The sequence below is a fragment of the Sylvia atricapilla genome, chromosome 4 (assembly GCF_009819655.1).
Source record: "Sylvia atricapilla isolate bSylAtr1 chromosome 4, bSylAtr1.pri, whole genome shotgun sequence".
Classification (NCBI taxonomy): Eukaryota; Metazoa; Chordata; class Aves; order Passeriformes; family Sylviidae; genus Sylvia; species Sylvia atricapilla.
In genome coordinates, this window is record NC_089143.1 from 31,048,803 (window position 1) to 31,120,891 (window position 72,089).

Genomic DNA, 72,089 nt, shown 5'->3' on the forward strand with positions numbered 1-72,089 from the left:
AGGAGCAGAGCAGCAGGCGGCTGCCTCCAGGCTTTCCCGAGCCCTGGGAAGGCGGGAGAGGGGCAGTTTGGGGATGCCATGGCTCTCCCTAACCTTGTGCTCGCCCTCCAAGCACTGGGGGATGCTTCGCTGCCGTTGCCATAGAAATGCTGCGCGGGAGGGGGGATGCGAGATCTGCTGCTGCCATCTCCTGGAGGAGCCGGGATGGCGAGGGGGGGATTAGGAAGAGGTCGGAGATGTGCCGGGCAGAGCTCAGCGCAAACCTGGGCAGGGACATTGGTACCGAGTGGTCTGGGCACAGCACAACTCACCCGGGGCCATGGGGTGCTAGCAGAATGTCACTCTGAATCTGCGGGCTCCCCCAGAAAAACATTAACAATTCCAATGGCCGTGACCCCAAATCATACAGTCATTAAAGTTGGAAAAGTCCCCAAAGACCAGCCAGCCTAATCACTCCCCCAGCATTGCCAAGGCCACCAGTGAGTGCCCTGTGTCCTCAAGCGCCACATCCACACGGCTTTTAAATCCTTCAAGGGATAAGGACTCCAGCACTGCCCTGGGCAGCTGTGCCAGGGCAGGACAACCCTTTTGGTGAAGAATTTTTCTTAAATACCTAACCCAAACCTCCCCTGGCCCAGCCTGAGGCCATTCCCTCTCCTCCTGTTCCCTGGGAGCAGAGCCCAACCCCCCTGGCTGTCCCCTCCTGGCAGAGACTTGTGCAGAGCCACAAGGTCCCCCCTGAGCCTCCTTTTCTCCAGGCTGAGCCCCTTTCCCAACTCCCTCAGCTGCTCCTAGTGCTCCAGACCCTACCCCAATGTCCTTTTTGTCACAAGCAGGACAGAAGTGCCCCCAGCACTGGAGGTGCCCCAGCAGTGCCAGCACAGGACACTGCTCTGGCCCTGCTGCCACCCTAATTCTGAGAGAAACCGGGATCATGTCCAGAACTACTCACATTGTATTTTGGGAGCTTTCAGCACATCCTGGACTGGCCTCCCTGACAGGACCCTGAATGGCTGGTGAGGTCAGCCCCAGGATGGAGAGTGGCTTGGGGGTGGCTGCTCTAGGAAGAGAACTCCCTGAAGGAGTTAATTCCACCCCCAGAGCACTGATGGAAGCAGCAGTGAGGGAATAAACGTGGCAGCTCAGGGTGCAGATGGAAGGGGATGGGTGTGAGGTTTCTCTGCCTGTGTGGAGGCATCACAATGTGCGTGGGACATGTTGGAGCTGCAGCTCAGCCTCGTTTCTCGGGGTTATGACCAAGAACTGCATCTTTGCTGCACACTCCCATCCGTTCCCATCCTTCCTGCCAGCAGGAGCTCACAGGGATTGCAGCCCACAGGGTGGAAATCTCAGCTCCTGGTCATGAAGGTGATGAGACACGTGCCAGGCTGTTGGATGGCAGAGACACACCATGAGGCAGGATTCCTGTGGATTCCTGTGACTGACCATTTTAGGGATACAGAAATAGGGTCTGGAACATGGGATTGTTTGTGCTAAAGGCCAGAACCACTGAGGAATTAAATTATTTTAAATGGGGTAGCCTGACCCTGGGCTTGGTCGCCATCACCCAGGGAAAAGTGTTCCCAGGAGCTACCATACTCCTGTGAGATGTCCTTGTCCCACCCTGGGTTTCTGGTTTGGGTTCTTTTTTTTTTTTTTTTTTTTTTTTTTTTTTTTTTTTTTTTCTCCAGTGCTCCTGCATTGGAGCAGATGAGTGAAATTTGGATTATTGGTGCTGCCAGCTTTGCAGCAGCACCTCCTGCACGGGTTGTCCCATCCCAGCCTTCTCCTTGCTTGGACATCCTGGCCTCATGATCCCACTGATCCCCTAGGACACCTGAGGCCATCCCTCTCCAGAGAGCTCCTGCCAAGTCAGAGGAATTCACACACAGCATTCCAGAGGAGCGTTTTCCTAGCAGGAGGGTGGGGAAAAACAAAGCCACGCCAGTGTCCTCCAGCTCTTCTAGGTGTGGGAGATGGCCCAAAGGTACCAGCAGGAGCAGGATATCCATGGCCTGCTCCAAGACTGTGGCACTTACACTCCTGATCCCAGAGTTCCCTCCCAGGCTCAAGCAGGGCCACAGTTCTGCTCTGTCCTCTGCTCTTAATTCCATGCTGGCAGGAATCTTCCCCTGAGACAAACCAGGAATCTCTGTCCTCTGCAGGGCCCCTGGATCCACCTGGCCAGAAGGTGTTTTAGGAAGTGCCCATCCCTCCTACAGTTCACATCTGAGCACACAGCAAAATCCCCTCTGCAACCATCCCAACTCTGCTTTTAGGTCATCTTAAACAAATTTCAGGCCACTAAAGGGCCTGAAATTCCACCAAGGGGAATTGTGCCTTTCTGCTGCTGGATGCATCTCACAGTGCAGGTCTGCACAGGACCTGTGGGGTTTAGGGACAACCAGCTCAGCTGGTTCACTTCAGAAAGGGAAGGGCAGGTCTTTAACTCCAGAAGAGAAATTAACTGGATTACTAGACAATCAATAAATCTGGAGTTGTTCCTCTCATCTCAACACCCAACTACTTCATCCCAGTAGGAGAAAGCTTTTGAAGAATCATTTTGGTTTGGTCTGATTGGACCTTAAGCCCATCTCATTCAGGGACACTTTCCACCATCCCAGATTGCTCCAGGCACTATCCAGCCTGGCCTGGAACCAGGATGGGTGAGGAAGGGAAAACTAAACCTGGACCAGGTGGGTTGGGAAGGGCTGGGACACTGCAGGTGTGGGGTTTTATCCCAGGCCAGCTGAGGATAAAACCAGGCCCAAGCAGCAGCTGATGTCACTGTGTTCCACCTTGTCCCCAGGGACAGAAAATGTCATGTTTGATGTATCCAGAGAGATCATAAAATGTTCTTCTGTCTTTAGGGCAGGAAGGAGGTATTTCCCACCCCCCTTCCTTTGTTTTACTTTTGTACCAAAGAAGATGAAAAGAATTAAAGTCCCAGCCCTGCAGTGCTGCAGGCACAAGACTTCCCTGGGTATCAGCTTTTTTTCTGCAGGGATCCTGCAGCCACAGATTGGTATTAATGATCTGGATATGCTTTTGGGGTTAAAAAGGAAGAAATCTGTGAAGGCAGAACTGTGGCTGTTCCTGTGCAGAGGGGAATATTGTAGCTTTGTGATTCACTGCCATCTTGTGATATTTAACGTTTTCCTAAAATGATGAACATGCAACATGAATTAGAACAGAACCCCAAACAAGAAGGAAAAAACCCCAAATCTGTTCCTAGTATCCATAGTTACAGAGAAAACTCAGAGACCTTGAGGGTGATGGGTAGAAAAACTCCTATCAAATGAGAATAAATAAAATGAGAAGTTGCGGCATTTGTTGCTTTTAAGTTTATATTTTAACCTGTAAACACTTTGCATAAATTCCATTCTTCCATCAGACCAGAGGCTGGAGTTTTCCTTGATGAGATCTCACCTTGTGTGTTCTGGAGACAAGGTTTTCAAATTTTTTTTTTCCCTTTGCCTTCGGGTGGAATGGCAAAATTAGGGCAAGTTCTCTCCAATGAGCTCGTAATTATTATAATTACTATTCCTTCCGTGTACAGCCAGAGTACCTGGGAGTCCTCTGCTACTTCAGGGGGAAAAATGCTGCATAATGCATGGCCAAGTTTAACAGAAAAGAGGGAGTTTTTTGAAAGTCAGATAACAAGGATGTTCCACCTTTTTAAAACTGATGAAAGTAGATTGGACAAAGCAGCAGGAAGGAAAATATCACCATCATCCTGTCTTTTGCAAAGAGGGGCAGTGCAAGGAGCTGCCCTTGCCCAGGGCTAATTTTGATGAGCGATCTGCATATGGATCATCCCAAAGTTCGTAGCCAAAAATCCACCACCCAGAATTTTACTGTATTTACAATTTTACCAGTGTTTTATTGCCCTGTATTTGGGGCAGCTGAGTCCAACAGAACCACAGGCTCATCCCAGGGAATGGGATGAGGGAAGGAATCGGGGTAAAAGTGAGAGAAGTCATGCCTTGAGACCACAGAATGATGGAATGGTTTGGGAAGGGACCTTAAATCTCATCCAGTCCCACCCTCTGCCATGGGCAGGGACACCTTCCACTATCCCAAATGGCTCCAAGCCCCATCCAACCTGGCATTGGACACCTAGAGGGATCCAGCGGCAGCCACAGCTGCTCTGGTGACCCTGTGGCAGGGCCTCCCCATCCTTAGAGGGAACAATTCCTTCCCAAAATCCCATCCATCCCTGCCCTCTGGCAGTGGGAAGCCATTCCCTGTGTCCTGTCCATCCCTTGTCCCCAGTCCCTCTCCAGTTCTCTTTAGGCACTGACAGGATGGAGGGAGATGAAGTTTAATACTCAAACACTGGGGTTTATTAGGTATTAGGATAGGGGAGCATTCCCATACCCCCAGATTGTTCCACCTCTCTCCCAGCACCCTCAGCCACCAGCCTCACCCAGGACACTGGGGACAACTCCCAACTCAGCCAGGACACACAGGGGTGTTGTGTTCCCTATCTCAGTGCCAGCAGGGAGGGAACAACTCTTCCCATCAGGGATCAATTCTTCCCATCAGGGATCTCTTTGGGATATATTAAACGTGTGTTTTGAATTAGAGCCAGTGTAGGAATTTTGGGGCCATAGCCCTGAATTTCTTCCCCCTTCTACTTCCATAGACACAGACTGAAACAGGAGCTTAGGTTCAAATTGCTTCATTTATAAACAATCCAAACAAATGTCCTGAAGCAATTGTGTTCCAACTGCCTCCTGGGACTTAGGAAGTGAATTCCTAGAAAATACCAACACACTCCTTTAATAGAAAACAGAACTGCAGTTGAATAGGGGGTGGCTGTTCCCCAAGGCACAGGGTCAGAGCACCAACACCCACCTGTACTCACCTCCAGCAGCCACTCACAAAACTCAGAGAAGGGCATAAAATTCCTTCAAGGCAGAGCAGAGCTTGTTCCACGGGAGTTTTCAGCAGAGTTGGAAGGCCACTAATGTATTTTATTACCTACATGATTTTCTCCTGGCTCATGTAAATCCCCAGCCTCACAATTCACATGCAGCAAAGCACCCCAAAATAAGAGAAAAATGAGTTTTCCTGAGTGCTGAGAGGATGCAGCTGGGTGAAAAGAATGGAAATGGTGGGAGAGGGTGAGGAGAGCAGAGCAGCTGCTGGCAGAGCTCACAGTTATGTCTTATCCCAACTGTGTCCCTGCCCATTTCTAACACAAACCTCTGCAATTCTTTCAATATTGTTCATTTTACCACAGGAGTAATTTAAGACAGGACAAAAAAAAAAAAAAAAAAAAGGCAAAGCCAAATATTTTTTAAAAATTTAATATGAAATCTCTAAGTAAGAGACTTTACAAGCCTCAAGGGTTAAATAACCTCTTTGCTGGCTGCGGTTGTACAGCACTCAGGATGTGCTGATCTTTCACACCAACACGTGGTGCTGGTAGAACTTCACTCTCCTGCACTCTCACATCCAGCAGCAGTGGAGAGATTAAAAGGAAATGTTTCCTTCCATTGTCTTATTGCTGTCTCATCCCACTGATAAGGTGGCTTTTATTCTGTTCAAGTTATCTGTAAGCTTGGCAGAGACAAAACCTCTTGTCCTCTCCAATTACTGTTTATCCACATAAATTCTGCTGATTTCAGAAAGAAGAATGAATGAATTATTTAAAAAATAAATATTCTTATGCAGGAAATACACTGACCCGTACAACTAATACATTAATAATCATTGGAACATTAATTGCATGACTCAGAGTGTCTGAAGTTTTTATTTAAAAAAACCCAAACCTGCAGAACAGAGGCCACGGGGTGGGGGGGTCTGAGGCCTTCAGACACTCTGAGCTGGCTCTGACTTCAAAGGATGAATCACCAGGATCTGCTTGGTATCAGCAAAACTGGTCTGCACAAGAAATGAGCCCAGTAAGCCCGTCCCTGGAGGGGTTTCTGTCTCTTGGCTATAGGGAAATTATGTGCCTTTTCTGCAAGCAAACTTTTTATATGACATAAACCAAGGAAAACATATTTATACAGCAAAGGTTTCCTGAAATAGCCCCTGGAATTTTTAACAGAGCAACCATTCTTTCCAGAGTTGCAGGATATATTTCAGCAAGAACAAAGACACATGTAGAATATTTTCTTTTTACTCTTTCCTTCCAATGTGAGTACAGCAGCCAAAACCTACAGACTTATGGCTGTGTCCATCACAAAGTTAAACAGCTCCATGGTGCAGAGCAAGCCAGAAGAATTCTGAATGCAATCAACCCCAAATCTGTTTGACAGAGACATCAGAATCTGCAAACAATAAAAAGTTTGTTTATAGCAAGATGAGACTGGCTGCCAAGGGATAAATTACTGATCCTCCTGGGCTACAGGTGCATCAGTGTTTGAGTTCCTGGCCAGTCTCTTAAACAATTTAACACCAGTTCTAACAGAAGGAAAAGCAAAACTTCTGAGTTTGGAGCTGATGCTTCAAAAGAGCATCCTACCTTCAGGCACCACGAGTGGACCAGGGAGGTTCTCGTTTGCTTTTAATTATGTGGTTTATTCATTAAGAGGTTAAACCCCTGCAGTGCTGTTCTCAGGCCAGGGTTGGAGCCACAGCTCTGCTGTCAGGCTGGAGGTTGATGAGGGAGTTGCTGGCCTGGGCCAGCTCAGCGATGGAGACTCGGCCTCGCTGCTTGATGTACTGGGCCACAGCTGCCATCTCCTCTGCAGTGATGTAGATGAACTTTCCCCTGTCATCAATCACACCTGCAGGGCAAACACAGGACCCTGCAGTCAGCACTGAGGCTCCCCTCACTTCCAACAGCACTCACTACTCTGGGAAGGGATGTTTCAGCTGCCAGACAGGTTTTTCTCCTGTGCCAGCAGCCCAGGGCTCTGGGAGTGCTAGTTTTGCTCAAAGGAACATGTTCTGTGCACTGGGAACAGCTGCCTGGGTGCTCCGCAGCAGCTGCTGCAGGTACCTCGTTTTCATGGAATCACAGAATATCCTGAGTTGAAAGGGGCTTACCAGGATCATTGAACCAGCTCCTGGCCCTGCACAGACACTCCAACAATCCCACCCTGTCCCTGCGGGTGTTGTCCAAACTCTCCTGGAGCTCTGGCAGGTTTGGGGCTGTGCCCATTCCCTCGGGAGCCTGGGCAGTGCCCAGCACCCTCTCGGGGAAAAACCTTTCCCTTAGAACCAACATTAATCCCCCTGACACAGCTCCAGCCCTTCCCTGGGTCCTGTCCCAGAGAGCAGAGATCAGAGCTGCCCCTGAGGAGGAAGATGCACAACTTGATGAATCTCTACTCAGCCTCTTCTCCAGGCTGACCAAACCAAGTGGCCTCAGCTGCTCCTTACATGAATTCCTCTCCAGACCCTTCCTTCCCCATCCTGCTTTTTTGGTGCTCATGTTCTCAGCTCAAGCAGAGCAGGAGGCTCCAGGAGGGCACTGAGAGCCCTTGTGGGGCCCAGCTCAGCCTTTCCAGCTTCCCCTCTGAAAGGGAATGCAGCTCAGTCTCCGTATTTCTGTTGCTCCAACCAGACTGAGAAGAGAACTCTGTTTTTATGTAATTACACCATGGCAGAGCCTCCCTGGCTTTGAGCACAGCCAGCGAAGACAGCACAAATCCTTATCCCTGGATCTTTTGGGGCATTTGAAAGGGTTTCCACGTGTACTTGCTGAGACAGTTGTTCTCCAGCCATGAGCACAAGATCGGGTCAGTAAATGTTTGTGCTGGCACCTTCCCTTTGGAAAGAACAAGACTGCCCAGCACTAAACCAGCCTTGCTCATGCTCAGTCTCTGCTGCCATTTCAATTTGGACTGGCTGGGAACAGGGCTGGGAACAAGCACTTCACTGACTCCAGCATCCTGCAGTGCTCTGGGATGTTTGCCTCTCCCACATGCCATACTCCAGTCCTAGCTTTAACCACCAGCCTCGGACACCACCCCAAATCATCCCAGTGATCCTCTCAAATTCAGATTTCAGAAGGCCCCATTTGCAGCTGGCTGCTCAGCAACTCCAAAAGGCCTTCAGAAGATGGGTAAATAAATAAAATACAAATATCTAGCTACAGAGTCCTACTAGATCCTTAAAACAGGAATGACACTGGAATGACACTGGAATTCTCTCTCTGCCACATTTTCTGCACCACCACCTCTTCACCAGCTTCAGAAAGATCCCCTTTGTGCTTTGGCTGTCACCTGTCAGGGTGCCATCTGCCATCAGGTCCTGGATTCTGTTAATTGCATCCTGTGCAGAAGAGAAAATGGAATAACAGACTGATCAAAAGGGAAGCAAAAAACATTTCACATGTTCAAATAAACTATGGAGGTTTATACTGAAACCCCGCAGGGTTAAAGAATTCAGTACTCCCACACAGAGAGATGCAATCAACCCTTTGGTCTTAGAGGAATGATTCCTTTTGGCATTTTGGAATGTTCAAATTAAATTCCCTGTCTCTTAAAGGCAACTTTTATTGTCATTACTTGGCTGTTTCAAGGAGCAGGGGGTTATAGGAATCTTCCCATGGAAAGGCTGTGCAGTGCCATGAAGATCCATGAAGCACACTAAGGTCCTTTTCCAAAGGAGAACTCATCAAAAATTCCATGTTTTTTGTATCTTTTCCTGCTCCTTTTAGAAGCAAACCTCTCCTACCAACCCAAAGCAACAGCTTGTTGAATTTATGGCTGGGTTTACTCTACAGTTACTCCAAGCATGCAGTTCTACTGCACCTTAAGTGCTGGTTTCTACAGTTCCACCTCTCTCTTTTTCTTGTTGTTATATGACTGCAGAAGGAAATGATGATTTAGATTTTAACCAGATAAATTCCTTTAAGGAACCCACTGCACATGGAACTCTAGTTTGAGAGGGAGGCAGGGGCCCAGTAAAGATGAGTATTTCCATCCCTAAAGTCAGTGCTTACCTGTGTCCTTAAACCCAGATGTGAAGCCAAGTCCTCCAGCTGGATAACCTTTGTTTTCTGTGGAAACAAACAAAAGTTAAGCTGATGAATGAGAAAGTTGGGAGATTTTTTTTTTTCTCCATTCAAATAAAAAATGCATTAACCAGACCAAACAGAACCTGTGCCTGTAAGTAACTTTTCCTAGTAAGCACTTTCCTCTGATGAAAACCCCTCAAGTTACCTAAAGCAGTGAGCTCTGTGGAAAGATTGAGTGCTCTGACCCACTTAGGGCAAGACTCAAACACATCTGCCAGCATTGATCCTGGACTTCTCCTTACACTAGGATGAGCACAAGGACCAGCCATGACTCTGTTCCTCCACCTCCTGAGTTTCTTAGCTGCTGCCTTTAATTTCCAGTGTGTTTTATCAAGATCCCTTTCTTCTTTGAGGGATGTTTCAAAGCACCTTTTAAAAAAGATCACTGGTGTGTATCAGCACTTACATAAAACCCAGGCAAGACTGGCAGCATTAAGTGCTTTAGTGTGTTTTACTGATGTCATGTGTATTAGTGCCATAATAATCTTCCTAAGCAAGCCAACACCTTATTAAAATTGTCAGTGTTGGAACTGCAAATTGTCATATTGCTTTTGACAGATCCTTCCTGCAGCTTTTCTCAGTCAGGGCACAGCCACCACTGCTCACATCTGGTTTTGTGCTTCCCTGTAGCTCCAGAGAAAACACCTGCAGTGCTTGTCTGGAGCTACTTGGTTCCTGCTCTCTTCTCTGCCAAAGTTTTAGGAATCATCTGTTCAGCTGCAAAAGGATGCACTGTTTGTAAGGAGCTCGGAAAAGACAAAACTGTTGGAAAGCTCAGTTAATATTCAGGACTACATTCCTAAAATCCATGTATGTACAGCCACAGGAGCTGCATATCCATTAACAAATTGAATACTTCAAACAATAATGTCCTTTGTTTCTGGTCTTGAGAGCATACTGGGAGGCCACTGAAGAAATAAAGAGAGGCTGAAATAGATTAATCTCTTTCATTAATAAAATCAGACCAAAAAGCCACAAACAGATTTAGTAGTTGTGAAGTTCGATGCAGCCAAGCTAGAGAACTGAATACCATGGACTGAACACATGGAACTGGAACCAGTCCATGGAATTCAGTTCTCAGAGCTGGGAACTGCCAACATTCGTCACATCTTCTTTTAAAGGGATTGGGGGGGGGGGGGGAGGGTTGGTGCAAAGCCACATGAACAAGAAAAACAGGACTTAAACCTTTGCTTAAAGATATTCCCCCTCAATGACCAAGTTTAGTGGAAACTTTCCAAGACAGATCTTGCTGGAGATGAGAGCCTGAGGGGGTGGGGTGGGATTAGGATGCACCCCCCCACACTCTGGAATACAACACACCATGAGGTCCCAAGGGAATAAAACACTTCTCCACATGCATCATGTTCTAGAGACAGGCTTAAGTTTCCTTCAGCAACAAAAACACATCCACATTTTCCTGAATTAATTTCATTTTAGGGGTGGTGCTGCTGCTGTCCCCAGCAAGGGATGAAACAGAGCAAGAGGCAGCATTTTGCTTCCAACACCCTTAAGAATAAAAGTGTGGGGTGAGCTATCTCTAGTCAGTGATACCAGAGTAAGAAATTATTCAACAGAGGAACTAAATTCAATTTAATTTTTTTAAAAAATGCCAATTACTCTTAATTTATACATTTTTTCAGACAGCTAGGAGCAGCTCAGCACTGCTTCCTGTCAATGGTTTCTGTGAGCAGAACAGAAGATGAGGGCAATACATAATCTATACATTAAGCACACTTTCAAGATTAAAGAAAAATACTTAAAACTTGTGAAAGAAAGCAATGCCCCAGTTCTGCAGCTCAGCTCTGCAGAGGAAATCAGGTGTCAAATATTCAGACTTCGGTTTCCAGCCCAAGTTTAATTTCTCTGACGTCAAGATGAAGTGACTGATACAAAATTTAGTGCTGAAACACCGAACTGGGAGTTTGTGACTAATCTGGTCCATCCACCACAACCCCTGGGGCAATGGGTAAGGTCTGCCCTGGCTGTGTCATCCCTTGGAAACCTCCTAGTGTTTGTGGAAGATCCCTAGGGACACTGGAATCTCCTTTTTTTACCTACAGAGGTAAAAGAGAGGCAGAGAGCAGCCCAGAAGAGCTTTGGAGGGCTTTGCACTGAGCTCTTGTCCAGAACTGCCTGGAAATTACTCCACAGGACTCTCTAAGGAGTTATCCATGAGGCAAATCTCGAAGTCCAGGAGATAAATCTGCTCTAAATCCAGGGTTTTGCTGGGATAATGGACCGGTGCAGAACCGGCCCAAAGGGTGAGATTTTGGAATACAAAATGATTAGCAGCTCACTAAGCATCCAAGTGATTTGCTTGCTAGAGAAGCCTTTCACACACTTCACCCATCCTGAGAATTCAGATTCCAGTAAAGGAAGAAAAGGATTCATTAGGAAAAAAAAGATTTGCATGACAGTGTTGGAGTGAGAGGAGAAAAATGCCTCTGACCTTTGATACAGCAATAGTGGAGAGCATTTGCCTTCATAGGTCAAAGGCACAAACCCTCATGAACACAGCTCAGGTTTTAAATGCCCAGCCACACAATGGGATTAAAGGGAGACTGACACACCCTGGTTAAAACAAGGGAGCTGCTTCTTAAAGTGCCCTGCTGAACATTGGGACAACAATGGAAGCTGCATGGATAGAAAAAAGTGAAGGAATCACAAGAAAAATCAGGATTGAGCCTTCCAGTGCCACCGTTGGAGGCCCAAAAATACTCTCCTGGTACAGCAACTCTCTTTCCTGCTGAACTCACACAGAGAGACTGTTTTTAAATCAGTGGCTGACGTTCACAAACAAAAAAGCCTGAATGTTGCAAATCCCAATCCACAGCAAACATTGCTTCCATAAACTCTGAGGCAGATCTACCAGGCCTGTCTTATACCACAGGGCAAGAGCCACATCCTGCCCCAAAAGCCAGGACCCAGCTGGAATGAAATTATTTTAGCAACTGTGGATGTGCTTGTGCTGGTTCAGTAAATAACACTTATTGAAAGTATCACTTTTGTTACTTGTTGAATATTTAAATAAATGAAAGAGGAAGTAAAGATGTCCCTCTTTGACAAAAGGTATCTCACACCATCTAAGGAGAAAAACCCAGGGCACCTTACCTTAACATATTCCAGGAATTCCATAAGAAAGCTGCGAGACTGGAGACAGCAAGGAAAACAGTTGTTATTTTAAATTCATCAGCATTAAATGCATGAAAAACTTGTGGAGTAGAAATACTATAAAATAGTTTAGATTCCATAATTCCTAAGTTTTAACTACACACATCAAGATATTGAACTGAGGGAAAAAAAATCTAGATTTAATCTTCACGAGGGATTTCTGACAGGTATTTTCTGAGACAGAATGTGGCTCAGGTACAATTCAAGTACCTGAAAGATTATCATAGATTTTTTCCTTCTTCCCATCATAAATACCCTGAAATAACCACATCTGGCTGAATTTAAGCATCATTAAGTCCCACACCAAGGACATTCTGTGCAGAGGAAAACCCAGAGTGACTCAGGACCTGCAGATGGCCAAGTGCAGCACAGCTGCACAGAACCCGTGGAGGCTCAAGCATTTCAAGGCACTTAATGCACCTGAAATCCAGTGCATTAAGGTAAGCAGCTCCATTTCAGAGGCAATACAAACAGTGTGCATTGAAGTTCAAAGGAGATCAGGTTACTCTGCAAACCTGGAAATCAATCAGCCGTAATTAACTGATGAGCTCTGGAGTCAGGAGCTTGATTTTCAGCCCCAACAACAACAACAAGGCAGAGTCAGCTTTTCTAAAAGGATACTGAAATGCTTCAGTACTTCAGCCACCACGAGGCCAGGGTGACAACTTAATTTCTTTCTTATTTCTGCTGTCTCCTGCTATTATTTCTGAATATGACTTTTTAATCGCCTGCAATTCAAGTTCTAACTCCCCACCTCTAACAAAGTTATCTCAGGCTGAGATCCAGGCATCATCAACTGCCTGTTCCTCTTTTAGGTGAGGAACACCCTTCTCTGCTCTGACATGGAGGGAGATTAATTTCTCTTGACAGGCTGTAGGAACATTGACAATCAACACATCGCAGCTTTAAAGGGTGTTTGAAATGGAACATGTCAATATTTAGGGATAATCTCATCTCCTAACAGGACAGGTACAGGTTTTTGAAGGAGCTGTCAAGAAAGGTGTGCATTTTGCTGTTCACTGCATCTTAAGAGAGTTCCCCATCACCAGACAGAACTTTCCTAATCCTGGTCTGATTAATTTTTCTTGATGGGAAGGGGTCCATAGTGAGAACCTGTAATGAGTCAATGGTGCTTTACACTGGGCACAATCTGCTGTGCTCAAAGCCACTCTTGGTCACACTAAAGCAAATCCATTTAATTCCAGAGTCGCTTCAGCAGAGGAGCAAATGCACACATGGCTCTGAAATAAATCCTTCCCAAGAAATGCACTGGACAGCTCAAATTGGCAGCTACAACCCAAGAGCAATTCCAGGATGTGATAGCAAATAAATTGTGTCTAACAGGTTTTCACCAGACAGAACAAGAACTCTGCCTCTCACAACAGCAAAACTTTTTCAGGTTTGCTGTGATTTTATATCAAGTATCACTTTTCAACCACCATCCCCAGCAGCTCTGCAGGCAGCCACAGAAGCAGCAGTGTGGGTCTGTCCTGAGGATTCTCTTATCAGAAGGCTTTTGAGGCAAGAGCTTGGTTTTTAATTTGATTTCACAGCAGCACTCTCAGTGTAGAAAATAAAGCCAAACCCAAGTAATTGCCCCCAAGGTCTGTGGGCACTTTCAAGCTCCAAATTCAGCTTTACTGGCTCAGTCTCTGTGGGTAAGGCAGAGTTGCTGACAGTGAGAAATTATCTAAATTCCAGAATGAGTTTTATTTCAGTTCTTAGACACAGGGAGGACAGAACTCATTTCCAGCAAGTTCTTTTAGAACTCCAAAATGACCCGTAGGAGTCTGGTATGAAGAACAGCAGCATTCCCCAAGAAATATTCCAGGGTTAACCTGTGCCACAGACACAATTTAGCTTTCACAAACACAAACCTTTGGCTGACTTCTACTTTCAAGTTCATTTTATACCAGACAGAATGCAGCAAGCCTAACAAGGGAAGGGGAACTGCAGAACCAGTCTCACGTACCTGTTCCTCTGTCATTGATTCTTCAACCCCTTCCTCTTCAACCACGAAACTCTCCTTCAGCTTCAGGTACTCTTCATATTCTCTCTTCTCCTCTTCTTCCTTTGCCTTCCTTTTTTCCTCTTCCTGGACAGAAAAGATGACAAGTGGTCAGTTTGCTTTTTCCCAAGTCAGGTTTTAAGTGAAGCAGCATCTTCTTTCTTTGCACATAAGAAGCTTTTAAGGTGAACCTAAGTCGTCCCTTGATGGCACAATCAGTTTCTGAGGCAGAGACCATCTCACACCCAGTGCTGGCTTCCACACCAGGGCTGGCTCCTGCCAGAGCTGACAGAGGGCAGAAAACCACTCTTAAATAGCAACCTGCCTGCCCCATTTGCATGAATCTGCTGCTTCTGACAGGAAGTCCCTGCCCCTCCCTGCACTTTGATGCAACGTCCACAGTTTTGGTTACTGGCCCCAGTTCTGCTCTGCCACTACAGGACACTGGGAGTGCTCAAAAGGAACAGTGGAGTTACACCGATGGAGAGAAAAAGCCAGCCTGTCAAAGTTTCAAGGAAAATCAAGTTTTCAAGGGAAATCCCTTTCTTATGAAAATTTTCTTCCAGCAAAATGTGCCTACATGGAATATAAATTATTATATTAAGTATTTTAGGCACAGGAGGCAAGGCATGATTGTATTAACAAAAGGGGTTTTTTTTACATGTTGTTTGTTAAACAAAAGCTTCAGGCTTTGAGTTATCTGCAATAAAAAAACTTCATGGCCTACCCTGAAATAAATATTAAAGTCTTAAAGCACACAATAAAGCTGACCCAGAAAACTCCAAGCCCAGCATCAGGTGATACCTAGTTATGTGGAATTCACATCCTCACAAATCAAAATGGTGATTGAAGGTTTGGGAATGTGACAGATTACTAAGAAAAATGTTTCAAATAAGAACAGGTTTTTACTGGGAGCTCCTAAATTTGCAGCTTGCCATTATTTTAATTTAAAATCGGTTTTGTTCTTCTCTGAGAGAAGGCTGGACTAACTTTGAAGGTTGGACTTGATGATCTCAGAGGCCTTTTCCAATCCAAAAGATTCCCTGGCTCACACAGAAGGAAAGTGTTTCCCTACAGGGCAGTTTCTTCCACAGAAGAATTTATGCTTGTGCAGCACCTGGTACAAAGAGCTTCCAAAAGGCTCTGGCCTCTGGCTCCATCAGATTCCAGAGGCTGATTAAAACAAACAGAGGAGTCCTTCACATTTCAGTGACAATCCCAGGGCATTCCTCTAGCATTAGCAGAAGAATCGATCTTTTAAAGAACACTGGTATTGATTTCTAAATCTTTGACATTAATATGGTAATTGCTTCCTTAAATAGCTGGAATGTAAATATTTGTTCAATTAAAACAGGGAGAGACAGGAATAGGTCATTCAGTACATAGAAAATATATCCATATTAAAAAAGATGTCCTTTGATAAAAAACAAAGACTATTTGGTCCCGATTTTGTTTCATCAAATTCCCAGAAAGTCAGGAGAAAGAATCCTGCCAACATCCAAGAATGAGAAAAACAGGACTGAAAGGATCTTAGTGTATCTGCAAAGCCAAATCCATTTTTTAAACTGCTATCACATGAAAAATCTGCAGATCTGAGGAAGCTCTTGAGACAAAACAAGATCATTTTTAGGTCATTCATCACCACAACAATTAATCCAACAGCAGATTTTTTTCCCTTATATGCACTCCAGATGCCAAGAACAACATAACCATATTTCATTTGGAAGCAACAGCCATTTTTCTTTTCTTGTAAGTGCATTAAATTTAATCTTGATCGTGGAAAGAGAAGAATAATGTTCTTCCTCTGGTCTATTAGAGAGGTTGTAAGTCAGCAAGATTTGAAAAGAGGGGAGAAAAAAAACCCCAATCACAAAGCCTCAAAATTGCTTCTGGTAAATAATTTCTAGATGGTTCTGCAAAAAAAGGAAAGATCAGAAGACAGTGTCCCATTTGTAACCGAGAGCAACAATAACTAGAACACATTTTCCTGCTTCTGGAAGGTCTAACAAATGAGCAAAGCTCCTTCTTGTGGTCCTTCCTTACCTGAAAAACAGCACCTTGCATTTTTTGGAAGTATCCCAGCATGTTCCTAACAGCACTTCCATTCCCAACACATGCAGAAAAGCAGCCCTGCTGTGAGACTGGCAAAGCACTCAGCTACCAGCCCCTCTTTTGCCAACAGGAGTTTGTTTTCCAGATGCTGAATTTTGATCAGCAGAGCACTTCCAGGTGCTCTGAGCCACTGCTTTGGTAGCTAAAGTGTGTCAGCCCTCAAAGCTTCCTGCTGGTTGAAAGCTTCCTTTCTCCTTAAACACTAAGTATTTCCAGCTGCTTTTTTTATCTAAAAATTAAAAATTCATGCAGAGCCTCACATGCTTTACAACCTAAATTCACCTATGATTCAACCTGTAGGAAAAAAGAAGATTTATCCAAACTAAAATCTATCTGCAGCTTGGTTCAGAGCAAGAGGAGAGATGACTTTGCACAACTGCCCAGGGAGAAACAACGTGGAGGCTGAGCAGGGGAACCCTGGCATGGTCAGGATGTCTGGGAATATTTATTCCCAGCTTTTTTTGTTCAACCATCTCTCTAACCCTCTTCTCTCATATGCTCATGGAGCAGCTGTGTGGGAGCTGCAGGGTCATATTGAGGCAGCAGCATTCCCACAAAACTTGGTGTTGTCCATACAAATAACCCAGGCATGGAAACACCCACAGCCCCTTGAGGTCTCCTCACAAACTGAGCCCAGGATTTGGTGCCAGTCCCACAGAAGGCACTAGGCTCAAAGTCACCTTTCAAACCCCTCACCTTTGGCACACTTTGGGCTCAAACCCACCTTTCAAACCCCTTACCTTTGGCACACTTTGGGCTCAAACCCACCTTTCAAACCCCTTACCTTTGGCGCTCAGGTTCCTTCTGAGCTCATGGCTCAGAGAACAGAGTGGCTGGGCCAGCCCCCAGCCATGGGTGGGGTGCTGGGGAAATCCCAGCAGATGGAAATTTGGTAACTGCAGATGCTCATCTTCAGCTGTGTGCCTTTTTTTTTTTTTTTTTTTTTTTTAGCAGGTTTGCCTTTCTCCTTACCCATCTAAATGCTACCCAGGCTGAGGGCTTGAACAGTGTAAAGACTTCTTTTTGATTAGTTTATTCCACTGCATGTGAAGAATAAACTATCCCACTCTGACCACATTTTTGTCAAACAAACAAATAAATAAATGAGTCACTCAAACCTTTGTCTTCTGTTCTTTTTCTCATTCATTCCCCCTGCTCACCAAGGACCTGGATGTGCTGTGAGGCTCCTTTCAGATCATCACCCTCTGTCTGCCTCTTACCGTGGTGCCAAGGATTATTTCCAAACATATTCTCTGTGCCCACTGCACAAGAGCCCAACTTTTTACCAGGTGAAACCCACAACACTCCCCAAACTCTCTTAGGCTTCCATCTGGAAGCACACCTCGATTTTTGGGATCACAAATTGCTCAGGAGTTCTGGGATGCTGCTTGGATGGAGAAAAATCTCACTGGTAGTAAGGAAGGCGGAGCAAACACTGGACACTCTTCAGTGACCCCATGCTCCCTGTCATTCCTTTATTTGTGGCTGCTTCCCTAATTTTTAGGATGAGGAACAGCATCCTGAATCTTTAGAGGGTCATGGACCAAAGAAACCCTTTTTGTACAGTATCCATTTTTTGTACTGTTAGGTTCTGCAGGAAGCCAAAAGGGACTTTGCAGAGAATAATTCTGCAAAGAGCAGAACATTCACAGAGCAGATGGATCTGTAGGATTCCTCCTCCCTCACTGCTTAGACAGAATAAGTGTCCTTATCCCCTCAAAATCAGAGGAGAATGAGGTTTTTAGCAAGGTTTTCAACTTGTACTCCCTTAGGAGAAATTAATTTTGAGGGAAGTATACACACTTGAAAACTGATGCTTAAACTGAAATTATGGAGTAGTTCTCCATCAGCCTCCAGAAATGCACTGTTTATGTAGGAAAAATTGATATAAATATCAAAGATAATGAAGAGCTCTGCTGAGACACACACAAATCTTGATGTTCACATAGGAAAACAAATAAAACTTAGTGCCTCTTGTTACATTATCGAAGAGTCAAAACTTTAGGGTCAAACCATCCAGAGGATCCTTGTGATCCCTTTCTCCAGCTTTCTCCAGCTCTGAAGATCCAGACCATTTTCATTTAGGCATTTAAATGCAAATTTACCAAAATCTCTGTGCATAGGCAAAGGAAAAAGAACTTTTTTTTTAATGTGAGCAATCTGCCAGGTTTTGTCTGAAGACTCTGTTTTGCAACATCAGAGGAAGTTCACTCTCATTGATAAGGTGTTGGCTGGTAAACCAGCTCACCACCAAAAAACTCCAAGAGTGAAAGGGAAATCCCCAGGGTAAAGCAGAGCTGAAGCAAATGGCAATTAGAAAGGAGCTTCCTCAGGCCTGTAGCCAATCAGCTCAGCAGAACACTGGAAAGGAAACCTGAATTTAAAAATACATGATCTGGTTTGCAACACTCAAGCCAAGGGGCAACCACATTTTATTTATAAGTGCATACAAATCTATTGAAATAGGAGCAGAGGGTATTTTTCTCAAGACTAGGCAAGACCGTAGCCCCCATAACTCCCTCAAGGTACAGTTCCCACCTATCAGCACAATGTCAGTAGCACTTCTTGGGAAAGAGACTGTTAAAAAAGGTTCAAGTGGAATTTAGCTACCAAAGCTTGTCTGGGGACTTGGCCCTGTCAGTGAACCTGCAGAAATATTCTGATGTACTGGGAAAAGAAGGGGAAAGTGAGGTATCTGACAACTGCAACATTGCTCAGGGAAACTTCAGTGATAAACTGAATTTTCTGTGTCTTGTGGGATTATATAAACTACAGCAGTGTCAGTGACCAAAATGCCTCTAAAAAAACAGCTCCCCCCTGTTTTTTTATCTCCTGACTATCAGTCACTCCTTGAGAAAGCGTTGAGAATTTTGCCTTTCCACCTCCTTTATTTAGATGAGGGAATGGAATCATCACAAGTGCAGTCCACAAGGCCTTACTGGTGACAAGACATTACTTGTGGCAATGAAGGATTCCTCCTCTAGAGGAAAATAAATGATATTTTATCCTGTGTATCCCATAAACCCAATGATCCTCAGTGTGCCTTTTCCATCACACCTTCAGTCTGTAACAAGATTGGGAAGATGAGATGTTCTGAGCCTAAGGACAGGCTCTCATCAATTGTTCTCTTTCTTGTTACAAAATCCATGAAGACAGATATAAAATGACTAGAAAACAGCTGAGCATGGACATTAAATATTATCAGACACATTTACTTTGATCCATGCTCCAAATGCTCAGCACTTACTAGGTTATCAACTTAGACACAAGCAAAAAAATTACATATTGAAAGCACTTTCCTCTGAGAGGCAGAACAATGTTCCTCATGTAGCCTGGCAGGTGGGCTTGCTATCCTGATAAATACTGGGAAAACAAATAATTAAACCAAACTAAAATAGCTTAAAATTACAGAATTTAAGTAGGTAGGTACTGGCTAAAGTGACCAAGCTGGATTCAGGCATTTGAGCAATTTTCCAAGTTCAAGGAAGTACTCTGTGGATTGTTGTGCACAAAATGTAAAAACAAACAAACACATAAAACCAGAGCTTTAGTTTGCATTGCTCTTTTTCCCTGAACCTTGTGAAATAGAAGTGCTGTAGTGCAGTCTTTCCTAGGAATACTGCAAATTACATCAGAAACAACTAAGACTTCCCTCATTCAACCAAAAAAAAAATTACACAGCCCTCAACTGAACAGAAACAAAACTAAAAGAAGGTAAACAAATATTTCTGTGTGAAAAGACATCTGGCTGAAATTTCACTTCTGTTCTCTACTTAACTTTTCAACTGTGCCTGAGTTAATCCAGCTAAATTGCTAAAGCCCAGATCAAATCCCAGGAGAAAAACTCAATCCTGTGCTAAAGCTTCTTCAGAGCAGAGTGGCCCAGCTCAGGTGGAATTTGCTTAAAAATTCACCTGCTGTGCTGTGCTGGCTGCCACCCTGCAAAGGACTGGAAATTCCTGTGTCATTTAATGTCAGGGTCCAGCCAGTGTGACAATTCCCCCAAAGCACTGGAGTAATTTCAACTTGTTATTCAGGGTTTCAAGAACATGAAATTCTCAGAACTTCAAGAAAATATTGAAGAAATAAATTTGTACATCTCTCTTGGAAGGAAAGCTGAGGAATTATTGGTCCTCTGGAAGTTTGGTCAAGCTGCTTTACAAAATTTCAGACTTTTCTACATATCCTGATGTTGTACTGCTGACATTCTTCCCCTTCAATTTCTGAAATTTAAGACTTCTACTGATGGAAAGGAACTGAGAGTTCAGAAGGAAAAATATCTGTGGGGAATAACCCCAGAGATAAATGGACATTCACATAAAGATCTCATGCATACAATCTATATGTGTAATGTATGCATTATTTTTCTAAATTGCTTTATCCTGCCTTCATGCCCTCGACAGAAGGAAAATTTTATTTTCCTTTTAAAAATACCAGTAACACACCCCACTTACACAACCTGCCCAGACACAAAATTAAAAAAAAAAAATAAAAATCCACAGTGACAGTGAGAGGCGGGGGCTGCAATTTTTTCATCTCAGAACTCTGCAGAACACCTCTGTCCTTTCCTCCAGAAGAAAAGCCACCACACAACTAGAGGCAACACCAGAGCATGAAGTTCTCAGCCAGCAGCACTGGTGGCCTGAGTACAAAAAGCAGCTCTGAAGGCAAGTTTTCCTCCCTCACTAATGAAAAATATTCCACAAAAGCATTTCAACTGAGCAGTACCTGCTTTTCTGGGTCACTCCTGCTAACATATGCACAGCTCAGGAATCTTTAATTGGGAAGCACATGCAAATACATAAAATTAGAATGAAATCATACAATTTCACATAACACTTGCAAAATCAGTTGCTGCTGCTGCTGCCTTTCACTTTCTGCCCTGCTGGTTCCAGCTGGCAGCTCAAAGGGAACAGGGGAAGTTGTGAATTTACATCCTTAGGAGACATTCAGAGCTGGGCTGGTCAAAGTCCTGAGCTCCAAATCCTGGATGTGGACAGAGCTGGACAGACCCTGTGGTCCCTGCAGGGCCCTGCTCACACAACTTCCCCAGAAGCAACCCCAAAAGCAAGGCTGGCTCAGTATTTCCAGAGATAAATACAATTATTCCCACCTGTCGTTCCTCCTCCAGACGAATTCTCTCCTCTTCTTTCCGCCTTTCCTCCTCTCTTTTTGACTCGAGCTTCCTCCGTTCTTCTCTCTCTGCTTCTTCAGCCTAAAATAAACATGATGCAAGCCAAGCCTTACTCTTTTTTTTCAATTCTACATTTTAAAATTGCCTATTATGATGCCATAAGGGGGTTTCTTACCACCTTTCAGATGCCTGCTCAGAAAGAAACATCAAAAAGAATAATAATAAAAAGCCATTATCATTTCACTTCCCTTCAGCACACTCAATGTTGTGGTAAATTTAGAAATTACCCTCCTCTCTTGTCTTATCTATAGCTCAGTAACAGTTTAAGTTTTGAATGTGCTTATGAGCTTATTACAACAGTGATGTCAAGTTGTGTCATGGAATTCCATTTCTCCTTCCTTGAAGTTTAGTTAGAATGGACCTCAAGGAATAAAACAAAAAGGATTTGGAACATAAACTGTAAAAATAAATGTATTCAAATGTATCATTAACCTGGGCAGAATCTCTTACAGAAAAGCTACAATGGTCTCTTGAAATAATTTTATTTTTGTTGTTAAGTCAAAGAGGTTGTTGCAAAATGAGGGAAAAATAAAAGGTTGCTTAGTGTATTTTTTTCCAGGCTCTTTAGGATACTTAGATTTGAAAATATAAAAAGAGGACAAGCAGAAAATATTTCAGGGGAAGATTAGCTTTGAGTGTTTCAGAGAAAAAAGCCCCATTCAAGGAATTTATCTGTCTACTTGGGAAAATAAAAATCAGCATGTTTTAAAATGAAACAGAAGACTCCTTGCTCCATCAACTGATACTTATCCAACTTCATTCAACTTTGCTCATATTTTCCACCAAAAAAAACCAAAACCCAAAAACAACAACAACAACAAAACCACAAAACAAAACAAGGAAAATTAATTACAATGCGTATGGAAAGTAGCAAAATTATTAAAACACTGAGTGAGAAAAGGTTCATAAGGGAAGTTTCTATATAAGCAATAATTAAGTTTATTACCAACTGTTCCATCTACTACACTGGATTTAAACCTCAGGTGACACTAAAATTCCTAATTTGGGATTTCACAAGCTTTAAAAATGTTCATACAGAACAACAGAGAATCTTAAAAAAAAATTTAAAAATCCCAAACATATATAACAATTCCAAGGAAAATGCATAAACTTCTGCCTTCAGAAGGTTGAAAAAGCTTCCCTGGAATTAACATCAAATGCTTTTCATCTTCCCCAGCCTGTAAAACAATATATATGGCTGAACACAGATAAAACCAAACCAAGTTTTTTACACTCTGAGAGCACCTGAACAACTGCTCCCAACTGCCCAGGGTGTTACAACAACACCATGGGGGGTGGGGTGGACTTTTAAGGGGAGACAGTGCTGATATTGAGCTGGAAGGCAGTGGAAACATCCAAGAAAGAGCATTCAAAAGTTTAACTCCTCTCCTCCCACGAGTCTGAGTGGAAAGAAATGAGACACTGTTTTCCATGGCCCTCTTGGGCTAACAAAAGCTGAATTTACATTTTTTAAGATAAAACAACCATTTAGTGATGACATTGCCTTTGCTTTTCTGGGCTGTGTCATCCCCAGTTCTCTGCTGAGCTGTTCAGGCTCTGCTCAATACGTGGCAGGAAATACTCACCTCTCTCTGTGCTTTCCTGGCTTGCTTCTCTTCTAATTTCCTCTGCTTCTTTGCTCCAATTTTCCCAGACACCTGAATTCTGGCACCTCCTCAGCATCCTCTTCCTCTGCAACATTGCATAAATGACAAATTTTAAATCATCTGTCATAAGTTCCCTGGAGAAACTTCACTACTGCCTAGGAAAGCAGCAGCAGATGAAAAGAAGACACACACACACTTCAGACAAGACCTTTTAGATGGAAAAAGGAAAAAAAAAAATCACATGACACTGCCAAAGCCACAGAGCAGAAGTAACAAGGCAAACACACACTCAAGTGAAGGCAGAAGTAAAAATTTCCTTGATCCTTTGAACGAAGGCTTTTCATGAATATTTCTTACTTTCCACAATTAAAAGAGAGACTTTCTCTGATACATAAATTGTGCTAATGGTTTGCATTATTGATCTGCTCAACACTGGCCTGCAGAGACTTTCTTCCCAGTTACCCTCAGGCTTTGCACAACAGACATCCACTGAAAAAGTGGGATTCAGAGGCACCCCACTCTTCCACTGGTTTGAGCCTGACAGAAATAACCTTTGAGAGATGAGGGGAAAAATCCTTGAAATGCAAATCTTGGGTCTGCCTGCAAGAAAATGACGTGTAGATATTTGCCTGTTGCATGACAAATGGTTGTTTACAGAGGTAATTTCTGCAGCGGTGAAATATGAAAGAGTTTTACGCTCAAAGGGTGTGCAAATGAGATTTCTGCTCACTCAGGAGGAAGAAGAGCTTTCAAAGGCAGCCACTTCCTCCCTGCCCAAAGCTCAGGAACATTTGGCCACTTTATTTGCTGGTCTAAAGCAGTCCTTGATCCCACCAAAGTCCTGGGGACTAACCTCAACACTCCCAGAGAAATCCTCAACTCACTGCACAAACACCACACAACACATTCACAGTCATGGCAGGCTCAAAATGAAAGCTCCTCACAGATGGATCCCCTTTCTGGGTAAAATAATTGGTGCGTTGAGCATCCCCAATGCTGTTCTACTCGATGCTGACTTCAAATCCAAACTGGAAGAGATTTCGTAGGGTCGGTGCCAGAATGGTTTCTGCAGGGAGCTCTCTCCAGAGCACCTGGTCTCCTTTTTTGGGAACCCAAAAAGCTGCTATGAAAGGAGCATATGGATGAATGACACTCTCCCTTTTTTTTTTTTTTTTTTTAATTAAAAATTAGCTTGGAAACACTTTTGTTTTACTAATTCCAAGACACAGAACAGGACTATAGTTAAACCAAGACATCACAAGAAATAAGTGTATCTGAGAGCTGTGTAGGTGGCTCTCAAAAAACAGCTGTTTTCAGGAGATGGAATTAATATGAGCCAGGTTGCTGAGCTGGGCTTCAGAGAATTACTGGAGTTTGATTATTGAGATGATCAAAAGGGTTCTCCCTTCCTGCACCACACAGAGCAAGGAGGGATACTAAGCCATGACACAGTCGCTTCTGTAAGTTTATTGATGCTTAAAATAGCTTTATTTATATTTTAAATACAGCATCGAAAGGAGTTCCAAACACACTGAATGAGCACACCCAGCATTAGCATTTATTACTCCAAAATTAAGAGCTCAGTTCTGGTATTATTGTTTAGAAAATTATTTCTTGCAAACACCACAAGTATGAAACCATCTATGACACTATTCCACCTGAGGGCTTCTCAGATTTCATCTATATTAAGATTACCTGAACCAGACCTGAGGCAGAAATCTAAGGAAAGCTTGTTTTCAAGCCTTTTTTTCCCAGTCCTGGATCAAACACCCCTTTTGTTGCTCAGGAGCATTTCTTTCCTCCTGTTTGAAGCATCTGCTGGGAACCCTTAAGCACCACTTCCTCCAGTGTGTGGAGTTACATTCAGCAAAAGCCAGAGATGGGGATGTAGACACAGCACATGATTCAGCAGAGCTGAAGAGGTCACCAGGGCACCAAACCTGGTTGCAATTAATATTGGTACTAAATCAGCCTGAACGTGCTGACAGCAACATAAACACATGGTCAAAGCATTTGCTGAATCAATTTGTTGTTAGAGCAAAACAGCTCCACCAAAAGCAGCAAGGGTGCTGCACACAGCCAGCAATTCTTCATTTCATTTTAATGAAGGGCTGATTGTTTCAGCAGCTTTTAACCATCACTTTTCACACACTTGTGGCTGTGACAACACTGGGAGACTCCATGGAGGGTGACTCCATAGGAACTTGGACTCCATCTGTCCCTTGGCTTCAGGTGTGAGGCAGGAGGTTCAGTTCACGGTGGTAAAAAAGCAGTCTAGCACTCCCCAAGTGCTGTGCTTGGGCAGCCTGGGTTTGTGCTCAGCTGGGAAACCCCACACACTTGCAGCTTTAAAACTGAAAGAAAGCAGGTTTAGATGGGATACTGGGAATGAATTTTCCCTGTGAGGGTGGGGAGGTGCTGGAATGGATTTCTAAGAGAAGCTGTGGCTGCCCTTGGATTCCTGGAAGTGTCCAAGGTCAGGCTGGACAGGGCTTGCAGCTATCTGGGAGAGTGGAAGGTGTCCCTGCCCATGGCAGGGGGTGGAACTGGATGAGCTTTAACATTCATTCCAACCCAAACCATTCTGTGATTTCAATAGTCCCACCATTCCCATCTCAGGAGTCAGAAAGCACAACCAGTGTGACATATTCTGCTTTACACAAACGTGGGGCTCTCAGCTGGCCAAGCTGAGATGCTGGCTTCAGGGAATCTTTGCTTTTCCTTGATATTTTGAACATACTGAGAGGCAGCACAACAGGAAAGTTATCAGTCGCACAAGTGTCTGAATTTCTGGAAATGTACAGACTTCTTTTTAAAAATGCTTTCCAGTACCTTTAGAAAATGTGTGCTCATGTTCTCTCTAGGACAGAAATTTAGCAGAATTCTGTACTGTGCACAGAATAGGCATAAACTTCCAAAATAAATAATCAGGACCTTAAAAATCATCTCATTCCAACTCCACTGCCACTCCCACCATTCCACTAGACCAGGTTTCTCCAAACCCCATCCAACCCTGGCCTAGTTGTTCTTCTCTGCTTCCTTTTAAATTTTGGGTGAAGCAAACGGATTCCCATCCATTAAAAAGAATGAGAATTGCACAGGTGGTTACTCACAAGAAGCCCTTTGGGCACAGCCAGCTGCCTTATTTACTATTTATACAGCACCTAACAAAAAGAGTAAGAGAAAGGAGGGGGAAATATGCCAGGCAAAAGCAGAAGATGTTATTAACAGTATGTAATTAATACCCAAGAGTGTGCGACACCCCACTGGAAAGGTGTGGCCATTCTGCAGTAACACAATCCTGTGGTGGGATTAATTATAGTCTAGTAACTAGTCTTAATTTCAATTTTCTTTAATTTTTAATTTCATTTGGTAGCTATCCACTATAGAAACAGAACAAGAAACTGGTTATTAAAAAAGCAGGCAATACTTAGGGCAGAAAAGTGCAGCAGACACAAAGGACAGCAGACACAAGGACAGCAGACCTTTAGAGCAGAATGTGAAGTTTATTCTCAGCTAAAACCATTTGGCAGAAGTGAGAAACCACAGATCTCCCCCCTGCACAGGCTGTCTGTGCCTGAACAGGATCAGACATTCACTGGGGGCACCAAACTCACTGGATGAGTAGCAGCAAGGCAGAATTGACTTTTGATTCACTAGTTGGGATATTAGTCAAAGTTTAACTGTACTAGAAAGGTTTTTCCAACTGATTAAGCATTAAAATAATTTCAACTACTACGCCAATTAACGCAGCTCCATTCACAAGAAACAGCGTGGGACCACATCACTGGTTCTAAATTTTACACATTTTCCAGATCATTCAGCGCTAAGAAAAAGTGCTTTATTTTAAGAGATTTCAGCACAAACACATTCTTCTTAAACTTAGGCACAATATCCATCACTCAATGGGGATGAAGAATTATTTTTACATGTATTTTTGCAAAAAAAAAGTAGTAGAAAACACTCATACAAGATTTTTTTTTTACCTGCATGATTTCAATGCTGAGCTTAGATGCCACGGAAAGCAATAAAGAGCATTTAAAAATACTCTATTATCACAATTTAAAAAACTTTATAAACCTTCTTTATTTTTTGCTTTCTTTCCCAATAGTGATTAACACTTACAAAGAAAAAGTGAGATTCTGATCTCCAAGCCTTGCCATGCAAAAGAAGAGAGGAACTTTGGATTTCATTTATGTTGCACTCATTAACTTTTCTTTATCATGTTTTATTTTACAAGCTTGAGCACTCAGACTGTCAAAAGCTGTTGGATTTATCATTACTGATGCCATGGAAGTAAAATAATTTAACCAAATGTTCACTGCACTGGAGATTCCAACACTTGTGCTCCGATGCACATGCTAAAAGCTCAGAGAAAAGCCATGCAGATGTTGGGATATTTAACCTTTTGGAGTTCTATGTTGCTGCCAGAAATAGACGGCCCACAGATTGGGGTAAATAATAAAATCAACCTGACAAAAACAGATTATTTCTTTGAGGGAGTCCTTACTTCCCGTTGTTAAAAAACCAACGAAGACAACGATCCACACAAAGTCCGATTTTTTGGCAACATTTTTTACAACAAGGCAGAGAGGTCATCTTGAAGATGTGAAAATGTCTTTCAAAATCAAACCCTTGAAAAATACTCCCTGGAAATGGACTGGGCTGCTGAGGCTCTTCTGGCACTTCCCTTTTGCCTCTTTTTTTCACTCACACCCCCAGCCAGACCCAGAGCATTGCCCAGTGGTCCCTGTCCTGTGGGACATTTTGGAAAACATTGGCCTTTCAAACAAATCTGTTTTGCTCACACCACACCATGATTTAGGCCAGTTGTAATCACCAGTTTCTCTCTCCCTCACATCAACAGCAGCAAAGTTTTGGCCTGACACACATCTCCAACTGACAGAAAACCTTCACCCTCGTTATTTTTACCACAGCTGGATCAAGACAACCCAACTGTATCTGTCATTATTTCATCCTCCTGAGTTTCTGTCACTTGAGAGGAAATTTCATTTTTGGTGTAAATATCAGATGGATGGGTCACTTTCTGCTCCAAAATGCAGTCTCAAGAGAAACACCTTCTTCAACTCTGAGCTCTTTATAGTGTTCAAGGACAAGGAGCAGGTTTGGAGGGTCAAGCTCAGCTTGAGAGTTGGGTAAGTGTTTTTTCTGCACATGATCAGCAACCAAGTAAAAGCTCTCAACAAAACCCTTATGTCCACCCAGAGATGAGCAGAATCCAAGTGGATGCACTCAGAGCATCAGTCAGGCAAAAACAAGAGCCAAGCACACCCTCCCTGGACAGTAAATGAAAGGAATTTGAAACTGGAAATGGGTAATGCCATTTATTTACACTACCACATGTCCCGAACAATTCTCAGTCCAACTCCAATTTATCCCCTTTTCCCACTGCTTAGCTTGGCCTCTCTTGCCCTAAATGATTAATGCCTGAAATCCTCACCCATTTATGCCTTGCAGCATTTTCATTTGGCTGTAGCAAGTCCACAAAGCCACCTCTGTCTGGGTTCAATTTAAATTAAGACACACACAGTTAATTAAGTCTGCAAGCTGCCATCTCAACCTAACCACATGAATACACAAGTCCCGCTCCAGACTCCTTTTCCACAGAGAAAGGAGCAGGGACCCTGCTCCAATGTGCAGAGCACAGAGGCTTTTAGCAAGACTCCCAGATTGCAGAAGGCTGCAGGAAAGGCAGGAGTGCTGTGGCTGGAATTAAATTGGGCAATTTAAGGCAATCAAAACCATTTTTTCAAAGCTAGCCTGAAAGTCACACTGGTGGAACAGCTCAGGGGTCTCAGTCATTTTGAGAATTATTTGTACTCAAGGAGAACCATCTGCCAGCAATTTTTGGCCATCAGAGGGTATTTGCAGGTGCTGATGTTCTCCTGACAGGTGACTGCGTGGAGCACTCAATCACCACGGAGAAATATTTCTCAGTGAGCTGAGGCAGGGTGGGCTCCTGTCCCATGGCACAGCTCACATGGATCCTGGGAATCAGGAACCCAGCAGTGTTTTCTTCTGGGAGGAAAGTCAAGGTATTTGGTGTGCACTATTGTCTGTCTGTGACAATCTGTAACTTAATTTAGTTAGCCACCCCAGCAAGCTGAAGAATCACAACCTGGTTTAGCTCCACTGGCAATGGGTGAAGTTTTGAATAATGAAAGAAACATTCACTATCTCTGTCTGGTTTAAATTACTCCTTATCCAGACCTACAATTAAGACTTAAGCTACAGAAGGGACAATTAAGTTTTCAAGGTTTTGATCTTAGTGGCCGGAGTTTGGTTTTGTTTTTCCTCCCCCATGCCTCTGTGAGAGATTTGAGTCCTAGCACAAAACACAGCAGCAGCACAGGCAGCTGAAACCGTGGACTACAACTTTACCCTCAAAGCTTCTTTCTCATTCTGGAATTGAAATCTGATTGTTAGATGGAAAACAGAAAACCCTCTTGCTAACCACAACTCCAAAGTCTGCAAGAGCTGCTTTGGGGACATTTCCTAGAGTCAGCAGAACTGGCTCCCAACAGGCAGAACTCTTTGGTGGCAACAGCACTTCCTACCTGACCCCACCTTATGACTCTTACAGGGACACAGGGATGGTCAGGGCATCCTCACACCCTCCCTGAGGTCAGTGCTCAGTTCCTTGCAGCGATGGGTTAGTGAAGAAATCACTTCTTGGCAGAAGTCAGTAACACAGAGAAGCATCAGGCAACTTTGCCCAGAGTGGAAATTCCACACACACCGAACAGAAATTTATGAGTAAACACTGAAACTATTCAAACAAACAGACAAACAAAAATCTACTTCAGTTTGCAGATGTTTTCAGCATTTACAAGGGAAGAGTGCAGAAACCAGACCGGCCTGGGTTTGGTGTTTGTGTCTAAATTGCCAAATAATTTTTGCCCTTCAGCCCCGGTGATGCACTGGGCTCTCTTTCCAAGGAGTCAACAAATTCTTTAGCCCAAAACTCTGCTGTGGAGAGAACCTGCTATTCCATCTGGTTCAAATGCAAGCAGCAATTAGGCAAAACTATTCCATAATGCAGTGACACAGAGAACATGCAAAAAAAAAGGGATAAATCCAAGAGTGATTCCAGGCTTGTGCCAAATGTCCACAGACAGGCTTTAAGACATGCAACAAATCCTTCTGTAAGGGGAAAACCCAAATCTCACAGTAAGACAGGTAGCTCAGGGCCAGGCTGAAGGATTTGCAGCACAGAGGGTGGCTAATCCAAATTAATAATGGCCACTGGTCACTGAGCACCTCAGCACTGGTTAATCAGGGACAGATGCTTCTCTCCACAGCTCCTCTGCTCAAGCCTGTGCTCACTCTCCAAAGGCTTTGCCGTTCCTGCTGTGCACCTGTGCTCAGCCACTTGGAAAAACCATCCCAAAATATGAATAAAACCACCCACAGAAGCAGCACGAAACAGAAGCAAAGAGCGAGAAGCTGTTTTAATTTGAGTAAGAAATTAGAGAAAACAAATAGAAGAAGGCATGTCATTTCAAAGGGAACTTCATGCAAAAGCAGCAGCACTTGCATCTGATGTACAGAGAGCTGCAAAAGAATTATTTATAAAGCCCAATGACATAGATTCTTCTGCTGCTAAGTGACAAAGTAAGATAAGATAAGATGAGCCACTTGCTTTGACAGCTTCACTGTCGGCCTTCAGCATTCAAACTTTTGATGTCTGGAGTTGAAAACCAAGTATTTTTAGATTCCATTTTCTTTCCAGGATGTTATCACACGAGAAGAAATAACCAAAGTTGAAAAGTTCACACCTGTCCATTCTCCATCTGTGAAACTGCTGAACATAATTAGCTGGAAAAGCACATTCAACCTGCCAACATGAGGCTTTCCTACAAATTGCAGGGTAAGAAAAGCTGAACAAAGTGCAAGCAGTCCCTAATGAAGGTGTCACAGAGGTGTGTGCTCAGTGCATTTGCCTCCTGCACATCACAAAGACACCCTGATCTCCACTGCAAACTCCAGTGCAGCAAAGCCCACTTGAGCAGAAAGCCTGAACACTTCACCCACGATCTGAAAGTAGAAAGAATCCAGGGGGGTGAATCATGGTGATCTCATCTCTCCAGCAATAAAGAGAATAATGTGTGAAGCTTCACCAGAAAAGGGAATTGTACTTACAGGATGTAGAAAGATGTTATTTATCACCATATTTTTGTCTATGACCACACCACAGAAATGTAGCTGTGAACTGGAAATCCAGCACAGGATTTACACAACATATTTCAACAGCCTGCTGGCAAAATGCTGCAGGTCTATGGTGACCTCCAGGTAATCTACTTGATCCTGACCACCACCTGCATGGCTCTCTGGAGAGCAAACTCCACATTTTGCAGAGAGTACATTGGGGAATTAATGCTTTCCACCAATTTAAAAGAGATCAGTAATTTACTACACTTGTTATTCAATGCAAGGTGTGGATTCTGCTTTCCTAAATTTAATTGAATTCCCTGCATGGCTAAGCAGAAATACAAAAGTTTTTAGGAAGGATGTGAAGAGGTCTGGCACCACAAATAGCTAGGATTCACCTCAGGAGGAAGCAGAGGTTTAATCTAAGGGGTATAGGGAGAAAAGGGATGAAGCAGGGAGAGAAGACAGATTATGATCAAACTGTAAATAATCCACCAGCAAAACTCAACAGCTTCCTCCAGGAGGCAGCTGCACCCTTTCCCCAGCTTTAACACCTGCTGTTACCTTCCAGCCACTCCTCAGCCTGCTGGACTCTCCTCTGGGCTATCAGCCTGTTGCCCATGTTCCTGCGGCGCCTGGGCATCCCCTCTGCTCGTTCCTCCCCATGGGGCCGGGGCCTGGCCCCTGCTGCTGCTGCTGCTGCCGCCACATTCTGCTGGTGCTCCTCGTCAGCTGCAAGAAGGAAATAAAATATTCCTATTAAAGCTGATTCTCCTTTCTGTCTTTTTGAGTTACTAAACAGCAAGGACCCAAAAGTGTGTTTTTCTTTCTGAAGTATTCTGATTTTTTAAAATATTAATTTGTACTGGTGTAACATAGATTCATCTGATTGAAAGCTCAGAGCCTGAATGTTTCAGAGCAGAATATGGAAATCATTACACATGAAACAAAACCTGAAGAGCAAACAAGGATCACAAATTACACCTGAAATAAACACAGTTATGGGGTAACTTCATTCTACCCCGCTGATTTAAACTCCCCAAAACACAGGTAGGTACAGACAGGAGGACACTTAGGGTCACTGCAGCTCTCACTGCCATCCTCTCTGCAACTGCTGCAGTTACTAATTAAGATCTGGCAAATGAAGAATATCCTAAGAGGAGCAGCTGGGAGCATGGAAGTGACCAGTGGGTTTAATTCAGAAGTTTTCCATAGAAAACGCTCAGATTTCCTGTTTCTTTTAAATATAGCAGCAACGCAAAAAAATTAAAACCAGGTATGTCATCATCCTTGATACCTGCTTTGCATATTCTAGCAAATATAACCCTAACTGGTATTTGTTACCTGCTCAATCCTGCAAAATATTAACTTTTAAACCTTAATTCAGGCAAATATTCAAATGGTCTCATGGAAAAGTGCAGAATTACTCACTCCAACTCAGGACACATTTATTTTGTGATCTGCTGGATGATGTTGTGTCCCAGGTCTCCAGCATCCCCTGATCCAAACAATGCCTTCCTAAAAAAACTCCTATTAGCATATCTCCCGTCAGAAAATGGGATGAATCTGAATCTATGCAGCACCAAAGGTCTGCCTGCAGCTCACCTCAGCTATCTCAACCTTCAAAGCTGACTTTGGGGCTGATAAGGACACAGCTGCAGCCCTGAGCTCAGCAGAGTCACCTGGGGCAGGCTTTGGCCAGCAGAACCCTCAGCAGCTCACGCTGCAGCTGCAGGAGACATCACAGGGATGTGACAGGCCCCCACGAACTCCAGCCCCAACACGCTGTGACACTTGGAACTGAGTCACTGCCTGTCACGCTGCTGTCACCCTCCTGGTCCCATCCAGCTCTGCAGACAAAACAGGGCTGTGAGAAATCACTGAGTGCAGGCTCCAGAGACGCTGCTTCAAGGCTTGCCCAGTCCTACCCACAGCTTATTTGGAATGCTATTTCCCCAAAGAAGCAGAGCAGCAGATCACTTCTTGGACACTGATAAATACCAAAAACGCTCTGCAAAAACCTTTTTATACAAATGCAGTATTTTTCTTCCTAAGTTCTTGAGATATGCTGCAATTCAAACCTCAGCATCCTTTCACCTGCAAGCTTCAGTTCCCAAGATGGTCCTGCCCAGCAGCTCAGCTGTGCAGCTCCAGCACTCATTCATTCTGGTTTTGGTTCCTGTTGTCCTGTGAAACAGAGACTGCTTTGCATTTTATGAAAGAGGAGTCTATTTATAAGCCACGTATTTCTTTCAAACCAAAGAGCTCAACCCTCACAGAGAAAAACATGTGAACCAAGCTCTCTGCTTTTCTTCATTTAATTCTCTACAGGAGACTCAGTAATTCCTCAAAGTGACCAGTGCGGACTGGGCTCAGGATGTACTAAACCCTATCAACCCTGGCCCATACCACAGTCAAACACACAGAGCAGCTGGTGGGACAATATTTGTCACATCTCCAAAACATGCAGATTAACAGAAGACACCAAGCCACTATAGATTGTCACTTAGTAGGAAAATAAATGTTTTAATGAAGCTTTTTTTCTTCCTTCCAGTCTCTAAAACATTTTTCCTGACTGCAGATTCTTTTTCAGCAGCACAAGCTGGCTGAACACGAGCCAGTGGCACCTGATTTGTGGTAGCACTGGGGTGGCAGCAGGGCCAGGGCAGTGCCTGTCCCCTGTGCTGGCACTGCCAGGGCACCTCCAGTGCTGGGGGTGGTTTCTGAGCCCCTCGCATCAAGAAACACCTGGAGGGGCTGGAGAGTGTCCAGGGAAGGGAAGAGATGGGGAAGGGTCTGGAGCACCAGGAACAGCTGAGGGAGCTGGGAAAGGGGCTCAGCCTGGAGAAAAGGAGGCTCAGGAAAGACCTTGTGGCTCTGCACAACTCCCTGACAGAAGGGGACAGCCAGGGAATTTGGGCTCTGCTCCCAGGGAACAGGGACAGGAGGAGAGGGAACGGCCTCAGCCTGGGCCAGGGGAGGTTCAGGTTGGATATTGGGAGAATTTCTTCATGGAAATAGCTCTCCAGCCCTGGCACAGCTGCCCAGGGCAGTGCTGGAGTCCCCATCCCCAGAAGGATTTAAAAGTACTGTGAATGTGGCACTTGGGGACATGGGTCAGTAGTGGCCTTCGCAGTGTTGGGGGAATGGTTGGACTGGACAATCTCAGAGGGCTTTTCCAACCTTTTTGACTCGAGCATTCTACAGCTTCTGTTTGCCAGGCACTCAGCTGGGCAGGGATTTGGAAAACATGAATGGTATTCACTGCATTTCTCCTTGTTCTTCGCAGGAGGAGAAAATCCTCATTTGCTTTGGTGTAACACACCTGGACCTGCTCCCTCAGGGGTCAGGGCTTTGCCCAAGTGACTCCAGACACAGAATTTGTTGCAGAATGCTTCAAGTTCAGCTGGGTGCTCTCCCCCCTCCTGAGCTGTGTCACACTCTGATGGCACACAGAGGGGAGGCTTCACAGAACAGAGGGCACACTTAAAAATCACTTTTCCTTTTTCTTGGGACTGGACTGACCATCAGATCTGAGCTCAAGAACGATTTGTTCAGAGGTCTGGCCCTGCTGGAGTTTTTTTTCCACCTCCTGCAGCACAGGGAGGGCGTTTGACTGCTGCACTTATCTGAACACATCTCTTCATTTTCCTGGAGCTGCAGAAGCCTCAGCAGTGGCACCCCAGGCTAGTCAGATCATGCAGAGATTAGTCACACAAGCGCTAATTAGCCTTGATCCAGAGCCATCTGAGTGAAAATTAATGGCCAGCATTAAAGAGGTGAGACAAATGATCCAGAAGCTTTGCAGAATGGCAGGCCAGACCGAATTAATGAGATAAACCCCTCAAATTAACAGTTAATACAAACAAAACACTCAACAGCTGTCTGGGCAATGGACACAGGCTCAGTTTGTATTTGAAGCTGCGGTGCTCAGGGTCTGACTCAGCCCTCAAAAGGCAAGAATATTTTTGTGCTGGGCATAGCAGTTCTGCCTCGGTGTTCAGGAAGCATCAGTGCAGGCAAGAGATTATTTCAGCTGACTTGTCAGCCAGGGCAGGGCAGCAGCTCTGAGACTATGGTATTGGCTCCTTCCTGAAGGGAGAGAGAGAGAACAGACCTGTGACCTGCAAGCAGAAATCTCTCCTGAACTGGATGTGCAGTACCACTACAAAAACCACCATGGAATCATTCAGAGCCCAGATCAGGACCTCCTTTTACACTCTCCAGGTAGAAATCTACCCCTTCACGAGATTACACAAACTTCTGCTTACAGCAGAGATGCTTTTCTAGACAAGCAAGAAAAACCCTTTCTTATCACAGCACCTTCCTCTGAGTTCCATCAGATGAGCAGGTGACACCTGGGCTGGCAGGGCTGCCTCAGGGACAGAGCTCCACCTGCTGCACCCTCACACGTAGTGGTACTTCCCACCACCCTGCTGGCACCGTCCAGCAGCTTCTGCCTCCGTGCAAAACCTCTGAAATTCAGGAAGGGATTCAAAGTTCAACAGGTGGAAGCTTCCCAGGGAGGTGCTTTGGCCCAGTGGAGCTTATCAGAAAGAGAGGTGGCAACCACGTGTAAAATCAAGAAACGCAACTTTTTTTTTTTTTTTTTTTTTTTTTTGTCATTTTCAGTAGAACAAGTCTAGGCATGATCCTGCTGGAAACAACGTGGGCTCAAAGTGACTTTTCAAAGGAAATACAAAGGTACAGGATTGACCTCTCCTGATCTTTAGCTCCCTAAAGCAAGCAAGTCTTGAAAATTTTTAAAAGCCAATTTCCACGAGATAACACAAAAAGAAGCTGCTGCCTCAATTCCTGCACGTCAACAAGAAAAGGTGAGAGTTCCACCACTTCTTTAGGACCAATGTCCCTGATTTCAAGTCCTTCCCAGGTGGAAACACAGATTTATTGGCAGAATTGTGGCAGCTTCCATTCTCCACCTAAGAAATTGGAATAGGAAAGCAAATTCCTGATTAAAACTAAATTTTGTGGCTGTTAAATATACTAGAGTCCAAGTGGTTCTGAAAAATAATTTCTGTTGTGTACAGAGAACAAAGTCATCCGCAGCAGCTGAAATTCTGTGAAGGTCTTTACCATGACAGAAAACAATATATTAAAGTAAAAAATATCTTAAAACCACAGTAAAAAAAAGCATGGCCAACTTGAGTCAAAAAATTACCATTAAAAAAATGCTTCAACATGATTAAATTGTCCTGAACATAAATTAACTTCAACCAACTTGCTCAAACTCAGTATTAAAGCTTTCCTCAAAATAACTCACATTATTTAAAATGAATGCTTGGGCTTCCATTTAAAACTTTGAATGCTTAAAGAGAAAAGAAATCCCCCCAAGCCCCACAGCCCCTGATTTATCAAAATGATGACAGGAGTCAAGCTCAGGAAACAATGTATTTCTCCAGGACATGTATTCCTCCCTCACTTTTACCAAAATCTCTTCATTCACAGGAATACAATAAAATTACACCAGTTTCCAAACCTTTCCAAGAGAAGAATTTAGACCAGATCTGTGGAAGCAGAGGTGTGTGGAAAATGTGTTGGAAAAATTAATTATCAGCAAAATCTGCTTTCAACACAAATCGCTTACCAGCACAGAATTGCACTGAGTGACTCTGTTTATACTAAAGGTGTGGTGGTTTTTCCTCTTAATTAAAAATTATCAAAGCAACTTCCCCAAAAGAAAATGAATACCAATTCCAACCCCAAAACATTCCATATCCCCAAAATCTGTGGAGGTATTGACTAGGAGTTTATAGAGTTTGTCCTGGTTAAATATCTTAATTTGACACCTGGCAGCCAAACAACCTCGCTCCTTCCATGGTGAGAACACAACACGGTCAGTGAGTTCGCACCACACCTGACTCCTTCCCACCCAGACAAGGTCACTTCTACCACACAGGAATTGGCAGTGTTGGTTATGGTTGGACTTAGTGATTTTTCAAGGTTTTTTCCAGCCCAGCCGATTCTGTGCTCTAACATTCATGAGCAGTGACATAGAGCTGAAAGTGCTGCATCATCCACCTGCTTCCCACAACACCGGGACTGCACTGGGTGAAGGTGGAAGAGGAGCAGAAGTGGGACATGGCACAAGATTGAGGACAGGTGCCTCTGGAATATCTGCAGTGAGGGAGACTGCACCCTCTCTGGGCAATCTTCTGCAGCTCTCTCCGTAAAGAAATTCTTGCTCATGTTCAGGTGAAGCTTCAGTTCCTGCCTGTTCTGTTGTGCCACTGCTGGGCCCCCAGAGCAGAGCCTGGGCCCTGCTCTGAGCCCTCCCTGCAGACACTGATGGACATGGATGAGGTCTCCTCTCAGTTTCCTCTTCTCCAGGCTGAACAGCCCCAGCTCCCTCAGCCTTTCCTGGTCAGGAAATGCTCCAGCCCCTTCATCATCCTCACAGGCAGTGCAGAACCCACTGCAGGTCCCTGCTGTTCTGAGGAGCCCAGAGCTGGACACCAGAGCACCCTGGACGTGCCTCCAAGGGCTCAGCAGAGGGGCAGGATCACTCCCTGACCTGCTGGAAATGCTCTTATCCCAGGATCCCCTTGGCACAAAAGAACACTGCTGGCTCAGGGACAGCTCGGTGTCCACCAGGCCACTCAGGTCCTTCTCATGAAGTCGGACCCCCTGTCTGCCAGTGCTCAGGGTTGTTTTTCCCCAAGTGCAGGACCTCGAACTGCACTGAGCTGAATTTCAGACGGTTTTTCTCTGCTCCTCTCTCTTGCCTGTAGAAGACCCTCTGAAGGGCAGCGCAACCCTTTGAGATATCGGCCATTCCTTGTTTTGTCTCATCAGTGAACTTGCTAAGGGAGCATCGACCCTTTTGTCCAAGTAACCGCTAAACAAGCTACGAACACTAAGCACAGAACCCTGGCGGACACCACTCGCGACATGCCTCTACCTACACCCTGCGTCCCTGATCCCCGAGATCTGTAGTCCATTATCCCCTCATTTACAAGAACCTCAGGGACACCTTCCAAGTCCCAAAGCCCCTGACAAAACCTCCGACAGAGAACTCAAACTTCCAACCCGGCGCCCCTCACCCTGGAGCCGCCTCAGGCCGGGAACCCCCAACAGCAGCGGCACTAGGCCTCGGTGCCCCCACCTCGCAGCCTGCGGGGCAGCCCGGACGGAGGGCGGAGTTAAGACGTCGGGACACCCCCGGAACCCTCCCCGGGTCACCCCAAAACCCCTCGGGACCCCCCAAAATCTCCGCTCCCCTCAACATGGCGGGTCCCCCTCGGGGGCCGCCCGATGCACGGCGCCCCCTGGCGGCTCACGAGAAACGCACCCCCCCCTCCCCCGCGCGGACTCAGTTAAGAGCAGGGCCGCGCCCACCGGAACGGGCCTCAGCGGGGAGAGGGAGGCCCGGCCGGTCTACTCAGAGCCGCGACCCACCTGCCCTGGCTTGGCCGCGGAGGCGGGTGGCGAAGAAGAGAAGGACAGCGAGCAGCACGGCAGCGGCGGCGAGCAAAACCGCGTCCATCCCGCAGCAGCGGCCCCGCCCACATCACCCTTGGTACGGCCCGTCCTCTCCCCCCGCCGCAAGGCCCCCCTCGCGCGGGCTGCCCCGCGGGGTGCCTGTGGCGGCGCGGAGCGGCGGGCACGCTGCGATCGGGCAGGCGCGGCGCGGGCAGCCCGCGGGAGGGGTCCTGGCTCGTGCCTGAGGCGGGCGCTGAGGGAGGGCGCGGAAAAAGGAATGAAAGGCGGAATTAAAGCTGAAGTTAAAGGAGAAATTAAAAGCTATGAGGGAAAACCGGCCGTGAGCGCAAGGCCCGCGGGTTTGGCCGCCAGGTACGGCTGCTGGTGACGCGTCCGTCGTCCACACACGGCGGAGATCCTCAGCCGTGACCCCGCACCGAGTCCACCCCAGGCAGGCCCTGACATCTGTCGGGGTGTGCCAGGCAATGATGAAACTTAAGTTACACCAACGAGTCATTTCTGTCTTCTGCCTTTAGGTCTCAGGAATTTGGGAATGGGATGAAGCTGGAGCTGCTTGGCTCAGCAGCGTGTCCGGAGCGATGTTCTGATCTGGCCTGAACCAAACGTGCACAAAAAAATGCAGAAACTTGTACTGGAGATGGAGAAGAAACTTCCCCCTTTTGCATGGTCACCCACTGTCGGATCTGAAACTTGTTCAGGCTCTGCCCCAGTCCTATGAGTGAGAACTGTTTTAAGCTTTACCCATTTTCACTTTGTGGTTGTGAAATTCTGGCTAATCAAGCCCTTTCTTGGTTCAGAAATGCTTTCAGTGTGACTGTTGAAAGCACTCTTGGGGGGAAGTGTTTTAATAAATTGAAAATGAGAATCAGAGGCTATGGGACCTAAAGGTGATCAAAAGAACTGTTTTAGCTAATTAGTCATTGCTGTGGACTCCTCAGCTCCCTGTTCCTTGTCACGAGCTCAGAATGAGTTCAGATCTGTCAGTACTTGAAAAGCAGCTTCTGCTGAGGGATTTGCTGAAATTTAGCAATGTAGAACCAGCAACACAGTGGGAAGCTCTCAAAAAAGAACTGAACTACAGGCTGAATATTTTATGGCAAAGTTTTATTTTAGTAATAGCCTTTAAAAATCTTATTTTGGGAGTCATTCATAGAATCATAGAATGATTTGGGTTAGAAGAGCCTTAAAGCTCATCTCACTCCATCCCTTGCCATGGGCAGGGACACCTTCCACTGTCCCAGGTTGCTCCAAGCCCCTTCCAGCTGGGCTTTGGACACTTCCAGGGATCCAGGGGCAGCCACAGCTTCTCTGGGGACCCTGTGCCAGGGCCTCACCACCCTCACAGGGAAGATATTCTCCCCAGTATCCCATCTAACCCTGCCCTCTGGCAATTGAAAGCCTTTCCCTGTGTCCTGTCCCTCCATCCCTTGTCCCCAGTCCCTGTCCAGGTCTCTTGGAGCCCCTTTAGGCACTGGAAAGAGGTCTAGAATCTCCTTGGAGCCTTTTCCAGGTGAACACCCCCAGCTCTCCCAGCCTGGCAGAGGGGCTCCAGCCCTTGGACACTTGGAGGATCCCCGTGGCCTTTTCTGGACTCTCTCCAGCAGCTCCATGTCCTTCTAATGTTGGCCCCAGGGCTGGAGGCAGCTCTGCAGGTGGGGTCTCACCTGAGCAGGGCAGAGGGGCAGGATCCCCCTTTTCCTGCTGCCCCACACTGAGGGATCAGCCCAGGGCACGGAGGGCTGTGGCTGGGCCATGTGGAGCTTCTCCTCCCCGCCAGCACCCCCTCACGTTCAGCTTTGGCTGAAGCAGTTGTGGGGGAGCTGGAGGTTCCCAGACCCTGTTTGTCATCCAGCCCTGCAGGCAGCATGCACTTGTGTCAGTGCTGAGCATTTTATTTCCCTGCGTGATCCCTACAGCCTTGAATGAGGAGATGGTGTTAATGATGGGATGTCACCTGCTCCTCTCTGGGCTGCAGAGGGAGCAGAGGAGTTTTTCCTGTAGGTGTCACCAATATCCCGCGTAGAAACTGAGCTTAAACTCCCGAGGAAGGACCGAGCGTGGGATGCTGAGGTCGGTTTGATATAACACCAGAGTCTTCTGAAATATTTGAGATCCCTTGGGTTGTGTTTCACAGAAGGCTTTTTGTATTTTCCTAATTTAAGTCTAGAAAAATCCCTCTGTTTTTTTTTCAATAACCATGTAAATTCCAGAGGATTTTGAGGCTGGCTTTCTACCAGGACACTGGGAGAATGTGTGAAGGCTGTGATGAGCTGTGGGTGGTGATTGAGTTTGGTGACTGCTGCTGGAGCGTGACTTGTTCCACTCAGTCATGCAAATACTGCAAGAATATCATGGAATCATGGAATGATTTGGGTTAGGAGGGACCACAGACATCATCTTGTTCCACCCCCTGCCATGGGCAGGGACACCTTCCACTAGCCCAGGTTGCTCCAAGCCCCGTCCAGCCTGGCCTTGGACACTTCCAGGGATCCAGGGGCAGCCACAATTTCCCTGGGAAACCTGTGCCAGGGCTCAGCACCCTCAGAGGGAAGAATTCCCTCCTTAATATTTAATCTAAATCTGTCCTCTTTTAGTTTAAAAATGCTTCCCCTTGTCCCAGCAGTTGTAAATCCTTAATCACAATAATCCAGTATTTGCAGACCTATGGAATCTTCTCACCCAGTGTGGGAGCAGTGCCTGATCCCAGTACAGGCTGTTTTAAGGGAAAATTGGTCTTTTTTTGAATTTATTGTGACAAGAGGTCAAATAGGACATTCCCACTCAAACGCCTCATAAAAACCACAGAATCGTTAAGGTTAGAAAAGCCCTCTTGCATCATCATCTATGCCCCCCACTGCCAAAGCCACCACTAAAACACCGCGAAGTCCCACCTGTACACTTAAAATCCCTTTAAATTTAAATCTTTGTAGGGCTGGAGGGCATCCACGTTTGAGTGCTCATGACTTTTTTGGAGCAGCCGGGAAAACTCGCCCAGCTGGCAGAGCAGCCCCGAGGCTTCGATTATCGATGGCCGGTAATGAGGCTCTAAGGAGAGGCAACTCCGTGCTAATAAACTAAAGTGCATCCAGGAACTCGGTGTATCCCGGGCCCTGGGGCCAACTGGCACAAAACGCCCTCTTCTTCCACACTCCTCACTTGCCTCGCCTTCCAGGAGAGGGTGGCTGGCTGCAAACTGCCTGCTGGGAGCTGTTCCTGGACTGCTTTGAGCCGGGAATGATCTAGGAAAATGCAGCTTGGCACTCAAGTTTGTGCAGCGGGACTTTCTAGCCATTTTCTCCCATGGATGTACTTCCCAGTGCCTGGGCATGCCTTATTTTCCAGCAGGGATGCAACCTTCGTGCAGCAGTGTGATAAAGTGTGTTTGTTCACTAAATCTGGGTGAAGGGATATAGATGCTTTGCTCACTAGAAGGGTGAAGGGAAATAGATGTTTTATTCACTAGAAGGGTAATAGGATATAGATGTAATAAAGTACATTTGTTCACTAGAAGGAGTGAAGGGAGATAAGTAAGGTATGTCCGTTCACTAAATCAAGGATGAAGGGAGATAGATAAAGAATGTCTGCTCACTAAATCAAGAGATAGATAAATTGTATAACTTTACTGACCCCTTCCTGTTGAGATAAACATTTTCAGGGACACGCTAATTGCGATGATTAACTGCATCTGAGGAAAGGCTAATCAAGACCCTAGCAACACAGGATGGACATGCGCAGAGTACATCGAGGACAGTCACGTCGACAAGGAACAGAACTGTATAAGAGGACACCAGAGACCCCGGATCGGCGCGGCGGGTTTGTGGGACGAAGAGCCCACCTGTCGCCCAGCGCTGAAACTGCTTTTGCTTTGCTTGCTGTAATTAATAAAATTTCAATTGGAAACCATAATTGGCTTTTGGTCATAAATTGGTAACAATTTGGTGCCGTGACTCGGATGGGAATGCTGGTGGACTCGTGAGGGGCTTGAGGAGGCGCCCCACCTACAATAATAGGTGGCCTTGGCTCCCGGTCTTCACCCCACTCCCACCGACGATCCGAAATTCAAAGCAAAGGCAGGGAAAAGACCGGTCGACCCTATAAATTCTGTGCACAGGAGTCCGGACGAAGACGCAGGAGCGCGTGAGTACTGCCCGTTGAGCAGGGGAATCCGTTCGGTCGGGGTCGGGAATCCCGGAGTGTGACGTATGATGTGTGCGTGAGAGGGAAACCGGCAGCCGGATTTCCCAAGTGAGAGCGGACCCTCAGTAGTGCGTTTCTCATTGCCCGCGAGGGCGTGAGCCACGAACCAGGGGAAGCGAGTGAATACGTGTGAAAAGAAGGCACTCCGGAAGATGGGACAGGGGAAAAGCAAGCCCCCTCCACCCATAAAGCCCCCTCCAGTACTTAGGAACTCCCCGCTAGGATTCATGCTGGAGAATTGGGAACATTATCCCGGGATAAGGGAGAAAGATAAGTCTAAAATGATACATTATTGTGTAAAGGTTTGGGGAGGGCAGAAAATATCAAAAGATGTGTGTTGGCCGATGTATGGGTCAGCTGATGATTGGGTACAGCAGTTATTGAACTTTTGGGTGAACTCCAAAACCCCTTTCAGTCAGGAGGAAAGTGACTATGCGGCAGTTTGGCTGACGACACCAGGGGTCGCTATTTTCAAACTTTCAGAGGAAAAAAGATCTAAGGAACATAAGGCTCGAAAAGAGGAAGAAATTCCCATGGGACCCCCACCTTATATACCCCCGTCACCACTGGCTCCCCCTCCGCCTCACCCCGAGCAAAGTGAGCAGGAGGAACTGGAGCAGGGACCGCAAACACGTAGCAAAACCCGGCAACATAACCTATTTCCCTTAAGGGAAATGCCGATGGGGGGTCCCCAACCACAGATGGGATTTATATCCGTACCTCTTAACTCAGGTGACGTACGGGATTTTAAAAGAGAGATGGGAAACATCCTGGAAGACCCTTTAGGGGTAGCAGAAAGAGTGGATCAATTCCTAGGACCTAACATATACACATGGGAGGAGTTGCAGTCCATTCTGAACATATTATTTACCGCAGAGGAAAAGAATATGATCAGACGTGCTGGGATGCGCATTTGGGACGCCCAGCATGTCCAGGGGCCCTTAGCCGATACCAAATGGCCCTTACAGAATCCTCTCTGGAATCATCAAGACCAAAACCATAGAGGACACATGCAAGACCTTAGGACTATTATCATCCAGGGTATTAGAGAGGCTGTTCCAAGAGGCCAAAATATTAATAAAGCATTCAATGAAAGACAAAAGAAAGATGAAACCCCCACGGAATGGCTGGAGAGATTACGAAAAAATCTGCAGTTGTATTCGGGCCTAGACCCTGAAACACCGTTAGGACAAGCATTACTAAAAACACATTTTGTAGCAAAATCATGGGAGGATATTCGGAAGAAACTTGAAAAATTGGAAGATTGGCAAGATAGAGGTTTGGATGAGCTATTAAGAGAAGCACAGAGGGTATATGTTAGGAGGGAAGAAGAGGGTCATAAGAGACAAGTTAGAATGATGGTGGCTGCAGTCAGGGAAAGTAGAGAATCGGATAGGCAGGGTAAGGGGGAGAGAACCCGGAGACCACCCCCAAAGCAAGGGGGACCGGTAGAGAAGAAAGAAGAAAAGACTTGCTTCTATTGTGGTAAACGGGGACACTTTAAAAGAGACTGCAGAGTCAGGATACAGGATGAAAAAATGTTTAAAGAAGATTAGGGGAGTCAGGGGCTCTACATATTGGGGACCCCGAAACATCCAGAGCCCTTGATAAAATTAAAACTAGGTCCCCAAGCTAAGGAGGTAGAGTTTCTGGTGGATTCGGGGGCTGAAAGGTCCACCTTACAGAGTCTGCCTCCCGGGTGTAATTCATCACGGGAAACAGCCCTCGTTGTGGGAGCGAGTGGGATTCCGTTCAAAGCCGGGGTGGCTAAAGACATTTTAATAGAAGCAGAATCCAAACTGGGGGTGGGGGATTTTTTGATAGTACCCGAAGCTGAATTTAATCTATTGGGACGAGACTTGATAATTGAATTGGGAATAAATTTGGAAGTTAAGGGAAAAGAACTGAAAATAAGACTCTGTCCTCTTAGAGTAGAAGATGAACAAGAAATAAATCCTGAAGTTTGGTATACACCTGAAAGTGCAGGACAATTAAAGATACCTCCCTTTATGGTCAAAATTAAAAACCCTGAGATCCCGATAAAATTAAAACAGTACCCTATATCCTTGGAAGGTAGGAGAGGATTAAAGCCTGAAGTAGAAAGATTAATAAACAGGGGATTGCTAGAACCCTGCATGTCCCCATTTAACACTCCCATCTTACCAGTAAAAAAACCGGATGGGACATACAGACTAGTCCATGATTTAAGGGAAATCAATAAGCGAACGGTTTCCCGGTTCCCGGTGGTAGCGAATCCATATACCCTACTGAGCAAACTGGGACCTGATAATTTATGGTATAGTGTGATTGACCTAAAAGATGCCTTTTGGGCCTGCCCCCTGGACGAATCATGTAGAGATTACTTTGCCTTTGAATGGGAGGATCCTGATACCAATAGAAAACAACAATTAAGGTGGCGAGTTCTTCCCCAGGGCTTCACGGAGTCACCCAATCTATTTGGGCAGGCCCTGGAGCAACTCCTGCAAGAATATCAACCCCACCCTGAAATAACATTAATCCAATATGTGGATGATTTATTGATTGCAGGAAAAGAGGAAGAAAAAGTCAGAAAAGAAAGCATTAAATTGTTAAATTTTTTGGGATTGAAAGGACTTAAAGTATCAAAAACGAAATTACAGTTTGTAGAAGAAGAAGTGAGATATTTGGGCCATTATATCAGTAAGGGGGAAAAAAAGATAGATCCGGAAAGAATAAAAGGAATATTATCCTTACCAACTCCGGGGAATAAGAAGCAGATCAGACAATTGCTGGGGTTAGTAGGGTACTGTAGGCAATGGATTGAGAACTATAGTAGCAAAGTAAAGTTCCTGTACCAGAAACTTAGCACAGACGGGTTATTAAAATGGAGTGAGGAAGATAAGGGAAAACTACAGAGGCTACGGGAGGATCTCGTTAACGCTCCGGTCCTAAGCCTACCAGACTTAAAAAGACCCTTTTATCTGTTTGTCAACATAGATAATGGTACAGCTTATGGGGTCCTAACCCAAGATTGGGCAGGGAAAAAGAAGCCGGTGGGATACTTGTCAAAGTTATTAGATCCTGTGAGCCGGGGATGGCCCACTTGCTTACAGGCAATAGTAGGATGTGCCCTCCTGGTAGGGGAAGCTAAAAAAATCACTTTCAATAGCAATCTTAAAGTACTATCTCCCCACAATGTTAGGAATGTACTCCAACAAAAGGCTGAGAAATGGATATCGGATACTCGGCTCTTAAAGTATGAAAGTATCTTACTAGAAGCCCCCAATCTGACTTTAGAAACTACCAGCTTGCAAAATCCTGCACAATTTTTGTATGGGGAACCAGATGACACAAAATTAGTACATAATTGTCTCCAGACTATAGAAGAACAAACAAAAATTAGGCCTGACTTAGAGGAAGAAGAATTAGAAGAGGGAGAAAGGATTTTTGTAGATGGGTCCTCCAGAGTAGTGGAAGGCAAAAGGAAGTCGGGATATGCTGTGATAGACGGGAAAACCCTTAAAGTGTTAGAATCAGGACCCCTGAGTGGCACCTGGTCAGCCCAAGCCTGCGAACTATATGCTGTATTGCAGGCCCTAAACAGATTACAAGGGAAGGAAGGAACAATATACACAGACTCCAAATATAGCTATGGAATAATACATACTTTTGGAAAAATCTGGGAAGAAAGAGGGCTAGTAAACTCACAGGGGAAAGATTTGGTGCATCAAGAATTAATAAAGAAGGTGTTAGTAGCTCTACGTAAGCCAAAAAGGGTAGCAGTGGTACATCTCAGAGGACATCAAAGGGGAGTGGATTTTAAAACCAGAGGGAATAACGCTGCTGATCAAGAGGCCAAACAGGCAGCATTTAAAGAGTTAATTGTAACTCAGAAAGAACAAGAGGAGCCCAGACAGGATTCCTCGGCCCTATTATTTACGACACAAGAAGAACAGAAATTGACCCGGATGGGTATTTCAAAGAACGCAGAAGGGAAGTGGCACTTAGCAGATGGGCGAGAGGTGTTATCTAAATCAATAGCTACTCGAGTGCTAACCAGGTTACATAAACAAACACACTGGGGAAGCCAGGCTTTGATAGACCATTTTGCCACCAAATACATGTGTATCGGACTGCACGACTTAGCTAAGCACATTACCCAGGGATGCCCCACCTGCTTGAGAGTTAACAGATCAGTACAAAGAAAATTGCCATTGGGGGGGAGACCTTTAGCTACCAGACCATTTTCTAAAATTCAAATAGACTTTACTGAATTCCCTAAAGTAGGAAGATATAAATATGTACTAGTTATAGTAGACCACCTAACCCATTATGTTGAAGCTTTCCCTACCACTAGAGCAACTGCGCAAACGGTGTCTAAAATTTTGTTGGAACAAATAATACCTAGGTACGGGGTAACTGAGGTTATAGATTCTGATCAGGGACCACACTTTACCTCCAAGATAGTCAAAAACCTTGCTGAGGCTTTGGGAATAAGGTGGGATGAACACACCCCTTGGCATCCTCAAAGTTCTGGAAGAGTAGAAAGAATGAATGGGGAATTGAAGAAGCAATTAGCCAAGTTAACGATAGAAACCAAGCTCTCTTGGATAAAGTGTATTCCCCTTGCCTTATTAAATCTTAGGGCCCAACCTCGAGCTGATATAGGAATATCTCCTTTTGAGATGTTATATGGAATGCCCTATGATGCTGGAATACCACAGGATCACCCTGGAATTACAGACAAAATCATTCAAACATATATTAATGAATTGATGAGATACAGACAAGAATTATGGAAAAAAGGACAATTAATCCAGCGTCCCCCTCTTGATATTACTTTACACCAGGTAAAGCCCGGAGATTGGATCCTTATAAAAACGTGGAAAGAAACCACTCTGCAACCTCGGTGGGATGGCCCGTACTTGGTATTATTGACCACCAATACAGCGGTGCGAACTGCAGAGAGAGGGTGGACTCATGCCAGCCGCATAAAAGGGCCTATACCCAAGGACGAGTGGGAGGTCAAGAGCCCAGCCGGAGACTTGAAACTTAAACTGGCTCGTAAAGGGGGGGGAACCCCACTTGAGAAAGACACCGATTGAATCTGACTGATTCTGGTCCTCTTGACTTCTACATCTTTTAAATACAGACATTGGGGAAACATACAAAGGATACATATATATTGTTTAACCTTATGGAATAAAAGAGAAGTGGTTAATGGATAGGGAACATAAGCATAGAACCTTTAGAATAAAATATTTACCTGGGGCTAGAAGGGATGATAAGGGGAATGTATATGCACAAGATGTGCAAATAAAGTGTACGGATTTATATTGTAGGGGAACCTGTTATCCATTTGTATGCTATCAATGCTTAGTGTGTAAAGACAGGTGGTGGACCCATTGTAATAACGGGTACCCACCAAAAGGAGTTTGTTATTCCTGTTGGTCTCTCCAACGAGAAATAACTAATTGGACATTGGCCCAGAGGGTGGCCACTGGAAACTTAATATTAGGATCTAATGAATGGTGGAATATTTTTGCAGAAGGGGTTAATCCGGACCTTTACTGTTATCATTCAAACGAACCAGTGCCTTTCGTGGCGCACATTATAGCAGGACTGTGCCGCAAAAGGGCAAAGAGCATCAATTGTAACGTTCCAGAGGTCAAAGACCATAATTGGAACACTTACATTCAAAAGACAACCCGAAGGGGCAAAACTCCCCTCCTGAAGAATACTCTTGCTGCCGAGAAGATGGTACACCCCGTGGCTCGAAGCAACCGAGTCGACGGGCGAGGCAGAGGAGACAAAGACTGTGGAGGAGGTCGCCCCGATATCAGTGGAATCAAGAGGTTATGGTCCAGGAAATGCCCCAAGAGTGGGAATGACCCTCCTATCCAAAATCGTACCTGTTATTACAAAGGAGAGACCACTAGTTTAAGGCTGACAATTAAGATGACTATCATGTTAAGTTTATTTGAAAGATGTTGGGGTGAACCGACACATCAACCGTTTAAGTGGTCCTTGATAAGGTGGGACAATTCCCAAACATTACAAACCATTACCACGGTAGGGGCTCCAAGTTTTACAGTAGGATTATGTAACATGACTAATATTGACCACTGTGGAAAGGTATTGAATCTGACTGGATTTTACATGTGTCCAAGCTCAACTCAAGGGAAAGGGTATTGTAACCTACCTGGGGAATATTTTTGTGGATACTGGGGTTGTGAAACAATTGCCTCTGATTGGTTGCCAGGAGGAGGGCCCGACAAATATTTGAGAGTAGATTTTGGACCGGCAGGATGTATTAAACCACGAAGAGGCCCATCAGGGGAAACAACCTATATAGGGACCTGTTCCTTTCTCTATGTTAATGTTACCCAGCCAGAGAAACCAGAATGGTTATTGGGGAAAACCTGGGGAATTAGGCATCGGGAACCCGGAAGGGATAGAGGGAATCTAATCTTGATAAAAAAGAACCAGCCCCATATGACACACCCACAGGTGTAGGACCCAACCCAGTACTGGTAGTAGGGCAAAACTGGACAGAGGTCACAAACAACAATAGCTCGGGAAAGTTAACAGTGTTGCAAACCGATGCCTCGGAGGAGGCCTCTAATTATAATACTCTTTGGAAAATAATGCAAGCCAGTTATGGAATCCTAAACAAGACATACCCCAATTTGACCAAAGAGTGTTGGTTATGTTATAATATGAGGCCACCCTTTTACGAAGCTATTGGGACTGATGCTGGGACAAGGAGAAGAAATGGGACTAATCCCAGAGAATGTCTCTGGAAGCAAACAAAAAAGGAAACCCCTGGAATTACATTGGCTTGGGTTACTGGGAAAGGAAGATGTGTAGGGACAGTACCTATGGGAAAACGTCACCTGTGTAATAATACCATAAGTTTAGAACAAGAATCAGCTGATTGGCTATTACCAACAGCTAATGCAAAATGGATTTGTAACACCCTGGGAGTAACTCCGTGCCTATCAGTAAAAGCATTCAATAAGAGCCATGAGTATTGTGTACAAGTGACAATAATCCCACGAATTATATACCATCCGAAGGAATATGTACTTAACCAACACATTACAGCTGAACACCACTTGGAAAAGAGAGAACCACTTACGGCTCTGACCATAGCAGTCCTACTGACCATGGGAGGGGCTGGAGTAGGGACAGGAGTGGCCTCTCTAGTATCCCAACAGAAAGAGTTTAAAACCCTGAGAATGTCTGTGGATGAAGACCTTAGCAGAATAGAGAAAGCCATTGATGGATTAGTAAAATCAGTCAGATCATTGTCTGAAGTAGTGTTACAAAACAGGAGAGGATTGGACCTCCTGCTGCTACAACAAGGAGGACTGTGTGTAGCCCTTAAAGAACAATGCTGTACATATGCTGATCATACTGGAGTAGTAGTGGATACTATGGCTGAACTCAGGAAACAATTAGAACAAAGGAAGCGAGATCGAGAAGCGCAACAAAGCTGGTATGAATTATGGTTTAATCAATCCCCATGGCTGACTACCCTGCTATCGACAATCATAGGACCCGTTATACTACTGGTATTGGGATTGACCTTTGGACCATGTATCTTTAATAGACTTATAACCATTGTAAAGAATAGACTAGAAGCAGCCCACCTAATGTTAGTAAGAGCCAAGTATGAACCACTTGAAATGGAAGAAGAATTAGAATGGAGCAGACAAAAGCTAAAGCGATTTAATGAACAAAACAAAATAGCCTGAAAGAAAAAGGGGGGATTGTGATAAAGTGTGTTTGTTCACTAAATCTGGGTGAAGGGATATAGATGCTTTGCTCACTAGAAGGGTGAAGGGAAATAGATGTTTTATTCACTAGAAGGGTAATAGGATATAGATGTAATAAAGTACATTTGTTCACTAGAAGGAGTGAAGGGAGATAAGTAAGGTATGTCCGTTCACTAAATCAAGGATGAAGGGAGATAGATAAAGAATGTCTGCTCACTAAATCAAGAGATAGATAAATTGTATAACTTTACTGACCCCTTCCTGTTGAGATAAACATTTTCAGGGACACGCTAATTGCGATGATTAACTGCATCTGAGGAAAGGCTAATCAAGACCCTAGCAACACAGGATGGACATGCGCAGAGTACATCGAGGACAGTCACGTCGACAAGGAACAGAACTGTATAAGAGGACACCAGAGACCCCGGATCGGCGCGGCGGGTTTGTGGGACGAAGAGCCCACCTGTCGCCCAGCGCTGAAACTGCTTTTGCTTTGCTTGCTGTAATTAATAAAATTTCAATTGGAAACCATAATTGGCTTTTGGTCATAAATTGGTAACAGCAGGATTTATTTTCAGGGAGAAATGCTGCAAGTGCTGCCTTCCAGCTCCCGCCCACTTGGATATGGACCTCGGCTATTCTTCCAAATCCTCTCGAAATGTGCTGATGAAGAGGAGCGTTTCTACATCACTCCTTTGTGCCAGTGGGACACAGCACCTTCCAGGAAGCACTCTGGATTGCAGGATCACACTCTGGGAAGGATCTGGATCAGAGTGCCAAAGAGCTGCAGATTACTTTATCATTGTAGAACACTGGGCTGGTGACCCTAAATGTGGGGTGAGCTCCACCCAGGAACCCCCTGCACCATCTGGAGCTCAGCACTTCCCCAAAGCCTCTGAAAAAGCTTCTGAGACCTGTCTTGGTTTGTTCTGGCCCTGCTGCTTCCTTCTCATGTTCTACTTGTGTCCCTTGTTTTAGGAGAAATAAAATGGTTTATTGTTGCTTGAGATAGCTTCCAAATCTACCTTAAACAGCAAAATTTAAACACAAGTAATGGTTTTAATCAAAATAGAATCTTAGTTCTTGAAAATGACATTACAAAATTTAAAAAAATGCATGAAAATTTGAAGGCTTGAAATCATTGTGAGGTGATTCCCTCTGTGTTGTGTTTTGTAACAGCTCATTTCTGCTCTGAAGGTTTGAGTGTCTGGTCTAGTTCAGCCACAGCTGCTTGTGGGCCAGGATATCTGAGTGATGCAGAGAGTGAGACTTGATCAGATAAAAGCTTCTTTTGCCTTAAAAGCTGTGGGAAGATTTGAAGCAAGTAATGCCAGTAAAGATATAAATCTAAAAGAAATCCAGCCAGGCTAAGGATTTCTTTGAGCAGGTCTTCAGAAATATTTGGAGATCAAGACTGTTGTGCTGACAGGGGATTAAAGAAAAAGATTGTGGTGAAGTGAAATCCCTACAAGTGAAATTTAGATGTTTTCCTTCCTGTGGCCACAAAACCAAAACCTTTCAAAAGCTCTTTGGTGAACAGTGAAGGCACAGAAGGTGGTGGATTTGGATGTCCCTGGTTAATGCCCTGAGCACAGGGTTCAGCCTGTATGGCTGTAACTGCATCTGTGGCTGTCTTTTCAGCAACTCACCTATAATCTTTTCTTCATCTCTTTTGGCTATAAACTATTCCAGATGACTCTTACCCAGTGTTTCTTGGGAATGGACACATTCCTAGAAAAGACCTGTTGTAGTCCCCCATCTCTGGAGGTGTCCAGGGAATGACTGGAGGTGATGCTGAGTGCTCTGGGCTGGTTGACAGGGTGGTGATAGGTCAGAAGCTGGACTTGATTTTGGAGTTTTTTTCTAAGACCTAGCTCCAGCTAAGTCTGAGCATGGTCCCAGCACCGGACAAGCTTCTCCTCTGGAATTTGGCAGCTGAAAATCAAAGATAAAAATACTGTGGTTTTTTTTTTGTTTGTTTTTTTTTGGTGTTTTTTTGTTGTTTTGTTTTTGTTTTTTTTTTTTTTTTTTTTTTCCCGAAGTCAATCTCGGGGAGGGCAACCATCACAGAAACAGCGGTGCTGGAAATGCTCAGAGGAAACGTTCAGAGGTTGCTGTTCTTGATGTCTTTGTCATTCAGAGCTGCTCCTGCTGCAGAGCTCTCTCCTCTCCTCTCATGCCCATCGAGCTGTTTGTCTAGAGCCTTAATGAGTTTCCTGTATCTTTTCAAAATGTAAATTGTAACCAATTTACAAATTATTAGTTAAGAAGTCGGTCACTGCAGCTCCGCTTTAATTTCACCTGTCCTTTCCCGTGTTTCCATTAAACCCCATTTAATTACAAATCCTATCTCATTCTCGGGGCATCAGCTGCATTTGTAATAAATGTCCCTTAAAATCCGTGACACAGCTGACAACACACGAGCAGTGACCAAGACCTGGATGAACAGGACTTCCAGTACAAATTACAAAGAACTGTTCTTCTGTCTTCAAAAATCCACCAGCACGAAGGGGAAGGAAAGCCAGAGATGTCAAAATGGAGTTTGGTTTCTTTGCTGCAGGTGAAGAAAAGGGGTGCAGTTGTGACCCAGCAGTACCTCCCTCAGGTTGTCCCCAAGGACTACAGGGACTTGCAGCTGTAATGGCTCTGCTGCCTGAGGGGAGGCTTTTAGCTGCAAAAATCCGCCTTTTTAGCCAACTGCCATAAATCAGGAGTGTTTGGTTGGATTGCAGACTCCACTTAATGGGAACGTTGCTCACCATTTCACATCCTGGTTTTGGCCTGAGCAGCTGGAGTCATGGACTGCATTTCTGTTTCTGGGTGCAGCCAGAAGAAATCACTTTTATTTTGGCTTGGCTGGAGACTGAACTGTGGGGTGCCCGTTGTCTTTGGTGCAAAGCCTCCTCTCCTCTAAAGGCTTTTCCCCACTGTTCTCAGCATCCCTTTACTGCTGCCTTCTCTCATGAGCACATGGTGGAATGGGCCAAGGAATGGGTCCTGGCTTCTGATAACCTTTTTATCAGCAAAAGGTGTGTCTGTGGCACAACAGCATAACTGGTGTAACCCAAGGGTGAGTGTTCATCTGCCTGTGTTCATCTCCCTTCCGGACTTCTTCAGCGAGGCTGGACAAGACCAGGTCCTCTTGCTCCCTGCCCTAGTGGTGCTATACTTCACTTGAGGTATCAGTCCACCTTTCTGTCTTGCACATGAACAACTTGGCCAGTTGTGGTCTTGCCTTGTGAGATCAAATTTCTCTTTTTTTTCTTCTTTTCAGCTTCGTAATTAAGGTTATAGAGAAAGGAGAGGCTGACTACCCTCAGAGGTCTGTGATAAAAGGCTGAGAAGCAACAGGCTTAGGCTGCAGCAAGGGCAATTCCGTGAGGCAAGGAGCAGTGTTTGCACTGTGAGGATGGTGAAATGCTGGAGCACAAGCCCAGAGGGTTAGGGGGGCATTGCTTCCCTTGGAGATATCCCACACTCAGACAAGGCACAGCCGAGCCTGAATTTTGATTAAATTCTGCAAATGCCCATGAACCAGAAGAGAAGGAATTGCACATCCAAGCAGAGATGAGAGTGGATGCAGCCTGCAGAGTCTCCTTATCTCTCTTTGAAATAACACTGCTCCATGCTACGACTGTTCAGCAGCTCCATGCTGACAGTAGGCCAGGAGCTGCATCAGCGACCAGGAACATTCGCTTTTCTCCTCGGACTGTGTGGAGTACACAGATAACTCTGGGAGCAGCAAGGCTGCTTTCATCTTCCTGGAGCTAATCCAAACGGATCACGTTGCTGGGAGAAGTCAGGGGAGAGCAGGAGAAGACAGAGTATCTTTATTTAAAAAGAAATTAAAGAAATCCTTAAAATCAAAGTGCTTAGCAGGGGTTCAGCAGGATTGGGAGGCAGCAGTCCTTGCTGGTGCTGAATTTATTGCCTTTGTTAAATGTCTGTACTGAATTGCCTTGTCTTCCCACAAATGCAGCTGCTCCTACCTAGTGTTGGTTGGGCAGTGGGGAAAAGGGAGCAGAGCTGTCTGTGCTGTCCCTGCTCTGTAGACAATGGAGGGAACACAGAATTGTGAGGACTGTCAGGCTGGATTAGGCTCGAGGCACACGTTATCTAGTTCCTTGCTTTCTTTGATGAACAGTGCAGTGGTTTCCAAGAATCATTTCAAAAGCTGTACAGAACATTTCAGAGGAAAAACTGTTTATTTTGTTCCACTTTGCCCCAAAATATTACCCTGACTGCCATCCTTGCAAGGTCAGCTTTAAAAAATCAGGAAGATTTCCAAGAGCCTCTGGAAGGCTGTGAGTTGCTGCTGGTGATGTAGACCCACAATAGTTGTAGGGACAAGTAATTGAGGTTGTCACAGCAGCCTGGGCTGTGGGAACAAGCTGGGGAAGGCAGCTGGGATCCCCTAGGGAAGTGGGAAAAGGTCAGAACTGACACATGGGCTTTGCCAGAGGTACCAGGAGTCTTTTGCTGCCACTGTGTTTTTTGAATCATGAAAGCTTGGAACCTTTAGATATTGGACTTGGATGGTCCTTGTGGATCCCTTCCGATTCAGGATGTTCCATGGTATTCTAAAGGAAAGGGCAGGGAAACCCAGGCAACAAATGTCTCTCAAAAGCAGCCAGGAAAACACTTCTGCAGGGCTCACTTTTTGCAGAGCTCTGTGTCTGGCAGAGACCATGATGCTCAGAAACGATCTGCTGCTGCAGATCCTAAAGTAGCTAAATTGGATCTCCAGGAGAGAGGTACAAAACCAATAACCCCATGAACAAGATTCACTGGATTTCATCTGCCACTGGCAACCGAATCATAGAATCGCAGACTGGTTTGGGTTGGAAGAGACCTTAAAGATCATCCAGTTCCATCCCTGCCGTGGGCAGAGACACCTTCCACTGTCCCAGGGTGCTCCAAGCCCCATCTGAGCTGGCCTTGGATACTTCCAGGGATGCAGGGGCAGCCACAGCTTCTCTGGGCACCCTGTGCCAGGGCCTCAGCACCTTTACAGTCAAGAATTAAATAATTCTGATCAATCTAAATCCATTCTCCACTCAGCCTGTGTTTGTGCTCAGGATTACCCCCACCCAAGGAATTTAATGGACTCCTCCTGTAAGTCAAGAGGTGGGTGTGGATACCTTGGGAATATCTAGGGGACTCAGAAAAATGGATTCCAGCCAGAACTCCCAGGGCTCCTGTAGCCTTCTCCATGCTTCTCAGGCACTTCCCATCCCACTGCTGGGCATTATCCCAACTCTAAGCCGGGTAAAAAGCAGGGAGATGAGTTCAGTGTGGCTGCTGGAGGATTTCCTGGATATTGATGAGTACATCAGGGGGATGGGGGCAGGTACTGTCTTCCGTGCCATTAGTGCAGGTCTGGAGGATGAATCGATGGCCAGAGATGACTGCCCAGGTTACTTTGTCTCCTCTTTGATTTAAGCACTGTACAATTAGTCCAGAGCTTGAAAATTATGCTATTAAACATTGTGCTGTCCTTCTTTAATGGATGGCTACTGGGAGAACTTACTGGAAGATTTCCAGTACTCCTGTTTCCATAGGAAGTGTGCACAAGGGCTGCCTAGGATCCCACCTATTCACCCCAAATCAGAATCACCTCTACTGCTGCATCCCTAATATTTGTCTGTGTGCTGGAAAGCCACGTGTCCTGTGCCACCTCCAAACCCTTTCAGTTCATCACTGTCCCTGTCACAGCAAGGTTTTCCTTTATTCCTGACCTAAATCTTCCTGCAGACAATATAAGCCCAAGATCATCCCCATCCCATAATGAATATTCATCATTTTCTGTAACATAACGAAGGTCAGTGTTCTTTAATAAGAGGGAAGAAAGGCACACAGGAGGTCCATTTAATAACAGAGATTACTGGTACGTAAAGCACAGAGATATTATAATTAATATCACAAGGGTGGGAATGTGCTGAGGAAAATCCTGGCAACCAGGAGGAAGGGATGCCATGAAGTTTTAGCTTCGAGAAGTTAAAAAAAGCTTTGACTGAAGTTAATGGAAATTCTGCCCGCATAAGAAACACAGGTGGAAGGGAAAATCGGCTTATTTTAATCAAAGCGAGAGAGAAAAAAAACCCAACCCTAATTTAAATCAGTCCAAATGATTGCAGTCTTAATTCTCTCCCCTTATTAGACTCTTCAATCCTAACCCTACAGCCCTAAGAGATCTCTTTGCACTGGAGGCATGGGAATTTGATTTGTATGCACGCTGACCTCGCAGTGATAGAGTGAATCCATCCTCTGTCAGTGGGGTGGATTTCCAATTAAATCTGCTGGGAAAGATGATTACATGACCTCGTTCTTGTCTGGAAGTGGGATGGGTGGGGAGGTTCCCCTCTATCAGTGCTCTCAGGTCTGAGGTGCTGGATAATTGCTATGGATAGAAAAAGGAGGAGGAAGCACTTTGCTCCTGTTCTGAGCTGAAGGAAAAAGAAGGATGAAACATCTGTCCATGAGGAAAAGCTGAGAGAATTTGGATTGTTCAGCCTAGAGAAGAGAAGGCTTTGGGGTGACCTAATGGCAGCCTTCCAGTACCTGAAAGGGCCCCAAGGGAGCTGCAGAGGGACTTTGGACAAGGAATGGAGTGACTGGATAAGGGGGAATGGCTTCAAATGGAAAGCAAGTAGGTTTAAACTGGATATTAAGAAGAAACTCTTCCATTTGAGGGTGGTGAGCCCTGCACAGGGTGCCCAGGGACCCAGGGAAGCTGTGGCTGGCCCTGGATCTCTGGAAGTGTCCAAGGCCAGGCTGGATGGGGCTTGGAGCAATCTTGGACTCGTGGAAAGTGTCCCTGCCCATGGCAGGGGTTGGAACGAGATGGTCTTTAATTCCAACCCAAACTATTCCATGATTCAGTGATGAAATTTAAAAAGGAGAGTGCGGAAAGTAAATTAGGACATGCTTAGTTTATTTAAAAAAATTAATTCCCAAAACATCATGATAAAAAAAAAAAAAACAAAAAAAACACAAAAAAAACAAAAACCAAACCAAACCAACCAAAACCAAACCTCACATCTTTAGTTTCCTTTTCCTCCCTCCTGCAATTTTTATCTGCTCTGAAAAAAAGAGAGAAGCAAGGAAAAGGATGCCAGGTAAGTGTTACTTTAGAAAGTCCTGATCAAAAGCCCTGATTTACCTTGGTTTTCATGCGGTTCAGCCAAAATTCCTACCAGGACATAAATGTGAACTCATTCCTTTCCTTCCCATTTCACTTTTTTTTTTCCCCATCCCAGAAATGACACAGGCAGAGAGGTTGGAAGCAGCCAATTGCCATGAATAAGTGGAGGAGAGACCCCATTTCATCCTGGCAGTCATTCCGGAAACGGGGCCAATTCATTAAGCAGAGATCTCCTCATCCCTGAGCAGAACAGCCTGTTCTGCCTGCCCCGAGTGCCTTCTGCTCTCCCAGCATCCTCCTAGCAGAGGTTGCTGCTTGGAGAGGGACAGCCTTGGAATCCTACCCTGAGATATTCATATCGATTTGGGGGGGGGGAGGGGAAGAAAAAAACCTGAACTCATTTTGTTGCAAATTTTTTAATTTTTCACTGCTCCCATCCGTCTTCTTCCTCATCCAAAGAAAGCATCCAGCCCAGGAAGATTCATCCAAAAAGAATGGTGTGTTTTGCAGTTATTTTGGTTTTTTCTTCTTTGGTTTGTATTTTGGGTTTTTTTTTTTTTTTTAGGGATTGCTTTACAACAGAAAAGTAAAACTACCGTTGAGGAAAAATATCCTTTTACCTCCCCTCATCCCTGTCCCTTTGTAACCTCGGGTTGGGCTCTGCAGTGCCAGCCCCAGCCAAGAGGGACCAGGAAAACTGGGCTTGGAGACTTCCCCAGTGATGGATTTTACTGCCATCCCGTGGTCACCGCCCTTTGAAGCCACTGGACAGATCTCAAGGTGGGGTGGGGTGGGGCTTGATAGTCTGGCAGTGACCCCCCCAAATAGGAGCTGGGCAAATGCCCACCGAGAAAACAGAGAGTGGTGAAAGCCAAGAGAAAGGAAGTGGGATTTCTCCTCCCATCTCCTGTTGAAACATAAGGACAGGCCATGAAGGGGCAGGTCCTGAAAAGGTGCTTAATTACCTTTAAGCATAAGAATGCCCTTGGGATTCTACTTCCATCTGTATGTACCTCCAATTTTTTAAAGAATTACAGACCCGTGGAATCTCCTGAGATGGAAGGGACCAACAAGGATCATCGAGTCCAACTCCTGGCCCTGCACAGGACACCCCAACAATCCCACCCTGTGCATCCCGGAGAGCATTGTCTTTCCAGGGTCCTGTCAGTGATGGAGTTGTGCTCATCCGCTTCTCCCAGGGCACTCTCGAGTCACTCACCCTTTCCTGACTTTTCCTTTGCTTGCAGAGAGAGGAAAAACGTCCCGGGTTTAACTTTAGCCCTTCCCAACAAGAAAGACTTTGAGTGTGGGGCTGGAGCGTGTCCAGGGAAGGGAACAGAGATGGGGAAGGGTCTGGAGCACCAGGAGCAGATGAGGGAGCTGGGAAAGGGGCTGAGCCTGGAAAAAACAAGGCATAGGGGGGACCTTGTGGTTCTGCACAACTCCCTGACAGGAGGGGACAGCCGGGGGGGCGGGTCGGGCTCTGCTCCCAGGACCTGGATTAGAGCAGCCACTGCCCCCTCCTGGCACATGGGGTGACTTAAACAGCTCCATGATTTTGGTCTAGGTCCATTGAATGAACTCTTGGCTGATCCCAGCACGGACCAGGAGCTCTCACACCCAACAGCCTTGTGAGGGATTTCTGGGTTCTGTCAGTGAAATCCAAGGCTTGTTCTTTTCATCTAGTCTGGGTGACCCTTCCGCATACATTTCAACACCCTGAACCCATAAATCAGGCTCAAACATCCTGGGGGATCTCATTCCCTGGGTCCAGCCCTGCCACTGAAGTGTCTGGGCCATCATTTTCCAGTCAGTGCTTGAATGGCTGGTGTGGATTTAGTGTGTCAGAGCAGAGATTCCACAAAAAGCAACATTTCCTGCATGCAGCACCATATTTCAGCATCGAGGATAATTCTGTATTCCCATCTGCTTTATTTTAAGCAGCCCCAGGGATGGAAAGAGCCACCTTAAGAAAATACAGCCAGCGCTATCCTGCTCCAGCCGCCCACGGGCTGACAGATTAAATCTCGTTTGCTTGTGCCAGAGTCTTGCTCACTTGTTTGTCATTATCTGGAGTTTTGTTAGGCTGTGTTAAAAAACAAAATCAGCAAAACAAAACTTCTTTACCTTTTTTTTTCTTTATTTTAATAAAAATAGAAGCTGTGTCAGGAATGGAGAAGAGTGCAGGCACACTCTTGGAGAGCAACAGAGCAGCAGTGATCTGGTCCTGCCAAGGATGTGTGGATGGGGAGCTCTGGAAGACTGACAGGAGGAATTTCTGGCCATGCCTCACCTTGGAAAATCACCCATCCCCACAGCCTAGCTCCAGGGCTTGCATGGCCACCTTCACTTCTAATGGCATTTTTAAAAATTCCTTTCCAAAATTTGCTGTTAGCTTTGCAGTTATCTTATCATGCACATCTTCTTCCACCCACACTGGACACCAGAACGACGATATCACAGTGAATTACATCCTTCTCCATTCAAATTCAAGTGGAAGAAATCCAGTGAAGAGCTGAGCAGACACATTTTGCCATCCTACATCAGCTTTCTGTGCTGGATTTACATTTCCCTTTCTTCCCCCTTTTTCTTCTCCCTTTCTGGTTTTGTTTGTTTGGGTTTTTGTTTGTTTGTTTGTTTGTTTGTTTTTTGTTTTTTGTTTTCCTTGCTGGACATCCTGATCCAGAGAATAAATCAAATGGACTGAACTTCATTAGTTGGGAAGACACCATTTCCTAGACCATGGAACCACAGAATCTTGGAATGGTTTGGGTTGGAAGGGACATTGAAGATCCTACAATTCCAACTTCCTGCCATGGGCAGGGACACCTTGCACTATCCCAGGTTGCTCCAAGCCCCATCCAGCCTGGCCTTGGACACTTCCAGGGATCCGGGGGCAGCCACAGCTTCTCTGGGCACCCTGTGCCAGGGCCTCACCACCCTCACAGGGAAGAATTTATTCCCAATATCCAAACTAAATCTACCTTCTTTCAGTGTGAAATACCAGCTTTTTGTAACCTCACCATTTGCTGCAATATGTTTGACAGTTCCAAAAATATTCAGGCCAGAAGAGCCCAAATGTTCCTGCAGCTCATGAAGACTAACCTGAACCCAATCTTCTGGAATCTGTGTGGTCATCTGAGTGCCCATGGGAAGTGCAGCTATGTCCCAAAGCACAGCAAGTGTCCTCTATGTGGCTGCAGGAGAGGTGACAAACTGGTAGAGGAAAGGTGAAGGCTTAAGGTGGATCCAGATTGTGCCTACAACCCCCAAAGGAGGGTTCTAGAGAAGATGGACTCTTGGAAGTACACAGGGAAAGGCAGGAGGTGACAAATCTAGTAAGAGGCAAGAGAAATCCAAGAGAAAAGTTTCCACTGTGAGAATGGTCAAACATAGGAAAAGGGGCTGTGGATTCTCCATTCTTTGAGATATTCAAAATTCTCTTGGACATAACCAAGCGTGATAAATTTGTGTTAGAAGAGGACTCATCTTTGACCCAAAAGGTGAACTGGAGGCCTCAAAAACCCTCCTCCCACCTCAATTATTCTGCAATACTGACACATGGAACAGCACGTGAAATTATTCACATCAAGTTGCTTGCAAAGCAAGACAGGGAAAGAGTTGTTCAGGCTGCCCGAGGAAGTGGTGGAGTCCCCATCCCTGGAAATGTTCCAAAAACACATGGAGGACGTGGATTAGTGGTGAATGTTGTGGTGGTGCTGGAGTGACTTGGTGATCTTAGAGATCTTTACCAGCCATAATGATTCTGTCATTCTGTGCCTCCATGGTGAGTTTTCCCACCAAAATGTAAGCCTGGGTGACTTTCTCAGGCGCATGGGGTGAGTTTCTGGAAGGGCTGGCCACAGAATCCAGGCATGTGAATTCCAGAGGGCTGAAATTCCACCTGGCTGTGCTGTAGGACAGACAATTTAGATCCAGAGGAAGGCCAGTTTTAGGACCATATAACTGCCTGTGGTATATAAACCTCTGTGGCACAGTTTTTAAACCATCCTTTTTTACTAAAGGGAAGCAAAAAATACACAAGTAAAATCAACTTTTCCCTTTTTTACCGGATGCCTTAAGCTTTAGCTTTCATATTTTCAGATTCTGTGCTGCCTAGGGATATAGTTCTGAGCCTCATATTAAGTGCTGGTAAGCTCTCTTCACAGAGTAAGGAGACAAAACAAATCCTTTTTCTGATGAAGACCAGGGACAACTTTCAGCCCAACAATGGTGGATTGCAAAGAGAAAACAAGAAGGATAAGACCTCACAACCTGAAGCTGTAATTGGACAATTAAACCCCAATATGCAAATGGACCAAAACTTACAAAAATGTAAGATCTTGTGACCAGCCAGCCATTTTGTGACTATTCTTGGTCCACCCTGAGTGCAGCCGTGGCCAGGCTCCTGTCCTGTCCAAGGAGGATCATGGAGGCCTTTCAATAAATACCTACTTTATTCTCTAGCTCTGTCCAGTGTCTGTTACAGGTCAGCCTTCCAGGGCACCAACCCCTCCCAAATGAACTGACAAAAATGACAGTGAACAACCCACACAGAATTGAAGAGATGGAGCTGTACTCATCTCTGGTTTTGTGGGTGATACATGAGAGCAAATAGCTTGGAGGACCTGGGAGAGTTGCACTTTTACCACCAGGGGTGGAAGGGAAAAGGGACAAACACAGCCTCTGGATAGACTCAAGCACAGAGCATCTTGTTTTGTCTTCATGGCCCATTGCAGTGTCATTGCATCGACTCAAATAAATTGCCCAACAATCAGGACATGCCTTCTATTGACCTCTGGGGACTGCAGACAATGAAACCTCCAGTGCTTGAACCAGGCTGTAATGAGAAGATTGATGGTTTTGGGAAGACTTGCTGACTGCAGCTGGGTTTGAGGGCTGGGATTTGCCAGAGCTGCTCCTCTCCAAATGGTTTTCCCATGGAGAGGTTTTGCTGGGAGCAAACATCTTCCAGCATCCTCCTGCTCTTGGCTGGAGCAATTCCACTTGCAATAACCTCCCTGGCTGTGCTGCTGGGTGAAGAGAGATTTATTTTCATGCATAAGAATGCTGGAGGAAACTGCCAGGAAACAACTTTGATTTTTTTTTAAATTTGTTTCCTTTTAAAAATTATTTTCATAAATTTTGTGTCTGCAGACTTGTGGTTCCAGTTATACGAACAGTAAATCCTTGACTTTATGTACAGAATGGAATTGTTTAGGTTGGAAAAGCCCTCCAAGATCAAGTGCAACCATTAACCCAGCACTGCCAAGGCCACCACTTAAATGCATCTCTAGATATAAAAATAAGGGATGTTTCCACTTTGCCTATATAAAGTATTTTTAGTGCAATTCCATTTAATCTTGTGTCTGCAGTGATTTCACCTGATTTGCACCTTTCTCTGTTGTCAGAAATGTCATTTTCCCAACCTGTCCCAGGCTGTTGTCTCAGATGGGTATGTGACCATGGCTCCCACACCTAGGGTTGGCACACCCCAGCTGCAGCCAAACCTGGGTGTCCCAAACCTCCCCCAAAAATGTGCAGCCGCCACTGCTGAAAATGTTCATCCCACCTGGAAAAGGCTCTGGGCAACCACCTCTGACCTTCAAGTTGACCCAAAGGGTTTGACCTCAGAGTTCCCTCCCAACCTCAGCCCTTCAATAGTTTGTGAAGGTGACCTTGAAAATGGCAGAACATCACTGAGTCAAGGATACGAAGGAAGAAACCCCACACAGACTTGCATTTTAATCCCTTTGAACTCCTCCAAGATCAGCCAGAAGCTCTGATTGGATTTGATTTTACTTCTTTTTTTCTCACTTTACAGCCTTGACTTGAACTGAACTAAAACCCGTGGAACTGTTAATTGAAAACTGAGTGTCAACAGCAGTTCAGCGCAGAAAGAGTTTCAATTAAAAGCAATCTCTTCTTGCCATCCAAAGTAATATTTTCCCTCCTGGCTAAATTTTAAGTGAAGCACAAAGTGGTTGCTTGTCAATGCTTTAATGGGATCTGAGCTATTGTGTGGGAAAACTTCCTTTCACTCAGAGGCCAAGAAGCTTTTCATTTTTCTGAGCTGAAAGCAGAGGAATGGGGGTTTTTTGGTGTGATGTGGCTGATTTGCTTTTCTCTTCTGGGCTGTGTGGGTGAGGAGTGAGGTGTGATGAAGAACACTATCCAAAATTCAGGGCTGGGTGGGAATCAGTGTTTCTCACTCCCTACCCCTCCTGGACCTCCATCCACTCCTCTCCAGGCTGGTGCTCAGCCTGGCTCTGGTATTTATCCAGAATGTTGGAGCTGAGTGAGGATAACATGGCCAGAAAGTCCCCAGGGGCCCTCAGGAAGTTTTGGCTGGGTTTTTGGCCAGTGAATGCTGCCTGACCCATGTGGGTGGGACATGAATTCTAGAGGGTTCTCAGAAGAGGGGAGCAGAGGAGAAAGAGATGTTGAGAGGGTGCTGGGAGATGTAAGAGGGGAGCTGGCTCTGGGGGTGTGGGGAAGGCTGCCATCAAGCCTGGTGACATCTCCTGGGAAAGGGAAAGGTTTGGGATCATTTTCCCTGATGCAATTCAGGATGGAGATCATGTTGAGTTGCATGAGTTGCATTCAGGATGAGAAGAAACAGCCTCAAAGTGTGCCAGGACAGGTTTAAGTTGGATACGAAGTAAAAATTATTTACAGAAATCGTTGTCCAGCCCTGGCACAGGTTGCCCAGGGCAGTGGTGTGGCGGAGTCTGTAATTAAATCATCCTCACAGCCTTCAAAGATCTGGCGTTGCATCCTGCTCCCTCTAGAGCCAGCCTGGGTGTCCTTGCATCAATCCCTTCTCCTCTTGGTCCCCAGACTCAGCGAGGATGTAACAGGGTGTGTCTTTCCCAGCTCAGTGTAAAAACCTCTAATGAAGCATGCGAGGGATTAAGAGCATTCCCAGATTTCTTTTCCTGAAAAAGTGTCTAAAACACCCTAAAAGGAAGGGGTGAAAAGCAACAGCTGATGAATAAACTGCTCCTCATCACCGGGAAATGGAGAAAATGCTCTTCTTGCTGTTTTGGGGCTTCCACATAAAATGCATTTGGAAGAAAGTTGTGGGGTGTTCAAAAACAGGAGAACATTTTAGGAACAAACCCACTGAATGCTTCTTTGTGCACCAGCTCCACTACCTGCTTTGTTTTCTGATCAGCACTGAAATGCTCCTTTACATGAAATTAAGGATGTGAGGTTCATATCAGCACTGCTCCCAGATGAGCAGAAGGGATTTTAAGGCACTCTTTGTTGTGTTAGGACCTCCTTTTTCGTGTTTTAATTAATTCTATTTAACCATTCACTGAGTGCACGCTGTGGCTGCTCTGCTCTGTATTTTCTGGCCAGATGTGCTCAGCATGCTCAGATGTGCTGTGGCTCTGGGCTTCCAAACTTACGTTTGTGTGGCGACAACCCCAAACATGGAATAATCAGGATATGTGAGGCTACACCAGTCCTGGGAGAACCAGTATTGGCCAACAGAGCTGCTTGTCATCATGGGAGCATTTCTCGTGGAGCATTTTCTGAGGAAAAGTCAGAATTGCCATGCTTTAAATGTGTGATCTGGTAATTTTTCCCCCTTTTAAGTGAAAGGAAATTGCTTGGAATTGGGCTGATGTGGAGCTTGAGCTGAAACTTGCACCCAGTGCACAGTTCTGTTGCTTTTTGTTTTGCAGACTGAAGGAATTTCTAATACTGAGGAAATGTGGCAGCCAGCATTATTATCTGGCACTTCTAACTAATTATTTTTGTATGCATTTATTTATTTATTCAAATCCATTAACCCTTTCATAAGCAAGTGGGAACAGCACTTCCTATGTCTCTCTCCATTTGCTCATCTCTAAAACAGGGAGATGGCTCCTACAGGTTCCCTCACAGGTCTTGAGATCCTGCAGAGGATGGGTTACCCCAAGAATCCCCCCTTTTTCTGAGCTGATCTCTCTGCTTTAGTTTTACATTTGGATTCTTTTTCTCCTTTGCTTCAAAGGTGTTCAGGAGATGAGCCAGGCGTAACCAACTGAGATTTATCTGTGTGTGCATTCAGCAACACCCATAAATCACTCCAGAGGTAGGTAAAGCATTAAGAACAGGATCATTTCCATTTTATTTTGCTACAAAGCCTCCTGGAAGAGTCGTGGCAGGTTGCCTTTGTGCTGAAAGACATAGCGAAGTTGATAAAGAAATTCCGCGAAGAGTTGATGTCAAGAGAAAATCTCTGCGAGACAGATGGGGCTTGGAGCACTGAATGTAGATAAATGATACCAGCAAAGTTCAAAAGCAGCCTCAACAGTTGCTGCTTGTCCTGTGGCTCGTGAAGAGGATGATGATTGCTCTGGATGGTGCCCCTGAGTCGTGTTTGTCATGGCAGAGCTCAGGCTGGTGTTTGGCACATTGGGATGGGCAGGAAATGATGGGGAATTGGGCAGCTGTCCCCTGGTCCTTGGTGCTGATTTAACCTGGGCCCCTCTGTGGGCAGGATTTACAGGGCTCTGCCTGTAAATCACAGGATACATTTCTGCCTGATGTTTTGGGCAAGATTCAGCAGGTTTATGTCCATCTGTCCAGTATTATTCTGGCGTGATCTATCCAGCATGTTCAAACACCCATCTAGGAGCAGCAGGGCACAAGAAGGGGACAGACCTTGTGCAGCAGACTTGGGCTTTCCAGGCATTTGAATTTGCACAGAGCGAAGGATTCTCCCTGCCAAACCAGGCAGGCAATTCTCTCCATTCCCAGTAACTTCCCATCAGCTTGCAGCACCCTCTATGTTTTGGTTTGCATACAGGTTTGTTAACCAAAGGATGTGGGAGACCTTGTCCTGTGAAATCCTTGCTAAATGTCTCTGGAAGTGTCCAAGGCCAGGCTGGACAGGGCTTGGAGCAACCTGGGATAGTGGAAGGTGCACTGGGCACTGGGTGGTCTTTAAAGTCCCTTCAAACCATGATTCTACGCATGTAAAATGAGAGTTAAATGGTACAACACTTGTTCAGGAGAAACAAGCCAACAACCAACCCAAAGCTTCTAATTTTTATGTTTTTCAGGATTCTCACTTCCTTACAACCTTGACAGGACAGCAAGATATGATCCAGCTGATGAATCACAGCTCTCTGGTACTCCCAGCACAGCAGTTCTATCACAGGACCAGGGTCACAGAGGAGTCACAAAATCAGTGACTCCTTTGACTGAGCTGCTGTTGGTCCTTCCAATACCTAAAGGGACTCCAAGAGAGCTGGAGAGGGACTTTGGGCAAGGACATGGAATGACAGGGTAAGGGGGAATGGCTTCACACTGACAGGGAAGGTTTAGATTAGATATTGGGGAGAAGAAAAAACCTCGCTCTCTAATTCCAATTCATCTTCTAGAGTCACCCTGGGACCTGCCATAAGCAAAGCTCCTCACCAGCCTTCCTTGAGGACATTCAGGAGCCCAAAGGACGGGACAAGAAATGGGCTGAGAGAGCTCTGCTGTGGCAATTCCAGTGAGTGGCCACAGTGGTGCATCCTGGGAAAGGCTGCTTGTCACTGCCCCAAAATTTGCAGCTCTAACATGGTCCTGAAGCCATGGGTTACTGTCCAGCATGGGTTTAGACAGATCTTTGCTTGCACTGGGGAGATTTAGGTTGGATATTAGGAAGAATTTCTTCACTGTAAAGGTGCAGGCTGTCCAGGGCAGTGGTGGAGTCCCCATCCCTGGAGGGATTTAAAAGATGTGTGGATGTGGCACTTGAGGACATGGTTTAATAGTGGCCTTGGCACTACTGATTGGACTGGATGATCTGAGAGGGTCTTTCCAGCCTAAAGGATTCTCTGATTTTATTGTCTGGACTGGTCTGTGGTGGATCAGCTCTTGCCAGAGGTGTGCAGAGCTCACAACAGCTCTGCCCATCTCCTGGCTCTGAGCACACACACAGGGGAGACCAAACATGGTCAGCCCCTCCCAGGAAACTCCCCAGCCGATATCCCAGGCAACTTTCAGCCCTGTTTTCTTTTAAGCATTCATGAGCCTTTCAGTCCTAGTGATATGCCATCAAATTTTGATGTCTAACGAAGGAACAATCATCTCTTCACTTCCCTTTTAGAGCAGCTGAGGCTTTCAGTAACATTACCCTGCCATGTTTTGACATCTGGCTTGTCAGCAAGAACATTATCTACCCCAATATGTTTTTTCCAGGAGCAAAACTTTGACATCAATTCCCTGGCAGGCTGGAGAGATCTTGCTGCATGCAACACCTCCTGCTCCCAAATAGTAAACACACTCCCAGACACAGCGCTTGGAGCCTCTGTGCTATTCCCAGACAAACTGAGAGGTGAAATCTTGCACCAAGTGGCTGCCCTTGGACTGCGCCATAAATCCCAGGAATCTTGCTGGTCTCTCTTTGGTGTAGGCTCTGGGGACAGGGTGATTTCTTTCAGCATCACCACCACCACCATCATCACCAGTGTGGGGTTTTGCCAAAGCTGAGACACCCACACCAGTGTCTGCAGTGTAGGGATGTGGTTTGGTGTCCTGATCTTTGTGCCAGAAGCCACCTGAGGTGCCCTCAGGAATATGAGAGGCTGTGAGGTGTGACACAGGTGGGAAATATAGGGTTTCCAGCTCTAATTTCACATTTAGGTCCAGTTGCCATCTCCAAGCCTTGCTGTTGTCCAGTTTTTAATGAGTGATTTTCAACCTCTGTGGATGCAGGTGTGTCCTTGGGATATTTCCCACCCTGGGATGGGCCACCAGGAGAAGACCAGCTTGCTGATCACTTATCTTTCTGCCTTCTTTTCCGGAAAATCATTCAAGAACCCTGTGTAACACCTCAACATCTTCCCACCTCATTGTCTTCCTGCCATTGTGGCATTTCTGGGACTTGCAGCCATCCACCTCCCCCCTGCCAGCAGCACTGCTGCCAGGAAGGATTTAACATCTCCAGTGACTTCCATGGACTCCCAGAGCACTCCTGGCCCCCTTCCACCTCTCTCTGCACCTTGGGCCAAGTGCAGCTGAGTTGGCATCTTTGGTCTGTTGCCACTTTATCCTGGAAGGCCTTGGCAGTGCTGGGATTTGCCAAGAGCAGGGATCTCAGGAGCATCTCTGCCAAGCCCAGATGGCATTTCTGCTTCCCTTCTCCTCCAGGCTCCTCTCCACGGCCTGGCCAGCACATGGGGTGGGTGTCTCCAAATCCCAGTTTGAAGATTCTTGTGGATTCAGGAAAAACCTCCACATCTTTCTGCCCAAAGGCCAGCAGGGGTTATAGCTGTGCTCAGTCCTGTCCCATGGCAATCCTGCCCCTTTCCCATCAGCCTGGACATTTGCCCCATGTCTGATTGCCGGGGGAAACCCTCTCCCACCTGGGAGTGTAGATACTTAGGGGAGAATTTCAGGGCTCTCTCTCAGAATCTCAGAGTGGTTTGGGATGGAAGGGATACTGAAGATAATCCAATGGTCTGAATTTAAGGATGATGAGGCCCTGGCACAGGTTGCCCAGAGCAGCTGTGGCTGGCCCTGGATCCCTGGAAGTGTTCGAGGCCAGGTTGGATGGGGCTTGGAGCAATCTGGGGTAGTGGATGGTGTCCCTGCCCATGGCAGTGTAACTGGATGGTCTTTAAGGTCCCTTCCCACCCAAACCATTCTATGATTCCAAGACACCCACAGGGAAGGAGGACACGTGGGGCCAGCTGTGTGTTCCACCCCTGTGTCTCATTGCCCTCCAGCATTCCCAGCCAGGGATATTTTGTTCTGTCTGAAGCTTCTCCCACTCACCAGCCCGGAGTGTTTTCTCCTCCTAACGAGATGTGAAGGCAGGCAGGCCCTTTGCTGGTGCACACAGCTATTTTTGGCTGCAGGAGGACTGACTGTAGCTCCTTCTAATTGCATAAGCATTTGTATAATTCATTGGCACTGGATTTCCTCACTGGGAGCCCGGGCACACGGAATGCAAAAGGACTTGTGCGTTTCCTCTCCATCCTTTCTTTCCTCTCCAGCAACTGTTCTGCAGGCAGTGGTTTAGTGCCAGGTCACATCCCCTCTGCTGGCAGGAAAGGCTCTGTTTCATCCCTTTCCCAGTTTCTTGAGGAGTTCAGGGCAAACCCAGGAGGATCTGAGAAAGTATTTCCTCCCACAGATTGCAGAGCACATGCCTGGGAGCAGCAGATCGGGAGCTGGAAGCCGAACAGCCGAACAAACTCCCAGGGAAGAGCTTCTGAAATGGCACGGGTGGGTTTGGTGCTGGGAATGACTCACACACCCAAAGCTTTGGGATCTCCAAACAACGCTGAAAAACAAACCTGGGGCCACCCCTCCCTCCTTAGTGGCACAAGCTGGAGACATGTGTTACCCATGGTGGCCCTGGGGAGACCTTTTTGTGGCCTTTCAACACTTAAAGGAGGCTCACAGGAGAGATGGGGACAGACTTTTAGCTCGCTCTGCAGCAACAGGATGAGGGTTAATGGTTTTAAACTAAAAAGAGGAGAGATTTAGATGAGATATTGGGATGAAATATTTTACAGTGAGGATGTTAAAACATTGGTGCAAGCTGCCCAGAGAAGTTTCCATCTCTGGGAACATTCAAGACCAGGTTTGGAGCAACCTGGGATAGTGGAAGTTGCCCCTGCCCATGGACAGTGGGTGGAACAAGACAAGCTTTAAAGTCTCTTTCAACCCATAGCATTCCACGACTATGATTTTATGATTCTGTGACTCTGTGACTGCTGGGGAGGCTTTTGAGGAGGAAAATGTAAATCTTTGCCTGGAGAACACTAGAAACATGACTGCTCATCACAACCTAGAGTCTGGCTCATGATGATCATCCCCTGTGAGTGGTGATGCCTGGAAGGGCTCTCATCTCCTTAAGATCATCCCTTTGCTGGATATTTTCACTCCATTCCATTGCAAACTGGTCAACAGGTGGCAAAGATCAAAGCAGAGGAGTGGGGTGAGCAGGAGGGGAGTGACACAGACAACTCTCCTGCCTTTTGGAGCCCGGAGGAAAAAAAAAATAAAAAAGATTAAATGATAATAAACCAGAGATTAGTGATCATTAGCCCTGCTGTCAGCACCCAGCAGGAGAACCCCAGTGTGGGCTGGAGGCACGCCTGGAGCTAAAATGAGCTCTGCAGCTGCTGCCACCAGGCTATTTTGGGTGACAAGCAGAGACTGTCTGTGAGTGCATCGAGATGTTTCATTAAAGCGGAGGCTCCGCTCTGCAAAACCAAGGTTAACAAAAACTCTGATTTAACACCTCCAAAAGGGGTGGGATTGCCTCCAACAATCCACAGTAGACTTGAAACTGCGACAGGGCTTTGGGTAAGCTTTGGGATGGAGCTGAGACAAAATCCACGCAAATGCTGACTTGCTTCATGACAAAAGAGTTCAGAGCGCTCACTTTGTTTTAAAAAATAAAAGTTTTCCAAATCCCAGAGCACTGTATTTTTAGGCATCTGAGGCAAATAATTGCTGTGGAAGAGGAAACTTGCTGGCTTCGTGACAGGAAAGAAAATACCTGCCTGTCTTGCCAGCTGCCTCCTTCTAACAATGCTCCATGTCGTGCTGGGGGACCGGAGCCTCCTCCAGCCCAAAAAATACCCATCAGTGGCTTAATTACACCTGGATTGAGGTCCTTTGTGTCCCTGGCTTTTCATACTTGAAACCTTAATGTCTATTTTACTTTTTAAAATGTTAGTTTTAATTTAATGCTAATTTTAAAAGTCCATTTGAAATTTTTATGGTGGTTTTTTTTTTGTTTGTTTTGTTTTGTTTTGTTTTTGTTTTTGTTTTTGTTTTGTTTTTGTTTTTGTTTTTAAATCACAGAGATCCCTGCTGCCTGTTTTCCCATGCCTGCAGCCTGGGTGCAGGGGGCTCAGCCCCTTCCCTTTGGCAATTTCATCCTTTGACTCTGGCTACCCCAAATTCCATTTGGATTCCTCTGGGATGAATAAAGCATTGTGCTTTCAGGTTAATTTTTAGACAGCAAAAGTGTTAAAAGTCAGGTTTACCTGTCCAGAGGTGTCGGATGTTGAGACACAAACTCAGCTCAGCTGAGGGGGCTAAAACTCCAGATGAATTTTTGGATGTCCCAGTGGATATAAACAGGCTGTCCTGGAGTCTGAGGAAGGCGTAGACTAACCTATAGGTTTGTACAGGAAATTCCTGTATACAGGAAAGTACAGGAAATCCCAGAGCAAAGACAAAACAACTCATGGGAGGAGCACATGGGGAGGAAAAATGAGCAGCCACTTTCTCCCTAGGCTGAGGTTTTATCCTCAATTATTTGCAGTC

The 72,089-nt window shown here is 45.5% G+C and overlaps 1 protein-coding gene and 1 long non-coding RNA gene across 2 annotated transcripts; one reads left to right on the plus strand and one right to left on the minus strand.

The window, feature by feature from the left end:
* Positions 1-5,299: 5,299 nt before the first annotated feature.
* Positions 5,300-38,791, minus strand: DDRGK1 (DDRGK domain containing 1). Its single transcript, XM_066317462.1, is given in 10 exon segments — positions 5,300-6,743; positions 8,187-8,235; positions 8,909-8,965; positions 12,095-12,133; positions 14,127-14,249; positions 21,388-21,489; positions 23,055-23,131; positions 23,134-23,160; positions 31,812-31,979; positions 38,664-38,791. Coding segments are annotated over 10 exon segments (903 nt in total). The 5' UTR covers positions 38,752-38,791; the 3' UTR covers positions 5,300-6,570.
* A 155-nt stretch (positions 38,792-38,946) lies between these two features.
* Positions 38,947-39,576, plus strand: LOC136359924 (uncharacterized). The gene is made up of 2 exons (XR_010743382.1): positions 38,947-39,059; positions 39,224-39,576. It is a non-coding gene; the product is annotated as an uncharacterized lncRNA (long non-coding RNA).
* The last annotated feature ends 32,513 nt before the right edge of the window (positions 39,577-72,089 follow it).